At 44.5% G+C, this 70,304-nt stretch overlaps 3 protein-coding genes across 4 annotated transcripts in view; 1 reads left to right on the forward strand and 2 right to left on the reverse strand.

The window, feature by feature from the left end:
* b3gnt2a (UDP-GlcNAc:betaGal beta-1,3-N-acetylglucosaminyltransferase 2a) overlaps positions 1 to 5,732 on the reverse strand; it is a gene marked incomplete at its 3' end in the record, with an annotated part of 17,136 nt that extends 11,404 nt beyond the window's left edge. The window contains 1 exon segment of the mRNA XM_084319449.1: positions 5,521 to 5,732.
* Positions 5,733 to 16,758: 11,026 nt separating this feature from the next.
* Positions 16,759 to 36,970, reverse strand: commd1 (copper metabolism (Murr1) domain containing 1). 2 transcript variants are annotated; one of them, XM_084318004.1, is made up of 3 exons: positions 36,788 to 36,970; positions 33,566 to 33,859; positions 16,759 to 18,898 (listed from the first exon to the last, which is right to left on the reverse strand). In XM_084318004.1, exons 1-3 carry the CDS (start codon positions 36,965 to 36,967, stop codon positions 18,791 to 18,793), a joined length of 582 nt encoding a protein of 193 aa, XP_084174130.1. In that variant the 5' UTR covers positions 36,968 to 36,970; the 3' UTR covers positions 16,759 to 18,790. The 2 variants fall into 2 exon arrangements, with proteins under 2 accessions (XP_084174130.1, XP_084174129.1); XM_084318003.1 differs by having other exon boundaries at positions 16,759 to 18,958.
* Positions 36,971 to 37,660: 690 nt separating this feature from the next.
* Positions 37,661 to 57,962, forward strand: LOC311232590 (radial spoke head protein 3 homolog; the record flags this gene model as incomplete). The annotated part of the gene is made up of 8 exons (XM_084319450.1): positions 37,661 to 37,889; positions 40,921 to 41,005; positions 45,232 to 45,364; positions 48,895 to 49,040; positions 49,991 to 50,194; positions 51,936 to 52,098; positions 53,289 to 53,375; positions 57,898 to 57,962. The coding sequence occupies exons 1-8, from the start codon at positions 37,801 to 37,803 to the stop codon at positions 57,960 to 57,962; spliced, it is 972 nt and encodes a 323-aa protein (XP_084175576.1). The 5' UTR covers positions 37,661 to 37,800.
* Positions 57,963 to 70,304: the final 12,342 nt, after the last annotated feature.

Raw genomic sequence — 70,304 nt, forward strand, 5'->3', positions numbered from 1 at the left:
ATATTTAGGAACGATAGCGATGGTACTTAAATGATTATAGCTGGATACACTAAGGGGGGGGGGGGGGGGGTCCCGCTGGTTGTAAGACAGTAGGAGGGGGGGGTTAGAGAAGCCGCTGGCGGTATCCCATCTGGCCGACGGTTTCTTGGGAGAATTCAAAGTCTTGAACACGGTGCCCACAGAACCTCGGTCCGCAGACGAATACAGCTGGACCCTCTGGTGGACGGTAGCTGCCGGTCCACAACGGAGAGACGTGAGGCGACCTCACTGGTGTAGAGCGCCGTCTCACCTGGAGTCCTCTCCGGGGGGTAGTTCCAACACTCCGCAGTGTTGGCCTTTATCCATGGAATAATCAAAGCACCCAAAGCATAATCCAAGCCGTGGAAGGCTCGCCGTCGTCCGGGTAGAGTAATCCAATATACAGGTCCAGTCGCCCTGGCCCGGAGCTCCTCGGATGCAAGCACCACTAGGGGTCTGCCCAGCCTGGTTAAGCGTCCAGATAACGTCAGGAACGATGGGGGTACTGATAACTTTAGAACTCTAACCGAACGATGCACCATACATAAATAGACTATTATTAGCTTAATAGAATACGTCCAACTCGACGGTATAGTGCCAAACTATGACTATTCAACTATTAATCCAAACGATATCTCAATGCCTTTTCTGAGGCCAAGTAGGCCTTACTACACCACACGTGCGTCGTGGGTGAGGCTTCGCGTCTGTCACTCTGTTGGAGGGTAAAGAACTGGACTAAAAGGAAGTTCTACTTTACTTGCGCCATATATATATGCGCTATGAACAAATAGTACCATTAGTATTTCGCCCGACATATTCCTACGCGGAACCGGGGCTTGCCACGACATGTTGGGCGGCACGATTGAACTTGGACCTAGGGGTATGGCAACCTGGCGCCAGGTTCTCGTCCAATGGTAGAATGAAACTATTATGGGCTGTTTAGTAGACTAAAGGGATATTCAGTGCATATTGTACAAGGAATATACAGGGGATATCAAACGATATACAAATACAATTAAATATATATAAATAAATATATATATTCGGTTTAATCTGATCCTTCACAACATTCAGTAATACCTTCATATTCAGTAATACCTTCATATTCTGTAATACCTTCATATTCAGTAGACCTTCATATTCAGTAAACCTTCATATTCAGTAATACCTTCATATTCAGTAGACCTTCATATTCAGTAATACCTTCATATTCAGTAGACCTTCATATTCAGTAATACCTTCATATTCAGTAGACCTTCATATTCAGTAATACCTTCATATTCAGTAGACCTTCATATTCAGTAATACCTTCATATTCAGTAATACCTTCATATTCAGTAGACCTTCATATTCAGTAAGACCTTCATATTCAGTAATACCTTCATATTCAGTAGACCTTCATATTCAGTAATACCTTCATATTCAGTAGACCTTCATATTCAGTAATACCTTCATATTCAGTAAACCTCCCAGTCCTACATGGATCCATGACAGTAATACCTTCATATTCACTATACTGTATCTCCCAGCTCTACTGAATAGGCTAAACACAATGAACAGTGCTCGCTGACAAGTGACAATACAACCAAGTGAACAGACAGGTGTGACCTGACCAGGCTGTAGCGCTGGTGTAATCTCTCTCTGTGTAAACACTTCTGTATGAGCCAACCATGGGGAAGTATGTAAGTGTTGTTAGAGAGGAGGACTGTTTGAGTCTAGGCTTGGGAGGGTTACCATCACAATGTAATCTACTGCAGATAACTGATTACCTGCTTAGAATTAGAATTGGTCATATAATCCACTGGATTACTCAAATTCAGTTATGTAATCTCTCCGTCTCTCTTCCTACTGTCTCAATAAAGAACCTTCTCTCCCGTGTCTCCCTCTCTGCCTTCCTACTGTCTCAATAAAGAACCTTCTCTCCTGTGTCTCCCCTACTCTGTCTCCCTCTCAGCCTTCCTACTGTCTCAATAAAGAACCTTCTCTCCTGTGTCTCCTCTACTCTGTCTCCCTCTCAGCCTTCCTACTGTCTCAATAAAGAACCTTCTCTCCTGTGTCTCCCCTACTCTGTCTCCCTCTCAGCCTTCCTACTGTCTCAATAAAGAACCTTCTCTCCTGTGTCTCCCCTACTCTGTCTCCCTCTCAGCCTTCCTACTGTCTCAATAAAGAACCTTCTCTCCTGTGTCTCCTCTACTCTGTCTCCCTCTCAGCCTTCCTACTGTCTCAATAAAGAACCTTCTCCCCTGTGTCTCCCCTACTCTGTCTCCCTCTCAGCCTTCCTACTGTCTCAATAAAGAACCTTCTCTCCTGTGAGAACCTTCTCTCCTGTGTCTCCTCTACTCTGTCTCCCTCTCAGCCTTCCTACTGTCTCAATAAAGAACCTTCTCTCCTGTGTCTCCTCTACTCTGTCTCCCTCTCAGCCTTCCTACTGTCTCAATAAAGAACCTTCTCTCCTGTGTCTCCTCTACTCTGTCTCCCTCTCAGCCTTCCTACTGTCTCAATAAAGAACCTTCTCTCCTGTGTCTCCTCTACTCTGTCTCCCTCTCAGCCTTCCTACTGTCTCAATAAAGAACCTTCTCTCCCGTGTCTCCCCTACTCTGTCTCCCTCTCAGCCTTCCTACTGTCTCACTAAAGAGCCTTCTCTCCTGTGTCTCCTCTACTCTGTCTCCCTCTCAGCCTTCCTACTGTCTCAATAAAGAACCTTCTCTCCTGTGTCTCCCCTACTCTGTCTCCCTCTCAGCCTTCCTACTGTCTCAATAAAGAACCTTCTCTCCTGTGTCTACTCTGTCTCCCTCTCAGCCTTCCTACTGTCTCAATAAAGAACCTTCTCTCCCGTGTCTCCCTCTCAGCCTTCCTACTGTCTCAATAAAGAACCTTCTCTCCTGTGTCTCCCCTACTCTGTCTCCCTCTCAGCCTTCCTACTGTCTCAATAAAGAACCTTCTCTCCTGTGTCTCCTCTACTCTGTCTCCCTCTCAGCCTTCCTACTGTCTCAATAAAGAACCTTCTCTCCTGTGTCTCCTCTACTCTGTCTCCCTCTCAGCCTTCCTACTGTCTCAATAAAGAACCTTCTCTCCTGTGTCTCCCCTACTCTGTCTCCCTCTCAGCCTTCCTACTGTCTCAATAAAGAACCTTCTCCCCTGTGTCTCCTCTACTCTGTCTCCCTCTCAGCCTTCCTACTGACTCAATAAAGAACCTTCTCCCCTGTGTCTCCTCTACTCTGTCTCCCTCTCAGCCTTCCTACTGTCTCAATAAAGAACCTTCTCTCCTGTGTCTCCCCTACTCTGTCTCCCTCTCAGCCTTCCTACTGTCTCAATAAAGAACCTTCTCTCCTGTGTCTCCTCTACTCTGTCTCCCTCTCAGCCTTCCTACTGACTCAATAAAGAACCTTCTCCACTGTGTCTCCCCTACTCTGTCTCCCTCTCAGCCTTCCTACTGTCTCAATAAAGAACCTTCTCTCCTGTGTCTCCCCTACTCTGTCTCCCTCTCAGCCTTCCTACTGTCTCAATAAAGAACCTTCTCTCCTGTGTCTCCCCTACTCTGTCTCCCTCTCAGCCTTCATACTGTCTCAATAAAGAACCTTCTCTCCTGTGTCTCCCCTACTCTGTCTCCCTCTCAGCCTTCCTACTGTCTCAATAAAGAACCTTCTCTCCTGTGTCTCCTCTACTCTGTCTCCCTCTCAGCCTTCCTACTGTCTCAATAAAGAACCTTCTCTCCTGTGTCTCCTCTACTCTTTGTAACGTGTCTATGTGTATTTTGAGGGTGAGAGTGAGTTGAACCCACAGCACCGCTACTCTCCCCAGCTTCGCGGTACCATCAGTGGTGGAAAGTCACTAAGTAAGTAGTAGTGTAAGTAAGTACTGTACATGTATCTAAACCCATAGAAGAAAAATACTTTGCATACATGAAAACATGGCAAACATTTATGAAGGTTATATACTTTCACATTTGAAGCCTGTCGACTTCAAGAGGACATAATCAGAGCAGCGTGTAACTGGACCACGTACCACTTTAACCTGTAGAGGTCAATAGGTTGAGGGTTGAACGCTCCCAAGCACTGGAATACACAAACGTCACGTAGAATCATGCGTACCTTTAATTTAGATACTTAAGTACATTCAATAGCGAATACTTCTCTACTTTTACTTAGGTCGAAAACACACACACACACACACAGTGAGTGTGTATGTATATGTGTATAACGGTTGTGACAACGTCACCTCAAACTTCGATGCCCCGAGTGGGAGTTGAACCCCGGGTCTCCCACGCCGCGGGCAGCAACACAGACCGCTATACCAAGAGGTGAATTAACTGCTTTGTAACGTGTCTATGTGTCTTTTGAGGATGTGAGAGTGAGTTGAACCCACAACACCGCTACTCGCCCCAGCCACTTCACAACATGGAAAGTCCATCGTGACGGCGCTTTGTGGTACCATCCGTTATATTATATGTATGTATATGTACACACACACAGGATTATGATTATTATCTCATCATAACTGAATGCATCTGCTATTCTGCTGAGTGTGCCACCATGTGTCTCTATAAAAACTATTACCCCCCTCCCCCCCACAGCATCCCGTCTGATTGATTGATTGATTGATTGATTGAAAACTTTATTAACAGATTGCAGAATGGGTACAATACAGTACGGCTCAATACACACAATTGTTAAGGGGATGCAGACCAGAGAAAGACTTTCGTCTTGTTTACACCAGGGTCCCCCATTTAGTTAGTCTAATGTTAGTTAGAGACCACTGATAATAATAACGGACTCATAACAAAAACGGAAACATAAAAACCAAGAAGAGGAACATATAAGTGAAAAAGTTACTCTCAGCGCAAAAAACGCGTTCCCTGGCCTGCACCCTGTCCGCCGGGTGACAGCGGTGTTAAACTGTGTTACATGTTTGTTCGGGTTCATGATCAGTGTCATCAGTACTGCTGAGCAGAATTTTCAATGAGCAAACGGGAGCCTAGCTACTCTGTTTACACGTCGTCACAGACTCACACCACTGTCGACGTAAAACAATAAAGAAAATGCTAAATACATCACATTAATCATATGTGCTTCTTTATTATTATTATTATTATTATTATTATTATTATTATTATTATTATTATTATTATTATCATTAGTATTATTATTAGTATGTGTTGTTATTATTATTATATATATATTATTTAAGATTCAGGCGTAACACATTTAATTTGAATAAACAGCCTTTTTTTTATCATACATGGGTTTCGTAAGTTACAGCACGAATGAATGAATGAATGAATTAATTAATTAATGAATGAATGAAAACTTTATTAACAGATTGCAGAATGGGTATACAATACAGTACGGCTCAATACACACAATTGTTAAGGGGATGCAAACCAGAAGAAGACTTTTGTCTTGTTTACATCAGGGTCCCCCATTTTCAATTCATATAGTGCAATAGTACAATATCATATAATAATACATAACCAGGGCTACAGGTGTGTGTAGATCACGTTACCTGAATCACAACGCGTCCCGTCCAAAGAAGAGCGCACCTCTGTAGCAGGTGGTCCCACTCATCATCATCATCATCATTCTCAATAAACAGAACGAAGAAGTTTCTTCATCACAGGTAGTCTTTGGATTGTGTGTGCGTGTGCGCGCGCGCGCGCGTGTGTGTGTGCGTGTATAGGGCTGTGTGTGTGTGTGTGTGTTGTTCTAAAACATGTGTGTCTCTGTGTGTGTCTCTCTAGAGACTGGTAGCCGGGTTATCCTCGCATGCCACTCCTCCGCGCATCGGAACTTGGACGCCCTATAATAAAAACATGTTAATAGACGATTATTCTTATCTACTTGCTTGACTCCTCCTCCCCGAATAATATGACGTGACGTGTGATTAGAGGCTGTGACGCGATAGACCACTGCACTGCACTTCCGCGTTATACATGGAGCTCGTGAGGGGAAGAGGGGGGGGGGGAGAGCGCGGGGGCTATGGCTACAACCTCTAAGTCTAATCAACTCCCCCATGAGCTCAAAGTACCGGAAGTGTTGCGGTGGTCTATTGATTGAGACTCAAATTGAGATCAAGACTCTCATCATCCACATTCATTACACCCCCCCCCCCCCCCCCCCCCCCCGCGCTGTCTCCTCCATGAGCTCAATGTAACGCGCAAGTGCAGTGGTCTATTGATTGATTGATTGATTGATTGATTGAAAATTGTATTAACAGATTGCAGAATGGGTACAATACAGTACAGCTCAATACACACAATTGTTAAGGGGATGCAGACCTGAGAAAGACGTTCGTCTTGTTTACATCAGGGTCCCCCATTTTCAATTAATCATAACACATTATGACATACATGCGATAGACGGTACTGCTACATCTAGACATTTAGAGTCTAAAGAAGAGAGCGATGAAGAAACTGTACATTGGAGGAGGTTGGTAGGTGGGGAAACTGTAGGCCTACATGTGGGGGGGGGGGGGGGTAGGCAGGGGGGGGGATAACTGTAGCCTACATTGGATTATCGACGAAACCTTACTTGGTCCCAAGAAGAGGGTCTCGTGTATTATTGGGTTAGGAGTGGACATTTACTGTACATTGGAGGGGGTTGCGTTAGGACATTTACACGGGCCAGTTTCGAATTGCAGTCTCCCGTAGGTGCTCTTTGAGTGGTTTTGAAGGTGGGTAGTGATTCACATTCCTTTACAGCTTTGGGTAGGGCGTTCCACATTGATGTGGCATAATTGCGAAGCGCGTTTAGTCCCTTGTTTGAGCCGAATCTGGTTTAACATTTTGTGGAGCTCCCTCTGGTGTTGTGGTCGTGGTATTCACTGACCTTTGGGAAGTATTTTGACATGTACATGGGTACCTTAGTGGTGTAGTGTATCTTGTAGACCAGGCCCATTGCAAGTTGCTGTGCACACTGTCGTCTACTCTAAGCCATCCTAGGTTGTCAAAGTGGGCAGGGGTGAGGTGGGTTCTATAGGAGTAAGGTCAATATAACGTCCTTTATAGTTTTAACTTTATTAATGTTTAACGACTAATGCAGTCATTTCAGTCATCACTCTTTCACTGCCTATATATCCACATGGTGGGTTGTGGTGAGACGTTCAGCTTTTCTTTTTAGCGATGGGAGTGGGTTTCTTTTATCCTTGTTTGTATATTGTATTTTCACATGCATTTATTATGTATTTTTACGCTCAACGACGTTTGAAAACGATATTTTTTTACGACGTTCTCTCTCTCTTACACAGTACCGTATCTGTATGTCATAAATGTCTTGACGAATTGAAAATGGAGAACCCGGCCTGATGTAAACAAGACGAAAGTATTTTTATAGTCTTCACCCTCTTAACAATTGTGTGTACTGTGTATTGAGCCATACTGTATTGTACCCATTCTGCAATCTGTTAATAACGTTTTCAATCAATCAATCAATCAAAACGAGCGCTTGCCCTCAATTAATTAATGAAGTTGAATAAACACATTTGTAAAAGACGGCATTAGCCAAATAGCACTGCTTAGAACCTTGATTTATTTCGTTATTTACGTCTATCAGAAGGTTTCACTGAAATTCTGTTGCTATAGGGAACAGTTTGGACCTAAGTGTAAATTCCCCGTCAACTATTCAAACATTGCGACACGAAATAAACGTGGGTCTGTTTAGAATATGTATGCGCTCTCAAGATGAAACCGTGCACCATAGAGATAATATAACTCTTTTACGAGTCATTATTATAATATTGTTAACCTTTCTTAGGTTCGCAGCGTTCGCTAGAGCACGGAAGCTCAACAACGGCCTGCCTCACACCCAGACACAGAGTTACATATTTACACCCAGTAGCCTACGAACACAGTTTGACTTGTTGACTTGTCTCTCAAGTTTATCAGTGCCGTGCTGGTAGACCTACAGTGTAGGCTACTCATTCACTGTGAGCAGGGACGTGCACAGGACTTTAGAGGGGCAGGTGCTCAAAGGCTGAAAAGGGCACTATACTTGTTGTGTGTACATATTAACCGAGCGCGTGTAGCGCGCACGCCCGATTTCTAAGGGCCCTTTTCGGGCGGGGGGCCCCCTTTTTATGCTTTTTGGGGGGTTTTGGTGATCAAATATTGAATATTGAACTATAATAATCAGTGCAGGAGCTCACTTATCCTTGAAAGACACTTTTATCACTGACTTAAAAGGCCCATACAGGGGGCGCCCTCGTGGCGCATACCATAGTGCCTCGGCGCCTCGCGCACCTAAGCGGCCGACCCGGGTTCGATCCCAGCTCCCGTCGTTATTTGTCGCATGTCCTCCCCACCTCTCCTCCCGTTCGCCCTCTCCTCTGTCGGTCCTGCGTGGCCAATAAAAACTGTAAAAATGCTTAAAAAAAAAAAAAAAAAGCCCATACATCTCCATAAATGTTCAGGGGGGAGGGAATAAGTGCTTACCCTACAGACCCCAAGAAGTGCTGTATATTCTGTATTGTTTAATATAAATGCATTTTTTATTCCAATCCCGATTTGTATTTGAGATTCCCAAATCCCATCGGACTTGACTTCTTCGTGTCCCTCAATGAGTGTAATACCAGCATTCAACTGTATGCGCCACAGCGGTTTCTATCATCATCATCATCATCACCACCCACGCTATGCATAAAATATATAGGTCCGCAGAGAGGCACGCTGAGGAGGCCGTGCAAACTGCAATGGAATATGGGGCATCTCTCTCTCTTTACCTAATATTTTTATTCTATCCTGACATTTTTCAGTTGGAAGGGCAGTCTATATGCGTAACGGTAAAAAAATCTAAAAATCTAAAAATCAAAAAGGGCACTTTTTTAATGAGGCTCAAAAAGGCAGGTGCTCAAGCACCCCTTGGCCTCTATGTGTGCACGTGCCTGACTGTGTGAGTATCTCACTTGAGGAAAAATCTCTAACTCACTCGTGATTTGATAACCAAACTGGGCATTGTTCTTTAGACAAACTCAAGACAGATAGATGACTTATGATCTAGAATTTAGACCATATTATCGATATTACATCGATTATAACTAACCTATTGCCAGAGAGCTAATTATTCCTCTGCCAGGTCACCCGGGGTGACAGGAAGTAGTTAACATGGCTCCTTCACGGAGATCTAGTTAGGAGGGAAGATGTGAATGAATGAATGAAAACTTTATTTAACAGATTGCAGAATGGGTACAATACAGTACGGCTCAATACACACAATTGTTAACCCTTTCACTGCCACACGACAGAAGGTTAACCCTATAACTATCACACTACCGACGGCGATGATCCATCATTAGCATCATTAGCTCCGCATCCAAAGGGCTAACCTTCTGTATTGTCACAGTGAAAGGGTTAACCGGCTGTCGTGTGGCAGTGAAAGGGGATGCAGACCAGAGAAAGACGTTCGTCTTGTTTACATCAGGGTCCCCCATTTTCAATTCATAGTATCCGTATCTTGGCAAACAATTAATTCCTCTATTGTTTGTGTATGTGTGTGTGTGTGTGTGTGTGTGTGTGTGTGTGTGTGTGTGTTTGTTTGTTTGTGTTCAGCTTGTCCACATTCCCCAGGTGCCAGACTGATTCACTGGGTCTGGCTGGGGAGGCGACTGTATTTACATGTAATCATTGACTGTCTGCAGGACAGCAACCCGACAGATGGCAAAGGTTAAAGCTTCGCAGCCCTCCTGGAGACCAGAGATAAATACTTGCACGTAGAATAATACAGACGTGTCTGCACACACTTTATATTTATTGGTAAAGAGATTTGCACTACAACTCATACCTCATTGCACCTCATCCCATTTCTGCATTGTACTGTATATTGTATTGTAACTCAGTTACACATTTTTTCTACTCTGTATTGTATATTGTATATATGTATATTGAACACTTTTGTTTACACTTGTTTACGTACTTTTGACTTTCTATTTTATACTTTATCTATTTTTATCTAGCACACTCTCAGGAGCAAAACAGAAAAAAGCATTTCATATAAAAGTATTCTGTATTTTTGTATGACAACTAATAAAAAAAACTTGAAACTTGAACTTGAACACCACTATGTGTTAAAGGTCTGATCAGTGATCTGAACGTAAACAAGCGGTTATTCCCACCGCTGAAAATAATACAGAATAGAGATGTGTGAAAAAATTATCAATTGTTATAATAAATAATAATACTTATTTTTCTTTTTTATCATTCAGCGTTTACACTGAGTTATGAAAGGTCACCCCCAGGCCCTCGAGTAACGAGTATTATCATGAAAACAAGTATTATCAAGTAATGAGTATTATCAAGTAACGAATTAACAAGTATTATCAAGTAGCGACTTAACGAGTATTATCAAGTAACGACTTAACGAGTATTATCAAGTAACAACTTAACAAGTATTATCAAGTAACGACTTAACGAGTATTATCAAGTAACGACTTAACGAGTATTATCAAGTAACGACTTAATGAGTATTATCAAGTAACGACTTAACAAGTATTATCAAGTAACGACTTAACGAGTATTATCAAGTAACGACTTAACGAGTATTATCAAGTAGCGACTTAACAAGTATTATCAAGTAACGACTTAACAAGTGTTATCAAGTAACGACTTAACGAGTATTATCAAGTAACGACTTAACAAGTATTATCAAGTAACGACTTAACGAGTATTAAGTATTATCAAGTAACAAGTATTATGAAGTAACAAGTATTATCATGAAACAACTTCTTGAAACAATCAAGGTTACCTGCCAATACGTTTAAGTTTGTTTATTTATTTTTCACCCAGGGACAGGGACAGTGCACATTAATGAACATCTTCCATTTCCTCATCAATGTAAATGTGCCAGATTTGAGCTAATTAGCTAGTTTCCATCTGCAGGTATGTTAAATATACAGTAATGCATTCCACAAATAATCCCTCACGTTTTATTTTATTGCTTTGATATTATTTATTGTCACTTTCATATTCTAAAAGTTGTAACACAAAAAGATCGTTTTGGGAGCTACTTCCTCTTATTTAGAAATCGTCACTTCCTCCTGCAAGCGACGCCTTCTAGCTGGCTTTCACGCCCTCGCTTCAGCCTATCCGGACCGTAACTGATAAGAGCTGTGTGAGCTGTTGGAGCCATTTTGAGATTAATGCTGATGCATTGGTTCTTTTCTGTTACCCGACAGGCTGCTGGCAATAAATACGTCAAAAGATTCGGCTAAAGACAACCACAAGTCTCCCTGTCTGTCTGTCACTCACACAACGCAGAGTCGTGGCAATGTTCGTTGAAGAGTATAGGCCTGAAACCGGCTACACGTGCACGCAAGAGGCGGCACGGTGGTGTAGTGGTTAACACTGCCGCCTCACAGCTAGAAGGTCCTGGGTTCGATTCCCGCTTGGGGACCTGGTTTCCGCGTTGCCAGGTACCCAGGTGGGGTATCTCCCAGGGCTTTCTGTGTGGAGTTTGCATGTTCTCCCCGTGCTCGCAAGGGTTTCCCCCCCCGATAAGAGAAACCCAATGGAAAAACATGCACAACAACAACAGATCGCTAACGCTGTCGCGTCCCTGACGAAGACGGGCAGGAGCACTTGGATTGGTCCCTGCTCCCGGCTGCCCTTGGGGGGGGGAGGACGACAAGTCAGAGACTCAATCGCATCGGCGACTCAACAGAAATAGACCTATCTCAAACCCTGCCCTCTTTTCTTGATCCTCCAATCAGGGGTAAGCGACAGTTGTGATTGGAGGATCAAGAAAAGAGGGCAGGGTTTGAGATAGGTCCATTGCATGTGTGTGTGCCGCCCATCGCATGTGTGTGTCACTGCATGCCGAATAAAGACTTCTTCAAAGTCCAGTTATTATTATTATTATTATGTCTTTATGGCGTGGGAGGAAACTGGAGTACCCAGAGGAAACCCACGCGAACACAGGGAGAACATGCAAACTCCACACCCTGCTGGGGTTCGAACCCATGGACCTTCTTGAAGCAGCGGTGCTAACCACTGCGCCACTGTGCCGTCCGGCGCCATAGTCACACGCTCTGCCGCAGTTCAGTGGAACGCCCTGCCATCAGCACTCAAAGCAATAGACCCCTTGACTCATTTTAAAAATGCAATTTTACTGTTTTTCTGTGTTATTCTATTGTATTCATGTGTGAAGGTAATGTGATGTTTTTATGTTCCATGTTTTATTTTGCACACAAGCATACATTGACACACATGTGCTTGCACTGACCTCTGCACACGCACTATGGGATCACGATGGAAACAAGCTCTGGGGCTTTTTTGTGCCCGTCCTATTGACAGTCGCGCAATTGTATGCTTTTTTTATCCACTTTTTCTCCCCATTTTCTATTTTTCTCCCATCCCAATTTCGTATTTCCAATTCTTCCCTCCCCCCGTCTTGAACGTTGCTAGACTATGCCTCCCACTGGTCGGCTGTAGTGAGGACAGAAGCCTTGCATCACGTGTCCCCTCCGGTACACGAGGAGGCAGCCTGTCGCATCTTTTCACCGCAGCAGCTCGAACTCTCAGTGGCGTCACCCAACCGACCTGTACGAGTCGATGTCCACAACGTCCAATCCCCACCCACCGGATTTCCCACCCTCTAACACTTGCCAATTGTGTTAGTATGACGGCCGGCCAAGCCGGTAGCAACGCCGAGAGCTGGGCTCGAGCAATTGTATGCTTCTGAAGGCTCTTTTAAATTCTGCTCAATAAAAAATTAAACCAATCGATCCTTACTTACTTAACATCTCTTGAAATAAGACGAATGAGTCTTAATTAAAACCAGATCAAACCACCTCGCTGATGTCTTCTTTGTTCCACCTGCCAGGTCAACACCAACAATGACAACGAGCAGACTTTGTACAAGGAGATAAGAAGTGGAGACACCACTGGTGTATAAAACAATGTCACCCTGTAACACAAACACCGCACGCTTGTATAACCGCTGCGTTCACATTGTTTTATTACAATGCAAAGATAACACGTTTCAACCGACTCGAAGGCGTCCTTCCGAAGGCCCCGCTTAACCCTTTCACTGCCACACTACCAAACGGTTAACCCTTTCACTGCGACAATACACATAAGGTTAACCCTTTCACTGCCACACAACAGAAGGTTAACCCGTCGGTAGTGTGATAGTAAAGGGTTAACCTTCTGTAGTGCGGCAGTGAAAGGGTTAATCATCGAAAGAGCCGCTCGTGTTTTTTTTTCACCACGTGTCATGAATTATACATTTGTTCTCCTCGGATACCATTTTGTTTCCTTCACAACAGGAGAGAGAAACCGCAGCTCTGGTTCATCCTGCCTGCGGCACATATATGGTTCAGGAGATCAATTTCAAGGTCCTGGTGTTCGCCTACAGAGCCCTCCATGGGCAAGCTCCCCCCCCCCCCCCCCCTACATTAATGAGCTCATTCACCCACTCTCCTCCAGCCGGTCACTGCGGTCTTCCCATCAGGAGCTCCTGGTGGAGCCCAGGACCAGGTCTTCCCATCAGGAGCTCCTGGTGGGGCCCAGGACCAGGTCTTCCCATCAGGAGCTCCTGGTGGGGCCCAGGACCAGGTCTTCCCATCAGGAGCTCCTGGTGGGGCCCAGGACCAGGTCTTCCCATCAGGAGCTCCTGGTGGGGCCCAGGACCAGGTCTTCCCATCAGGAGCTCCTGGTGGAGCCCAGGACCAGGTCTTCCCATCAGGAGCTCCTGGTGGGGCCCAGGACCAGGTCTTCCCATCAGGAGCTCCTGGTGGAGCCCAGGACCAGGTCTTCCCATCAGGAGCTCCTGGTGGAGCCCAGGACCAGGTCTTCCCATCAGGAGCTCCTGGTGGAGCCCAGGACCAGGTCTTCCCATCAGGAGCTCCTGGTGGAGCCCAGGACCAGGTCTTCCCATCAGGAGCTCCTGGTGGAGCCCAGGACCAGGTCTTCCCATCAGGAGCTCCTGGTGGAGCCCAGGACCAGGTCTTCCCATCAGGAGCTCCTGGTGGAGCCCAGGACCAGGTCTTCCCATCAGGAGCTCCTGGAGCCCAGGACCAGACTGAAGACAAAAGGGGGACAGAACCTTTGTGGTGACTGCAGCCCCAAGGCTCTGGAACGCCCTCCCCTTAAATCTGAAAACCGCTCCCTCAGAGCTCACCTTTAACTAAAAAACCCACTTCTACAGGCAGGCCTTTTAAACATCCATAGCCATTTCTCTCTGTTCATGTCTGTTTTGTTCTTGTTTTTTGTTTAAGTTTTTCTGTGTCTATTCTAGTGTTTTAGCAATTTTTTTTTTTTTTTATCCACTTTTTCTCCCATTTTCTATATTTTCTCCCATCCCAATTTCGTATCATCCAATTCAACCCTCCCCTGTCACGAACGCTGTTTCTTGCCTCCCACAAGCCGGCTGCAATGTGGACTAAGTCATACATAGCACAAGTCCCCTCCGGTACTTGAGGTAACAGCAGTCGCATCTTTTCACCTGCGCAGCTCGATCTCTGTGGCGAGGAGTAACGTGTGGGAGGCTCACGCTGCCCCCGACACTTCCTGATTCTACTGCGCAGGCGCACCAAACGACCTGTAGGAGTCGCTGTCCACAACGCCCGATCCCCACCCATCAGTTTCCCACCCCCTAATACGGCCAATGTGTATTAGTATGAACGACCAGCTAAACTGAAAGCAATGTGGAGCGCTGGGCTCGAACTGACGAGCCCAGCGTCTCCGCATTCGTGGCGAGCGCCTTGCCCACTACGCCACGCCTGTTTTAGCAATTTTTTTAATGTTTCTTTTTTCCCCACATGTATTATTTCTTGTATTTTCCACTGATGTTTTAAAAAATGCTGTGAAGCACTCTGTGCACTCGTGCTGAGAAGGGCGCTATACAAATAAAGTTGTACTTACTTACTTAGGAGAGGACACACACACACGCAGCTTTAAATGTATTATTATTATTATTATTATTATCAAGTGTAAAGTCTGAAGCTGATCCATATACGATGCATTGGGAGAGATGGTAGAGGGGAAGTGTACGGTCTAGCAGGGGTGTAAAAAGTACCCAGAAAGTCAGAGTATCTGGCTAAAAACACACTAGAGTAAAAGTTTTAAAAAAAAAATCTACTTTTAAATGTACTTAAGTACTAAAAAGTTAAAGTAAAAACTTTTTTTATTCCGGGGCAATGAAATGTTCAGTTTTCGTCCTCTTCATCACTCGTACTATGGTTTGTGGCCATCTTCTGTAGCTTGTCACTCTGACTTCTGATAGCAGGTGTTTAATCAAAGATCCCCACTTTCTAGTCTTGCACAAGCACCAATCAGCATGGGTATGGGCGGGTTCATTTTCCATTGATGGGGATTTGATTGGCTGTTTTTACATAAAGTGTGGCCGCAGGATTAATAACGCTAACGTTCGGCCAGAGAAACAAATATACTAATTAAAATAGTTGGACGTGCGAGATTTGTACTTTGTAAGTCTGCATTTTAAATGTAAGGAGTAAAAAGTATGTTTCTTTCTCTGAAATGTAATTGATTAAAAGTACAAGTATACAAACCTAATAATACTCGAGTAAAGTACAAATCCCCAAAAGCAGTACTTAAGTATTGTAACGAAGTACAATTACTCAAGTACTTTACACCCCTGCAGTCTAGTCTGTTTTCATAATTGAGAACACTACAACAGAACTCTGGCTATAGAAAAGAAAACACAAAACCATTCTCTCAATTCATTGTCAACGGAGCTCCTACCTGATGACATCACTCCTACCTGATGACAATCACACGTTTGCCTTCTCCGGTTTCTGGCTTCGGGAAGAGAGTTGATCATGTTCATGAATAACCATGACTGAACTTTCTTTGGCCGTGGAAATAACATCATTTGGACTTCTTATAATTTGGGTGGTGTTCCCCTTTAACGTTGGAACAGCAGCGCATTGGTGCTATGGCTGTCAATCATGCCAGCTAGGACGAATATAGGGAATGTACACGCCCACAACACGAGAGACAGTTATTGAGGACGTGTACCTGCCCCCCCGGTTGGGTAAATTCTCCTTTGAGTACAGTGGAGCTTTGAACTGGAACACACTTCCCATGTCCTGATGAATTGAAAATGGGGGACCCTGATGTATTGATTGATTGATTGAAAACTTTATTAACAGATTGCAGAATGGGTACAGTACAGTACAGCTCAATACATACAATTGTTAAGGGGATGCAGACCAGAGAAAGACTTTCGTCTTGTTTACATCAGGGTCCCCCATTTTCAATTCATCATAACATATATGACATACATGACATACAGATAGACAGTACTGCTACATCTATACATTTATGACATACCAGATTTGCAAATACAGTACTTTTTGTGATACAAGAAGAGTCCAGAAAAAAGAGTATATACATTTGACGTAGAAACTGTACATTGGATTGGGTAGGTGGGGGGGGACTGTACATTGGAGGTGGTTGGGGGCACTGGGGGGGGGGTTGGGTAGGAGTGGGGGGGGGGGGGGGAGGTTGGGTAGGAGGGGTGGGTAACAAGACGAAGACATGTAAACAAGACGAAAGTCTTTCTCTGGTCTGCATCCCCTTAACAATTGTGTGTATTGAGCCGTACTGTATTGTACCCATTCTGCAATCTGTTAATAAAAATTTCAATCAACCAATCAATGAGTTTTCATTCATCATTCATTCATAGTTCTTAAGATGATTTCCGCGTTGTACCCATGTCTGTTCTTTGTGGTACCGTGTGTCATGTTTGTGGAAGACCAAGGAGCACAGTGGAAACAAGTCTCTGACTTTATTGTGTTTTATCCTTGACGTGTGTCGTTACAATCCTCTAATAAATCAAATCAAATGGAATGAAAAATAGCAAGGCATTTGGCTTCTTCTGCCTGGGTGAAGGACAGTGTTAACAAATCTCTCCAACTCTGTTACACCAACATGTTCTAGAATCTAGGATAATAATAAGGCCAACACAATATAACAAGTGTCTTCAGGATGTGTCGGCAAATAAAAAAGGTACAGAAAACAAACAGACACAAGAAACAAAACGCATTTTGTGAAAGTGCACGCACGTGGACGGGAGAACGCAAACTAAAACATTCGCAGTATAAACTACACATGTTAAACTAAAACATTTGCAGTATAAACTAAACATGTTAAACTAAACATTCGCAGTATAAACTAAACATGTTAAACTAAACATTCGCAGTATAAACTAAACATTTAAAACTAAACACCGACATTTAATTTTAGTCAAACGCTAATGAGACTGAAATGACGAAAGAAAGATTCAAGATATTTCACAAGAGAACAACTTGTTTATGTACAGAACATGTGACATGTAAACTTGAGTCAATCAGATATTAAACTGCTCTCTTACACGACTTGCATTTGATCACATGTTGGCCCCGCCCCCTTGACTGCCTCTTCCTCAGAATCAGAACTACATCTTCTTCAAGTTGAACATTTTGTTTCTTCCAGCGCCGGCACACATTTCTACAACTGCAAATACCTCAGTGTAGTGAAACTATACTGTCTAATACTATAGGGCCGTCCCCGACTAAGGATTTGGATGGTCGACTAGGATTGGCAAAAATTTGCGGTTAGTCGACTATTGGTCGAAAAAAAAAAGAAAAAAAAAATATAATATTTTTAAACTTTAAATTCTTTTTACTTTTTTCTCATTCCATTTGGGCTGTGGGGGTGCTTAATGTCTGAAGGAGTCGACTGAAGGCTTCTTGTCCTCTGCAAAAGCATGCAATTGGTCCACTGATGGATACATCTTGATATTTGTCTAGTCTAGTGTGTTCATTAGACGGGTGAAATCCTCTTTCAGTGCCTCTGTGCCTGTTTTCCTAGGCAGTTAGCTTCTGGTATGCGTGCCATTAGCGTTAGCCACGCTTCTAGGCCTCTTTTCTTTTGGAAAGAATGATGATAAAATTTTTTTTTTTTAAATATTAATATTTTTTTAATAATTTTTTTTATTATTATATTCGACTAAGAGGTTGGCCAGTCGACTACGGCTCCTTTCGGCCGATTAGTCGACTAATCGATTAATAGGGGTCAGCCCTATCTAATACACATGTACCATCGTACTTGTAGTAGAGACTTTACCAACTAAAAGGTGGGTCAACTTTATAACGGTTTGAGAGTTCACCCTCCACTAGGGGTGTAACGCTACACAAAAACCACGGTTCGGTACGTACCTCGGTTTTGAACTCACGGTTCGGTACGGGTTTTCGGTACAGTGGGGGGGAAAGTTTGGCTTTCCATGTTCCACTCAGGGGCGATGTAGTAGTGTGCAGTAACTAATTGTACTTGTAGGGCTGTCGACGTATATATTCCATATTGAAATGAATAATCTACTTGTAAATAAAAAATAAAAATAATAATTATATTAGATTGTGAAGAAAAAAAACAGCTCCCGGTGGGCGGTCGTTAAGTGGTTAACATACCGTCGTATTCGTCCGGTACACAGCCGTTCGGTACGGTACGGAACACACTGAAACTTGTTCGGTACGGTATACGTGTACCTTTACACCCCTACCCTCCACTACATCTCTTGATGGATCTAATGTAGACCTGTAGGGCTCTCTGGTGAATGTAGACCTGCTCTCTAAACGGTTTCTGTTCCCAGTCCGGTCCAGTTGACTGACTGACAGGAAACGGAGCAGACTGGCCAGGAAACGGGTCACATTCACATCACAGGAAGGAGGATGAGTCAGTCACAGAGAACATCAGCCTCTTACACCTAGAAACCATTGTCTTTATGCCCGCCACCCAACACACACGCACGCACGCACGCGCACACACACACACACACACACATCCCTAGCTGCGGTGAACAATGCTGTCGATGCTCTCCTGGATGTCGGCCATTTTCTTCAGCACCTGGTTGGCCTTGGCTTCGTCAAACTCCAGACACACAAACTCAGAGTCCTGGAAGACGAGCAAACAGAGAGGATCATGAAGGCAGCGTGCGGTTATACCCTTTCTGTCCTATAGGTGCAGGTTGAGAAAGGAAACAGAATGTTGTAAAAAAAAAATATTTATTGATCTTTTTCCCCCACCTTTTTCCTCCGATTTTCTCCCATCCCAATGTTAGTCGTTATGCCAATTCCCAATCCCCTTCCTGGTCGCTGCGCACTTACCCCCCACAGTCGGTCTGGGAGAGTGGAGGCTACCACGTGCTTCCTCCGACACACGTCCAGCCAATCAACCGCTTCTTTTCACCTGGCAGCGCGGATTCTCACTGAGAGGGCGTAGCGTGTGGAAGGATCACACTATCCCACTTAGATCCTATCCGCGCTTAGCAGGCGCCCCGACCGAACTGTAGGAGTCACTGTTTACAACGACCCGGACCCACCCCGCCAGCTTCTCCCACCCTCTAATACAGACAATTGTATTAGTGTGAACGGCAAGCCAAGCTGGTGACAACTCCGGAGCTGTGAGCTGGATTCGAACAGGCGAATCCAGCCGCTCCGGGGTTGGTGACGAACGCAATCTCCGGTAACTAGACATTCTAATAGATATACCAGTTCTTTTTTTTTTTTTTATTATTATCTTTCCCCCCCCTTCTTTTTCCGTTTTCTCTCCTCCCAATGTTAGTCGTTATGCCAATTCCCAATCCCCTTCCTGGTCGTTGCGCACTCTACCCCCTACCGTCGGTCCGGGAGGGCGGATACTATCACATGCTTCCTCCGACACATGTGTACCCAGCCCACCGCTTCTTTTCACCTGGCAGCGCGGACTCTCACTGGGAGAGTGTAACGTGTGGAAGGGTCACACTACCTCTCCTAGATCCTTCCCTTGCTGTGCAGGCGCCCCGACCGACCTGTAGGAGTCGCTGTTTACAACGACCAGGACCCACCCCCGCCGGGTTTCCCACCCGCTAACACCGCCAATTGTATTAGTGTGGACGGTCGGCCAACCCGGAAAGATATACCAGTTCTAATAGATATAACAGTTCTAATGGACATTCCAATAGCTATACCAGTTCTAATAGATATAACAGTTCTAATAGACATTCCAATAGCTATACCAGTTCTAATAGATATAACAGTTCTAACAGACATTCCAATAGCTATACCAGTTCTAATAGATATAACAGTTCTAACAGACATTCCAATAGCTATACCAGTTCTAATAGATATAACAGTTCTAACAGACATTCCAATAGCTATACCAGTTCTAATAGATATAACAGTTCTAACAGACATTCCAATAGCTATACCAGTTCTAATAGATATAACAGTTCTAACAGACATTCCAATAGCTATACCAGTTCTAATAGATATAACAGTTCTAACAGACATTCCAATAGCTATACCAGTTCTAATAGATATAACAGTTCTAACAGACATTCCAATAGCTATACCAGTTCTAATAGATATAACAGTTCTAACAGACATTCCAATAGCTATACCAGTTCTAATAGATATAACAGTTCTAACAGACATTCCAATAGATATACTAGTTCTAACAGCAACACAATTCACCACCAAGAACGAAGAGTTTAGTTTCACAAAAAGATTGGTAATTTTGTTAGCTTATGTGACTGCGATTTCCCATTATAACCGTTAGCATTGCGGCTAGCGTACGTTAGCTAATAAGGCACTGGTTAGCATAGCTGCATAGCTAGCTTCGATATCCTCCATTGTCTGTGTGTGCCGCGTAGAAGACAACATCACGGCGCCCTCGCTATGACGACCAGCTACATTGACATATCTGTATGTCGTGTATGTCATATTTTATTTATTTATTTTTTATTTATTTATTTATTTTGTGCATTGAGCCGTACTGTATTTAATTGTACCCATTCTGCAATCTGTTAATAAAGTTTTTAATCAATCAATCAATCAACATTTACATTTACATTTAGTCATTTAGCTGACGCTTTTATCCAAAGCGACTTACAAGTTCTGTACGACAAGCCATCAGGAAGGGCACAACTCTATCAGCTGAGCAACAATGTTCATCAAAGTGTTGAGTGCTACAGTGTAGGTTAGTTTATTAGGACAAGTGCATGACAGTACGGTTAGTTAGGGTTAGTTTTTTTTTTTTTTTTTTTTTTAATTCAGATAATGGTTGAAGAAGTGCGTCTTTAGTCGACGGCGAAAGATTGGACGTGATTCGGCTGTCCTAACTGGGGTGGGTAGTTCATTCCACCATTGTGGGGCAAGGACTGAGAATAGGCGACTTCTCTTTGATGACCCTCCCGGAGCTTGGATAGGAGTAGGTCTGAGGCGGCCAGAAGATGCAGAGCGTAGGGGTCTTGAGGGTGTGTAGTTAGAGACCATTGACCGGAGGTAGGCGGGAGCGGTTCCCTTTGCCGCACGGTATGCTAGGTCGAGGGCCTTGAAGCGGATACGTGCAGCAATGGGGAGCCAGTGCAGGTCCCTAAGAAGTGGGGTGACGTGGGCCGACTTCGGTAGGTTTGAGATCAGGCGGGCCGCTGCGTTCTGAATGAGTTGAAGAGGCTTAGTGGCAGTGGCCGGGAGGCCAGCGAGCAGTGCATTGCAGTAGTCGAGGCGGGAGATGACTGTTGATTGGACGAGGAGTTGGGTGGCTTCTTTTGTCAGGAAGGGGCGTATCCTTCTGACGTTGCTCAGGAGGAATCGGCAGGTTCTGGTCGTCGCTGCGATGTGAGCAGAGAAGTTCAACTGGTCGTCGAGGACAACACCAAGGTTCTTGGCGGTCGGGGACGCAGTCACAGCTGCATTCTCGACTGTGATTGAAAGGTCGGTTAGGGGGGAGGATTTGGCCGGCAGGTGGAGCAATTCTGTTTTGCTTAGGTTCAGTTTGAGGTGGTTGGACGTCATCCAGGCTGAGATGTCGGACAGACAGGCCGAGATCCGCACAGAGACGTGGATATCTGAGGGAGGGAAGGAGAGGAAGAGTTGAGTATCGTCGGCATAACAATGGTAGGAGAAGCCATGAGACGTGATAATGTTACCCAGTGATTTAGTGTAGAGGGAGAAGAGAAGGGGTCCTAAAACCGAGCCCTGGGGGACACCCGTCCGCAGGGGGCGGGTGGCCGACAGGGTCCCTCTCCATGACACTTGGTAGGAGCGGTCATTGAGGTATGATGACAGCCATGTCAGCGCAGAGCCAGCCACTCCCATTCCTGCGAGGGCCGCAAGGAGGATCTGGTGGTTGACTGTGTCGAAGGCTGCAGATAGATCTAGGAGAATCAGGACAGAGGAGAGGCCTTTCGCTTTTGCTAAGTGAAGTGCCTCTGTGACCGCAATGAGGGCTGTCTCTGTGGAGTGACCAGTCCTGAAGCCTGACTGATTAGGGTCTAGGAGGTCATTCTGTAAGAGATAAGTAGTAAGTTGGTTGGATACAGCACGTTCAAGTGTTTTAGAAAGGAAGGAGAGAAGAGAGACAGGACGGTAGTTGCCTATGACGGTAGGGTTCAGGGTTGGTTTTTTTATGAGCGGCGTGACTCTGGCTTGTTTTAGGGAGGTGGGGACCACCCCCGAGTTGAGTGAGGAGTTGATGGTTGCAGTTAGGAATGGGAGGATGTCTGGTGCTATGGTCTGGAGGAGTGGGGAGGGTAGCTGGTCCAGCTGGCAAGTAGTCGGACGGTTTGACGTTACCAGTGTCAGGGTCTCTGCTTCTGTAATGGGAGAGAAAGATGACAGAGTGAAGGATGAGGTTCTCGATTCAGCATTTGGAATGGGTGGGGGTTGGGAGAAGGAGCTGCGGATGTTCTCCACTTTTTCCTCAAAGAAGATCGCAAAGTCTTCGGCAGAGAAAGATGAGGGAGGGGGGGGTGGGGGGGGAGTGAGGAGGGAGGACATGGTAGCATGCAGTTTGCGAAGATTCTTGGCAGAGGCCTCGATCCTATGGTGGAAGAAAGAAGCTTTGGCATTAGTGATGGTTTTGGAGAATGTTAACAAGAGGTTGTGATATGTGTCGATGTCAGCAGTGAGGCGTGACTTTCTATACTTCCTTTCAGCTGCTCTCAGGACCTGTCTTTGTTCTCTCACTGGATCTGTCAGCCATGGACTGGGTGGGGAACGGCGGGCAGGTTTTTCAACGAGGGGACAGAGCTTGTCGAAGGAGGTTGCAAGGGCTGAAAGGAGGGTGGAGGTTGCCATCTCTGTGGAGAGGGCAGAGAAGGTGTCACTCAAAGGTAGAGCGGATAGTATGTCAGAGGAGAGGGTGGAGGGGGATAGGGAGGGCAGGTTGCGTCTGAGTGAGACTGTTTGAGTTGGGGTGAAGACCTTTCGGTTAAGCATGAGAGTTAGTGAGAAGGATATGAAGGAATGGTCAGATACATGTAGGGGAGTTACCGTGGTGTTAATGATGCTGGAGTTACGGGAAAATATGAGATCCAAGGAGTTGCCTGCTTTGTGGGTGGGAGGCATGGCAGTGGGAGTCAGGTCAAACGATTGTAGGAGGGAGACTACTATGACTGACTGAGATGAGTCAGTCATAGTAGGGAAAGTAGGGAAACAACTGACAGCCCTGATATATAGACGAGACCTCGTCACCAGGCTTCACCACCAATTCGAAGCCAGATCCCAGGTCAGTCACAGGGGACAGAACAACCGTGTATATCACGTGTCGTGAGGGTGGAGTCTAGAGATATCAAGCCTGATCCCAGGTCAGTCACAGAGGACAGAACAACCGTGTATATCACGTGTCGTGAAGGCGGAGTCTAGAGATATGAAGCCTGATCCCAGGTCAGTCACAGGGGACAGAACAACCGTGTATATCACGTGTCGTGAGGGCGGAGTCTAGAGATATGAAGCCTGACCCCAGGTCAGTCACAGGGGACAGAACAACCGTGTATATCACGTGTCGTGAAGGCGGAGTCTAGAGATATGAAGCCTGATCCCAGGTCAGTCACAGGGGACAGAACAACCGTGTATATCACGTGTCGTGAGGGTGGAGTCTAGAGATATGAAGCCTGATCCCAGGTCAGTCACAGAGGACACGACAACCGTGTATATCACGTGTCGTGAGGGCGGAGTCTAGAGATATGAAGCCTGATCCCAGGTCAGTCACAGGGGACAGAACAACCGTGTATATCACGTGTCGTGAGGGCGGAGTGTAGAGATATGAAGCCTGATCCCAGGTCAGTCACAGAGGACAGAACAACCGTGTATATCACGTGTCGTGAGGGCGGAGTCTAGAGATATGAAGCCTGATCCCAGGTCAGTCACAGGGGACAGAACAACCGTGTATATCACGTGTCGTGAGGGTGGAGTCTAGAGATATGAAGCCTGATCCCAGGTCAGTCACAGGGGACAGAACAACCGTGTATATCACGTGTCGTGAGGGCGGAGTCTAGAGATATGAAGCCTGATCCCAGGTCAGTCACAGAGGACAGAACAACCGTGTATATCACGTGTCGTGAGGGCGGAGTGTAGAGATATGAAGCCTGATCCCAGGTCAGTCACAGGGGACAGAACAACCGTGTATATCACGTGTCGTGAAGGCGGAGTCTAGAGATATGAAGCCTGACCCCAGGTCAGTCACAGGGGACAGAACAACCGTGTATATCACGTGTCGTGAGGGCGGAGTCTAGAGATATGAAGCCTGATCCCAGGTCAGTCACAGGGGACAGAACAACCGTGTATATCACGTGTCGTGAGGGTGGAGTCTAGAGATATGAAGCCTGACCCCAGGTCAGTCACAGGGGACAGAACAACCGTGTATATCACGTGTCGTGAGGGTGGAGTCTAGAGATATCAAGCCTGATCCCAGGTCAGTCACAGGGGACACGACAACCGTGTATATCACGTGTCGTGAAGGCGGAGTCTAGAGATATGAAGCCTGACCCCAGGTCAGTCACAGGGGACAGAACAACCGTGTATATCACGTGTCGTGAGGGCGGAGTGTAGAGATATGAAGCCTGATCCCAGGTCAGTCACAGAGGACAGAACAACCGTGTATATCACGTGTCGTGAGGGCGGAGTCTAGAGATATGAAGCCTGATCCCAGGTCAGTCACAGGGGACAGAACAACCGTGTATATCACGTGTCGTGAGGGCGGAGTCTAGAGATATGAAGCCCGACCCTCGCCGGGGGCCTTTTGAGCGTCACGACCTCCGTGAGCGGTGCATTTACATTAGGGCTATTAATCGGGGGGAAAAAAACACAATCTCGATTCATACACTTAATCAAACGCATTTCTAAATGATGACGATTTCTTTTTATTAAAATATATAATATATTTATTTATTTAAAAAAAAAAAATTTACTTTTAACTTTACTTTTTTAAATGATGACGATTCTGACTCGAGTTATTTTGTATGTTACAAGAGACTTAAGTTTAAGTCAAGCACTTTGATATATGTTGTTTAAATTTAAGTCAAGCACTTTGATATATATATATTTTTTTTTACCTACTTTTTCTCCTCCTTTTTCTGTGATTTTTCTCCCCATCCCAATTCCCTCTCGTGCCAATTCTCCCTGTCCTGTCCTGATCGTTGCTCGCATGTGCCCCCCACTGGCCGGTCGTAGGGAGGATAGAAGCCTTGCATCACGTGTCCCCTCCGATACATGTGGAGGCAGCCAGTCACATCTTTTCACCTGCCAGCGCGGACTCTCATTGGCGAGGAGTAACGTGTGGGAGGCTCACACTGCCCCCGCCATTTTCCTGTCTCTGCTGTGCAGGCGTCACCCAACCGACCTGTAGGAGTCGCTGTCCACGACGTCCAGATTACCACCCATCGACTCCCCTCCCGCTGACTCTGCCAATTGAGTCAGTATGACGGCCGGCCCAAGCCGGAGGCAACGCTGACAGCCGGATTCTATACCGGTGTCTCTTGCGTTGGTGACGAGCGCAATGTCCGCTGCGCCACCCAGCCGCCTAAACACTTTGATATATGTTATGTTGTCTGTTTAAGAAAGAGTTCAATAAATGATTTTATTCTTTAGCCAGAATCGGTCAGCCCTAATTTACATACTGTAACAGCTTTTTATCCCAAAGCACTTTACAATTTAGTTCCTCGCATTTGTACCCATTCACACACCAATGGCGGAGGTGCCAACCTGCTCATGAATAGAATAGAAATACAATAGAAATACTTTAAATCATCCCGAGGGAAGTTTGACACTACAAGTCGCTCACGGTAAACATTTAGACAGAATAAGAATAACAAAACAAACTGTAACTGGGAAACTGTACATTGGAGGTGGTGGGGTGGGTGGGGTGGGGGTTGGGTAGGCGGCACGATCGGCCAATGGTGGCTCCATTCGGCCCACGTCTGTGACGACACTGTGAGTGACATGTGGGCGTGTTCATTATGTTCAATACGCTTTGAAAATTTATGAAGTGGCGTCCAGAGGCTCTCTCCCTCTCCCTCTCCCTCTCTCTCTCTCTCTCTCTCTCTCTCTCTCTCTCTCTCTCCCTCTCCCTCTCTCTCCCTCTCTCTCTCCCTCTCTCTCTCTCTCTCTCCCTGTTATGTTCTCCCTCTCTCTTCAACAACTGTTGCCCGGGGCGACCACATTGTCTGTTTTGTTTATCCCACCGTCTTTTGTTCCGTTTGAACAGCAGCTCTGGGAGAAGGCGCATGTTTTCAGAGAGGCAGGAGATCACAGGGTTTGAATGGATAGAAGAGGTGTTTCCTAGAGTATCATGGTAACGTCCTTTGGTACACTATGAGATAGCTGCTTGATTGATTGATTGATTGATTGAAAATGTTATTAACAGATTGCAGAATGGGTACAATACAGTACGGCTCAATACACACAATTGTTAAGAGGATGCAGACCAGAGAAAGACTTTCGTCTTGTTTACATCAGGGTCCCCCATTTTCAATTCATCATATGACATACATGACATACAGATAGACAGTACTGTCTGCTACATCTGTACATTGAACTGTACATTGGAGGGGGGTTGGGTTTGGACATTTACAGGGGCCAGTTTCGAATTGCAGTCTCCCGTAGGTGCTCTTTGAGAGAGGTTTTGAAAGTGGGTAGTGATTCACATTCCTTTACAGCTGTGGGTAGGGCGTTCCACATTGTTGTGGCAATGCTTTGGTGCACTATAAGATGGCTGCTTTGGTGCACTATAAGATGGCTGCTTTGGTGCACTATAAGATGGCTGCTTTGGTGCACTATGAGATGGCTGCTTTGGTGCACTATGAGATGGCTGCTTTGGTGCACTATAAGATGACTGCTTTGGTGCACTATGAGATGGCTGCTTTGGTGCACTATAAGATGACTGCTTTGGTGCACTATAAGATGGCTGCTTTGGTGCACTATGAGATGGCTGCTTTGGTGCACTATAAGATGGCTGCTTTGGTGCACTATAAGATGGCTGCTTTGGTGCACTATAAGATGGCTGCTTTGGTGCACTATGAGATGGCTGCTTTGGTGCACTATGAGATGACTGCTTTGGTGCACTATAAGATGACTGCTTTGGTGCACTATAAGATGGCTGCTTTGGTGCACTATAAGATGACTGCTTTGGTGCACTATAAGATGACTGCTTTGGTGCACTATAAGATGACTGCTTTGGTGCACTATAAGATGGCTGCTTTGGTGCACTATAAGATGACTGCTTTGGTGCACTATAAGATGACTGCTTTGGTGCACTATAAGATGGCTGCTTTGGTGCACTATGAGATGGCTGCTTTGGTGCACTATAAGATGGCTGCTTTGGTGCACTATGAGATGGCTGCTTTGGTGCACTATGAGATGGCTGCTTTGGTGCACTATAAGATGACTGCTTTGGTGCACTATAAGATGACTGCTTTGGTGCACTATGAGATGGCTGCTTTGGTGCACTATGAGATGGCTGCTTTGGTGCACTATAAGATGGCTGCTTTCGTGCACTATAAGATGGCTGCTTTGGTGCACTATAAGATGGCTGCTTTGGTGCACTATAAGATGACTGCTTTGGTGCACTATAAGATGACTGCTTTGGTGCACTATAAGATGGCTGCTTTGGTGCACTATGAGATGGCTGCTTTGGTGCACTATAAGATGGCTGCTTTGGTGCACTATGAGATGGCTGCTTTGGTGCACTATGAGATGGCTGCTTTGGTGCACTATGAGATGGCTGCTTTGGTGCACTATAAGATGACTGCTTTGGTGCACTATAAGATGGCTGCTTTCGTGCACTATAAGATGGCTGCTTTGGTGCACTATAAGATGGCTGCTTTGGTGCACTATAAGATGACTGCTTTGGTGCACTATAAGATGACTGCTTTGGTGCACTATAAGATGGCTGCTTTGGTGCACTATGAGATGGCTGCTTTGGTGCACTATGAGATGGCTGCTTTGGTACATTAATGACTAAGATGGCTGCCGTAGAATTATGATAAGTGTTGTCATGGGAACCAGCATTGCTTGATGTGTGGACAGAGAATGAGATCCAGATGAAATGGACACAACACAACAACACAACACAACAACACAACAACACAACAACACAACTGTCACTGGTATTACCAAGGTCTTCAGACTTTTACAACCGTTCCTTGACAACAATGTGGAGATCCAGCGCTGGGACCAGGGTTCTATAGAAGTGATTCAACCATTAGAACGCTGGTGCCAGGGTTCTATCGAAGTGATTCAACCATTAGAACGCTGGTGCCAGGGTTCTATTGAAGTGATTCAACCATTAGAACGCTGGTGCCAGGGTTCTATAGAAGTGATTCAACCATTAGAACGCTGGTGCCAGGGTTCTATTGAAGTGATTCAACCATTAGAACGCTGGTGCCAGGGTTCTATTGAAGTGATTCAACCATTAGAACGCTGGTGCCAGGGTTCTATCGAAGTGATTCAACCATTAGAACGCTGGTGCCAGGGTTCTATCGAAGTGATTCAACCGTTAGAACGCTGGTGCCAGTCAGCGCTCCAGTAGCGGTTACCTTCCACATCATTGACCAAACCTTCATTATATAAGAACCTTAGATAAAAATATATGGTGGATCTGGTGATTCTCGCGCACCAAACTAACATTGGTGTCCGTGACAGAATGACCAAACCTTCTCTAGCAGTAGCAGCCACGTGATGGTTCACCGGGAGAAAACCACGATAACGCCCTGCCCGCCGGACAGACAGACTGACCTGGACCCATCCCAGTCATTACAGGGAGGAGGGTTCAATAGTTCTAAATGATTGGATTATAGATTACATTTTATTGTCATCATGCAGCACAAGTAGAGTACAGGGAAAGGAAGTTTGGCATCCAACCCGAGTGCAAAGGTCACAGTAAAGTGCAACAGTATATATATAATGTACAGGTGATTTAAACTGGGTATATATAGAATATATAAATTAGTACACTACTACTGAGTAATGGTGCTAATCAGATGTGCGTACAGAGATGTAGTATTAATATTATGTACAGTGATACAGGTATAAAGACACTATGGTAGTAAGTCATACTGGCCAGCAGCGTAACTAGTAAGAGTAGGTAAGGCATATGTACAGATATAGATATAGTATCTCTACAGATATGTAAAAAGGATTATGTGAAGTTATGTACAGGTATATGTGGATAGATATCTATACAGTAAGAATATATACACACAGTATATACAGCATTATTGTACATGCTATCATACAGAGTTATATGGGTTATCTGCAGGTGTATAAGTAGGTATATTGAAGGATTAAATGCAGGTATATTCAGACAGATATATGTATATATCTATATTTATATACAGTATGTATGCTGTAAATATAAATAATATACAACCCCTCCCACCCACTACACACGGACTCGGCTGACAGAAGGAGCACGTTCAGTGTTAGACTAAGACTCCCAAGATGCAAAACAGGAAGTCCTTCATTCCGACAGCCATCAGACTATATAAGGTATCACTGTGCCTCACTGCATCACTGAGCACAGAGTGACGGTACAACTCTGGCATAATCTTCCTGGACTTTTACTTTTTAAATCTTATTACTGTACATTTTACCGTATATTTTTGGCTGTATATCTTAGAATGTATATCCCTGATTGGATTTTTTACTACCTAAATGTTTACTGTGAGTGATCTGTGGCGCTGACTTTCCCTCTGGATCGATAAAGTACTTCTATTCTATTCTATTCATTATTAAATGCATATATGCTGAATAGTGAATATACAGCACTGACTGTTGTACATGCTATCATACAGAGTTATATGGGTTATCTGCAGTTGTATAAGTAGGTATATAGAAGGATATATAACTAAAAGGAGAAAACCTTCAAAAAGAAAGAAGGGACCGCACACTCCTAGGACTGGTTTTTGCTTTTTTAGTGTGCGGTCCCTTCTTTCTTTTTGAAGGTTTTCTCCTTTTAGTTTATATATCTCTCTTGCGCTGACCTGCACCTCCAGTCGGGGTCCAACTAGATGTGCACGAGTCTTATTTAGTTTAGGTATATAGAAGGATTATATGCAGGTATATTCAAACACATATATATATATATATTCTTAACAGCTAACAGCTCAGTGGTTTTCCTCACCTAAGGGATCAGCCATCGCATTATCGAAAAACAGAGCCAGTCCGGATTTCTTCATTAATGTTTTTGGGAACGACTAATAATAACCTTGTAAAAGCTACAGCATTTAAAATAGGATGATATCAAGGTCGCACGGCGTGGCTGACCTGATTTGTCAGCGCCAGGGGAGTGTCAGACTAGCACAGATAGAGGAGGCTAGAACCGGAGAGACTACATGACGAGGAGACGGATCACTGTGGGAGTTTTAGTAGCAGTAGTAGTGGTAGTAGTAGTAGTATCTGTAGTAGTAGTAGTAGTAGTAGTAGTAGTAGTGGTAGTAGTAGTAGTAGTAGCAGCTGTAGTAGTAGTAGTAGTAGTAGTAGTAGTAGTAGTAGTAGCTGTAGTAGTAGTAGTAGTAGTAGTAGTAGTAGTAGTAGTAGTAGTAGTAGTAGTAGTAGTAGTAGTAGTAGTAGTAATAGTAGTAGTAGTAGTAGTAGCAGTAGTAGTAGTAGTAGTAGTAGTAATAGTAGTAGTAGTAGTAGCTGTAGTAGTAGTAGTAGTAGTAGTAGTAGTAGTAGTAGTAGTAGTAGTAATAGTAGTAGCAGTAATAGTTGCAGTAGTTGCAGTAGTAGCAGTAGTAGTAGTAGTAGTAGTAGTAGTAGTAGTATAGCGCTTTTCCGAATGCTCAAAGACACTTTTTTTTATATATAAAAGGTGAGAGAGGAAGGAGTTCAAGGCTTGAAGGCCAGGGTAAAAAGGTGGGTTTTGATGGCTTTTTTTTAAATGATGAGAGGGTGTCGTCTGCATGACGGATATGGTTGGGCAGTGCGTTCCAGAGGGTGGGGGCAGCTGCAGAGAAGGCCCTGTCGCCCCAGGTCCGGAGCTCAGTCCTGATGGACTATATATAGAAAAGACATTTTAATCGTATCTCCTGTGCTGGAACAAGCACTACCATAGCGTGGAGTGGAGAGATAACACACAATACATATAATAATTCATGGAAATATACTAAAAAGCTATTTATGGCCGGTAAGAATCTCTCTGGCTGGTCGTTTTTTTTAATCTAAAGCTAAAAAGGACGAGGATACTCATTAAACATTTTGAAATATTTAATTGCAAATATAATCAATTGTTGTTGATGGTAAATTAATGGTTTACTTTAGATTAAGCGATAAAATAATCAACAGATTAATCGATAAAGAAAAATGATCGTTAGTGACGAGCCCTAGTTTAGTTCATTATTAGTCCGTTTTTTTATGCTTTTTTCCCCGCGCTGAATTAGTTATTTCCTGAAAAGGTAACATTTTAAAAGGGGCATTCTGCATTACATGCGGGAAACACAATTCTCTATGAAATCAACTAATCGATTAGTCGACCAATGCCATTTCCATTCAATGGCAAATGGCTGCATTTTTATATAGCGCGCTTTTTATCCAAAGCGCTTTACAATTTGTTCCTTACATTTTTACCCGTTCACTCACACATGAATTTCACACACAGACGGCGGAGGCGACCATGCAAGGTGCCAAGGTGCCAGCCCTGCACACCCTCTCAGACACTCACAGGATGTCCCTGATGCCACGTCTGTCCCCCTCTCAGACACTCACAGGACGTCCCTGATGCCACGTCTGTCCCCCTCTCAGACACTCACAGGACGTCCCTTAATGCCACGACTGTGCCCCTCTCAGACACTCACAGGACGTCCCTGATGCCACGTCTGTCCCCCTCTCAGACACTCACAGGACGTCCCTTAATGCCACATCTGTGCCCCTCTCAGACACTCACAGGACGTCCCTGATGCCATGTCTGTCCCCCTCTCAGACACTCACAGGACGTCCCTTAATGCCACATCTGTGCCCCTCTCAGACACTCACAGGACGTCCCTTAATGCCACGTCTGTCCCCCTCTCAGACACTCACAGGACGTCCCTGATGCCACGTCTGTCCCCCTCTCAGACACTCACAGGACGTCCCTTAATGCCACATCTGTGCCCCTCTCAGACACTCACAGGACGTCCCTGATGCCATGTCTGTGCCCCTCTCAGACACTCACAGGACGTCCCTGATGCCATGTCTGTGCCCCTCTCAGACACTCACAGGACGTCCCTGATGCCATGTCTGTGCCCCTCTCAGACACTCACAGGACACTCCTGGGAACATGATCTGGGGCCCTAGCATCCATAGCGACTCTACAAACCAAATAAAAGAAACATGTATTTCCCTCGTGCCCTCTGACCTAGTCAGATTCAATCAACGTTTGTCATCGTTGTTCTATTTATGGATGAACGGCAGCGAGGTAGGAAACTATGTTCAAATCTTTTGAGCTAAATCACATGGGCTGAAATCAAACAACTCACATGATCTAGAAGCATTCGTCCGTCTCTCTCCGTCTCTCTCTACGTCTCTCTCTCTCTCTCCGTCTCTCTCTCTCTCTCTCTCTCTCTCTCTCTCTCTCGCCCTCTCTCGCCCTCTCTCCCCCTCTCTCGCCCTCTCTCGCCCTCTCTCGCCCTCTCTCCCCCTCTCTCCCCCTCTCTCTCTCTCTCTCCTGGATGACATCATGGACTAGAGGCGAGGGGAGCTGAACGCACAGACAGGTCGTTACATGGTTTCATCCAGACCGCGCCTGGAGATTCTCAGTTGCACTTTACCGTTACATTTGCACTCTGGTTGGATGCCAGACTTCTTCTTTTCGTTGTACTGCACCCGTGCTGCTGTATGATGACGACAGTACATTTGAATCTAATGGAACCTATACTAAAGCTGTGATGGTACCGAGCGCGTGACGGGGGCGGGGAGGAGGACTGAGCCCAAACGTTCGAACGTTCGGACCTTCGTTCGTTACGTTGGCAGTCGAATTCTAAATCAACATTAGAATTTTTTATTTTTAATAAAAAAAAATATTTAATTTTTTTATATATCTTTTTGATGTGTCTATATTCATTCTGTTTAAACCAATGGGGTTTTTCTTCACAGTTGCAGATAAAGATTAGGCTACACTATTATTATTAATAGTATTAGAAACTGATGAGTTATATTCATTAAAGAAAGTTGATTTAATAAAAGACTCATTTAGTTTGAGGATATTTATAAAAAAAAATAAAAAAAATAAAAACTATTTAGAATTAATAATTTTTTTAAATTTTTTTGGAAAACCCCTGACGAAGTTCGAATCCCAAAAACAGGCTTCGGGGGGAGACAGCCTCACCTGTCCGGTGCGCCCCAGCTCCAGCTCCACCAGGGCCACGGGGCTGCTGCTGCTGCTGCTGCCCCCCCGGCTGGCTGCGGTGCGGAGGTCCACCCTCCAGGCGAGGCCCCTGAGGGCCGGCTCCCAGCGGCTGCGGCTCAGCAGGCTCTCCCGGACGCGCGGCCGCTGGCTCTTCCAGAAGCGGGAGAGGGCGGCCGCCTGCTCGGCGCTCAGCGCCCCGCCGGCCTGCTTCCTGGTCTGGGCCGTGAGGTAGGCCTCCAGCTGGGCCTGGTCCATGTCCGCCGCGGCGATGCACTGAGGAGAGGGGAGAGAGGGGCGGAGTGAGAGCCAGGAACACACAAGAGAGCAAGGAACTAGGGGTGTCCGAGATTATCGGCCCATATTGGCATTAAAATGTAATGTCGATTTTTACATTTATTTAACCTTTATTTACCCAAGCAAGCAAGTAAGAACAAATTATGATGTCAAAAGTATGCATAATGTTGTGTTAATTCCACGACAAGAGATATGTAATGTTAATTACCTGAAGTTATTCAGTTTTTGGAGGGGGGGGGGGGGGGGGGGGGGGGACCCAGCATATATCGGTATCGGTTGATATCGGCATCGGAAATTAAGTGTTGGACAATATCGGTATATCGGATATCGGTAAAAAAAAAAGCCAACATGGAACATCCCTACTCAGAACCGCTGTGGTTCATAAATTCAAGTTCTGTTTTATTTGTCACATGTAATGTCTGAGATTGTGCTTCATATACAGTAAAAAAAAAAAAAAAAAACCAAACACTATACAAAATAATATACAATATACAAAACTAAAGTACAAAATGCAACTGAATGCAAAAATGAGGTAGAGAGATGTAGTGCAAATCTGTTTAGTAGTAATAAATAGATAAAATATGGGTGTGTAGTGTTAAAAAGTGTCTAAAGTGAGTGTTTAAAGTTAAATGTTTAAAGTGAGTGTGTGGATGTGTGTGCAATGACTGTAGAATGAATGGGTTAGTGTTGCGTAGAGTCACTGAGCGTCCTGATGGCCTGTTGGGGATAGAAGCTCCTTCTGGCCATGAGACTCTGGTAGCGCTAATTAGGTCTCATAGCAAAATAGGGCTGTCCCCGACTAAGGATTTGGATGGTCGACTAGGATTGGCCAAAATTTGCCGTTAGTCGACTATTGGTCGACTTAAAAAAAGTATAATATTTTTAATTTTTTTTGTATCATTCCATTTGGGCTGTGGGGGGTGCTTAATGTCTGAAGGAGTCGACTGAAGGCTTCTTGTTCTCTGCAAAAGCATGCAATTGGTCCACTGATGGATACATCTTGATATGTGTCTAGTCTAGTGTGTTCATTAGACGGGTGAAATCCTCTTTCAGTGCCTCTGTGCCTGTTTTCATAGGCAGTTAGCCTCTGGTATGTGTGCCATTAGCGTTAGCCACGCTTATATGACTATTTTCTGTTGAAAAAAATGATATAAAAAAAAAAAAAAGATAAAAAAATAAAAAATAAAAATTATAATATTCTACTAAGAGGTTGGCCAGTCGACTACGGCCCCTTTCGACCGATTAATCGACTAATCGATTAATAGGGGTCAGCCCTAGAACAAAGGTAGCTAACTAAGGTCAGGGCAACATGTCACATCACAATACTTTTATAATTGTTTAACTTTGAGGGCATATCGATCCCCCCCCCCCCCCCCCCCATACAAATCACAAAGCAATGTGATGTCTTTTGGAAGAAGACCATAACGTCTTGACATTACCACTGCAATGTGTAATGTCTTATATTTATTGGATTTAAATGTTAAAGGTGCTATAGATAAAAAAATGTGTATGTTGTGTTGTGAGTAATCATTATTTAAAAAGAATAATATACATCCACAGAGCTTTTAGAAAGGTGTGGAATAAAAGTATTGCTTTTCTCCCCCGCAAAAAAGGTATTGATTATTTATCATTGAAAAAATATTTGCGGGTCCAAAATGTATGTTGTTTAAATGTTGCAGCAGGCATTAAACTACTTCCCATTCCCCCCACGTGGAATGCACCCGATTGGATCAATTACATACTGGTGCTCTAGAGTCTAGAGCGACATATAGTGGTTCAATTGGCGATAAGTGTGTTAGTGCTGCCCCTGCTGAGGAAGGATACATGGCTGCTGGTGTGGGAGAGATGCAGGATTCATGCAATAATCCCGATTCTGGCTTTTGTGACTGTCCATCAAATAAATAAAAAATAAATAAAATAAATTCTTACTGTCTTCTACTATTTCCTACTATTATTTTAATTAATTCCACTAATTAATCTCCCTTGTCTATACTACTACCTACTATGCTAATATGTTTAAATACTCCTATGCACTTCATTTCTATCCCATTCAATATGTTGTGATTTAAAGATACTATAGACTAGACAACATGCAGCCACTAGATGTCGCACTAGACTAGCAACAGCATGTCATTTATCCAATCAGGTGCATTAATCAATGAATCAAGGTTTGAGAACTACTGATCTAGGACGGTCCTAGCAGCATTTGATATGATCAACTCTTCCAAAGTAAGCAGAGGATGATGAAGGCTAATCTGAGATGTGGATTGGGATGTAAACACATTTAGCAGCTGTTGCACTGACAATAAATGGGAGACTGGCTTTGTTTATACTAGTACTGTGTATATATATATAGCACTCTCTTATCTTTCAAACAACTCTTGGAGCTGTACACTAGTGTGATATATATATCACAGGTATTTGATGATTAGGTTGAGAGAAAAAAAACGTATTTCTTGTTTCTGGCTGAAGGAGGGAGACAGTGGTGGATGTCCGAGAATAATGCAGACCAAACTAAGGAGGAGTATATAAAACGGTGTCTAAGTCGAACGTAGATATAGTCGTGTATGCACCCATTGGACCAAACTAGTTAAGAAACTCAGTTGCAGGACAGTCATGTCGTTATACTACTGTATTTGTAAATCTGGTATGTCATAAATGTATAGATGTAGCAGTATTGTCTATCTGTATGTCATGATGTATGTCATATTCATATATATCCTGATGAATTGAAAATGGGGGACCCTGATGTAAACAAGACGAAAGACTTTCTCTGGTCTGCATCCCCTTAACAATTGTGTGTATTGAGCCGTACTGTATTGTACCCATTCTGCAATCTGTTAAATAAAGTTTTCAATCAATCTACTGTCTGCACTAATAACTGAACTTGGACCAGAGAGAAAGCACCTTTAGCAGCCCTCTCATGGTCTCGTGCAGGGCGTGGAACTCGTCCTGCGGCAGCTCGGGATACAGTTCACTCCTCAACAGCTCCTCCGTGAGCTCCGTGTTGTTGTGATATGTTCTCTGAGCTATTCCGTGCAGGAGGCCGCCGAGACATCTCGCCGTCGTTGTATCGACATCCGCCATGTTTCCCCCGTGGTGTTGTTGTGGTCACGCGGTTCACGTGTCACGTGACCAAAAATAATGACAACGGGCGTCTATACTTTCCGTAGCCGCATTTCTGGCAAGACGCTACTCTGATTGGTCGACGCCTGTTTCTACACTGGTTAAGCTTAGGCACTCTTTCGAAGTTGGTTACGGTTAGAGTTTGTCTTAGAGCATGGCGATAGAACGCCAGGTAGTTTGCAGGCTGTTCGACGCGGAAATTCTCGAAGTCAACTTCCTGTCTTTTTAACTTTCTGTCTCGTGCATGTCTATGGCTTGGGGGGGGGGACATGCACTTAGAATAACCAGAAAGGCTTTCGAAATAGTGAAATGCCATGTTGGCCTCAATATTTTCAAAACTAATTATATGAAAAGGTTATGAAATGAACAAGAATGTGATAAAATATGTAATAAAAACGGAGCTCACCGCATACATTTGATCGTAGAAATCCGTTTGTTTCCCCAATACCAAGATGGCGACGGTCTCGTGACGTCAGAGTGTCTTCGAGAATGGGCAAAAACACAGCTCGTCACGCGATTGGGCAACAGTGGCCAATCAGAGAGCGTCTGCCAGAAAATGCGGCTACGGAAAGTATAGACGCTGATAACGGTCTACAGAGGAAGTGACGTCAGCAAGGATCCTGGATACCGTCGCGAAGACTAACAACACCAACGTCTAGGAGGACATTGATGATTCTCTCCGCTCCGTCTATCCGGCGTTTGTTTTCAGAGCTGAAGATATTCAATGTACCTCTAGACGTTGGCGGCTATTGTTGTTGTTGCGATACAGTTAGCTAGTCTAGTGTGAACGAAGAATGGCCTCGGAGGCTCCGTACATCTTCTCGAGTCGTCCAAGACCCGTTCCTCCTAACCGCTCCAAGTACAGGGAGGCTTCCACCGAGCGGTGAGTGACGTCACTTTGTAAACAATCATGACGGGTTAGGATTGTAACTACTAGCTAACTAACCTAAACATACCACGTGTGAGTGTGTGTTTACTAAAAGATACAATTATACAATTAATTGTTTTTGTAACCTGATATACTCATTGGCATTGGGCTCGTTTGATGTGAATAACATATTAAAAGAACACATTTCATTTAGTGCACACTGTGTGTGCCCCCCCCCCTCCTACACATTTATATTATATACGTGGTGTTCAGGTCCACTGGATCAGAACGTGTGTACATTGTAGGTGAAAATAAGTAAACATGGTAAAAATGTAACAAAAAGGTTGACTGTGTTCCTTCACTGTAGTCTGCCTCCACCTTGTTTCATTTATAATATAAATGAAAAATAAAAAATAAAGTGCGTTACAAATTGAATTTATTATTATTATATAAATATAATTATATAATAATAATAAATTCAATTTGTAACGCACTTTATTTTGTGACAATCTCAAAGTGCTAACTTACATGAACGGAGGTAAAGATAACAAAAATATATATATATATGAATAAAAATGAAATGAAATGGAAGAAACATTCAGATCAAAATCCAATTTTTTTTAATTTTTTAAACACACAAGGCATCGGTCGGTCCATTTAGACAAATGCCTTGTTAAAAAGAAATGTTTTTAGGCCCCTTTTAAAAGCCTCAACGGACTGTGGTGCTCTCAGACGGTCGGGGGGGGCATTCCACAGCCGAGGAGCAGCTGAGCAGAAGGCCCGGTTGCCCCCCCCCCCCCCCCCCCCACGGTGCGGAGGTGTGTCCTGTGTTTGGGTTGGAGTGTGTTTGAGTGTCCAGAGCGGAGGGAGCGGGTGGAGGTCGGGGGAGCGATGAGCTCCTTTTAGATAGGAGGGGGCGTTGCTGTGGATGCACTGATGGGTGAGGAGGGAGACCTTGTATTCAATCCTGGAGGAGACGGGGAGCCAGTGTAGGGAGTGGAGTATGGGTGTGATGTGATCATATTTCCGCACTCTCATCAGGATCCTAGCAGCACAGTTCTGAATGTGTTGGAGCTTCTGGATGCTCTTGCTAGGGATCCCGATGAAAAGACAAAAATAGGGCTAGGGAAGTAGGGAAAAAAGGGGGATGAGGGCAGGTAAGGGATAATGGACCTAATCTAATATAAACTAACTGATGGGGGAAAGCCTTGGTGAAGAGGTGTGTTTTAAGAGCAGTTTTGAAGGTGTCCAGGGTTGGGGCGTTGCGGATTTTGGGGGGGGGAGAGAGTTCCAGAGGGTAGGGGATGCCACGCTGAAGGCTCCGTCCCCGAAAGTCCGTAACCTGGTGCGAGGGATGGAGAGGAGACCTAGATCAGAGGATCGTAGGTTCCGGGATGGAGTGTGCGGCTCAATACACACAATTGTTAAGGGGATGCAGACCCAGAGAAAGATTTTCGTCTTGTTTACATCAGGGTCCCCCATTTTCAATTTATAATGACATTTATGACAGAGGAGAGATGATGATGATGATGATGATGATGATGATGATGATGATGATGATGATGATGATGGAGGTCCAGGGCTATGGCGTCAGGGTTGATGTTTTTGATGTTCCTGAAGTGAATTTGGCGTTTGGGCTTGTCGTGGGGTGGAGGGGAATGGCAGCTCCATTGAGATGACCCTGTGCTGATCAGGGCAGAGTCACTGATGACCAAGTCGAGTGTGTGTGTCCTATCGTGTGTTGGGACATCGACGTGCTGTGTGAGGTGGAGGCGGTCCAGTAGTTGTAGTAGTTCAGATGGGGGGGGGGGGGGGTGTCGACGTGAATATTGAGGTCTCCTAAAATTAGGATATTGGTGGAAGTATAGTACAGAGTGTTGTGAGGAGATCGTGCAGTTCTGGAATAAAAAGTGAGTTTGGTTTAGGTAAATGAGTAGTACTGTCGGGCGGCCGCCGTAGCGCATCGGACTAAGCGTCTGTCTACCACCACAGAGACAGTGGGATCGAATCCAGCTGTGGTACCTCCGGCTTGGCCGTTGTAAAACAGCGACTCCTACAGATCGGTCGGGGTGCCTGCACAGCAAGGTCGGGTCCTGGGGGAGGTAGTGTGACCTTCCACACGTTACACTCCCCCAGTGAGAGTCCGCGCTGCCAGGTGAAAAGAAGTGGGGATTGGCTACACATGTGTCGGAGGAAGCATGTGATAGTCTCCGCCCTCCCAGACCGACGGTAGGGGGCGGAGCATGCAACAACCAGGTAGGGGATTGGGAATTGGCATAACGACTACCATTGGGATGGGGGAAAGATGGAAAAAGAAAGGGGGAAAAAGATAAAGCAAAAAAAGTAGTACTGTAGTACTGTCATAGTGGACAGTATATACAGTACACTGTGTTCCTTCACTGTCTGCACCTTGTTTCATTTATATTATATACACTGTGTTCCTTCACTGTCTGCACCTTGTTTCATTTATATTATATACACTGTGTTCCTACACTGTCTGCACCTTGTTTCATTTATATTATATACACTGTGTTCCTTCACTGTCTGCACCTTGTTTCATTTATATTATATACACACTGTTCCTTCACTGTCTGCACCTTGTTTCATTTATATTATATACACTGTGTTCCTTCACTGTCTGCACCTTGTTTCATTCATATTTTTCAAGATAGACACGATTTATTCCATTCATGTCTTCTTCTTTCGTGTAACGCCAGAGGTCCAACTCCGTATCTTGTAGCCATGCCCTTAATAACTCTGGACTCTTTTTTTCTTCTTCTACAAAATACATCACATTTGATACAATCTAGGTTGTAATTGAGCTGTCTAGAAATTGCTTGTAAAAAGGACACTTTGACACACACTGCCCCCGGGTAGGAGCGGGAATCGAACCAGGAGCCTTCCGATTACCAGACGTCACCTCTCTATACCTCCTGATGAACCACTGTCGCCCGAGTTAAGACACACTACTCACCGTATTGTGGAATGACTGCATGACAACAAGCTGTCTCTCTTCTTTTATTTGTATTTTCTACAAACAACACAGGAACGATGGTCCCGGCAGTTATGGAAACATCATGCATGACCGCCGTGTCGTCCGAGGAAACACCCACCAGATCACCACACCGGTGGTGAGTAACACCCACCAGATCACACCAGATCACACCAGTAGTGTGAGTAACACCCACCACCAGATCACACCAGTAGTGAGTAACACCCACCACCAGATCACACCAGTAGTGTGAGTAACACCCACCACCAGATCACACCAGTAGTGAGTAACACCCACCACCAGATCACACCAGTAGTGTGAGTAACACCCACCACCAGATCACACCAGTAGTGAGTAACACCCACCACCAGATCACACTGATAGTGAGTAGTGAGATAGTGAGAGCTTCTATCCCCAGGCCATCAGACTGCTAAACGAACAATGAACACTACACAACAACAACCACCAAACGCACATAGCACACACATCCACACGCACACACTCACTTTAAACAGACACACTGTAGCACCCACTCCACACACTTTATAGCACACACCCACTTTAAACAAACACACTGTAGCACCCACTCCCCACACTTTATATTTCTTGATGAAGGATTGCACTACAACTCGTACACCTTACTGTAACTGAGGGGTACAATTCCCTGACTGTATTGATAAGTATGGTATCATTAAACCACTACCGCTTTATGTACTTTAATTACTGGCCATACAGTACATGATATCTAAATATAATGAACACTTCCCACAATGAACCGGTTCTACACAAAGTTGTCTTTAAGTATTTATTGCAGCAAAAGGTACATAATACTTCTCTATTATACTTTGAATGCACTTGTAAGGCAAAGGAATGTGCGTAGGCAAATCAACAATGAATGTCCATTCTCTGGTTACGCAGGAGGTAATTATACAACCTGAATCTTAGGGAATTATATCTATGGTACACTAGTAATATATAGCGGGAGATACTGGAAGGGTCCCCCTGGTTGTAAGCCAGCAGGGGTAGAGGATCTGTCGGTAGTAGAGAGTCTGGTCAACGATGACTAAGGAGACTCCAAGTACAGGAGACGGTGCAATAGCCTCTTGATCCACAGACGAATACAGCTGTTCTCCGTAGACTGTAGCTCCACAGTGAAGAAAGCTAGCCGGCCTCAGGCTCTCTGAGGCGCCGACTCGACTTGGCTCCTCGCGGGGTAAATCCAACACGTGTAAGCGTCGGCGATTCTCCGCTCCATAAATCACAGGACCAAAGCAAATATAATCCAGCCGCAAAGGGCTATGTAGTCGTCGGGTAGATTAATCCAGTGTACATGTCCACACGGTTCTCGTCTAGGTCTCCTCGGGTGAAAGCGCCATGAAAGCAGCCCAGCCTGGATAAGAACTCTAGCTAATACGAGGAAGCGTTGGTGATGCTGGTCACTGTAGAACTTTAGCCGCACGATACACTATACACAAATAGACTATTACTGACTTAATAGAAATATGTCGCACTCGACGGTATAGCGCCAAACTCTGACAATTCAGTTATTAATTCGCACGCGGTCTCAATGCTCTATTCTGGGGCCAAACAGGCCATACTTCACCGCACGGAGTATCGTGGGTGAGGCTTCAACTTATTGGGTAACTCTTGACTTCTGACTAAGTGCTTCTGTATTCACCTGCGCCGTATTTATATGCACGGTGAACAAACTAGTGCCAACGACATTTCTGTCTCGTATCCCTGGGCAAGGCCGGGCATGCACAGACATGTCTTGACGGTGACTTTGAACCTGACTCTGGAGGCTGGTCCCTGGCGCCGGTGGACCGCTGTCCAATAGGAGAATGAAATATTATGGTCTGTGCTAAAGGGATATTCCGTGTATATGTACAAGGAATATACAAGGGATATCAAACGATATACAAATACTATGCAATATATATCAATAAATAAATATATATATTCGGTTTAATCTGATCCTTTGTAACACCTTACTGTAAATTGTACCTAAATTGTACCTCATCCCATTTCTGCTTTGCACTATATAGTACTGTACATTAGTACACTGCATAGTATTGTATATTATATGGTAACTCAGAACATTGTACATATGTCTATACCGAACACTGTGACCTCATTTTCTTCTTCTAAATTACATGCTATACTATGTTATTTGATACTATCTTGTCTAGCACAGTCTCTGGAGCGTAACAGTAAGAAGCATTTTGTATGAAAGTATTCTGTACTTCTGTATGACAACTATTAAAGAAACTTGAAACTAACACCCACCACCAGATCACACTGATAGTGAGTAACACCCACCACCAGATCACACTGATAGTGAGTAACACCCACCACCAGATCACACCGATAGTGAGTAACACCCACCACCAGATCACACCGATAGTGAGTAACACCCACCACCAGATCACCACACCGGTGGTGAGTAACACCCACCACCAGATCACACCTGTAGTGAGTAACACCCACCACCAGATCATCACACCTGTAGTGAGTAACACCCACCACCAGATCACACCTGTAGTGAGTAACACCCACCAGATCATCACACCTGTAGTGAGTAACACCCACCACCAGATCACACCTGTAGTGAGTAACACCCACCACCAGATCACACCAGTAGTGAGTAACACCCACCACCAGATCACACCTGTAGTGAGTAACACCCACCACCAGATCACACCTGTAGTGAGTAACACCCACCACCAGATCACACCTGTAGTGAGTAACACCCACCACCAGATCACACCTGTAGTGAGTAACACCCACCACCAGATCATCACACCTGTAGTGAGTAACACCCACCACCAGATCACACCTGTAGTGAGTAACACCCACCACCAGATCACACCAGTAGTGAGTAACACCCACCACCAGATCACACCTGTAGTGTGAGTAACACCCACCACCAGATCACCACACCGGTAGTGAGTAACACCCACCACCAGATCACACCAGTAGTGAGTAACACCCACCACCAGATCACCACACCGGTAGTGAGTAACACCCACCACCAGATCACACCTGTAGTGAGTAACACCCACCACCAGATCACACCTGTAGTGAGTAACACCCACCACCAGATCACACCAGTAGTGAGTAACACCCACCACCAGATCACACCTGTAGTGAGTAACACCCACCAGATCACACCAGTAGGGAGTAACACCCACCACCAGAGCACACCTGTAGTGAGTAACACCCACCACCAGATCACATCTGTAGTGAGTAACACCCACCACCAGATCAGTCCCGATACCGATACCTGGGTTTGGGTATCGGCCAATACCGATACCGATCCGATACCCATTGTCCAAATCTTTTTTTTCTCCAAAAAAAGTAAAAATAATAATAATTTAATCCACGTTTATTTTTATTTTTATATTAAAATATCTTTTTGTTTGTAAGAATTGTAAAGGATCACAAGTGTGTTTTTGATTTGTTGTGTAAACAAAGACAGGAAATAAACTTTATTCGTTCAATTAATAGACTGTATGCCTCACTGTCACTGTTGTGTGGAAGAGACTGGGATCATTCTTTTGCGCAACAAGGCAACATCAGGCTCGACTTAAAACATTACTTTCCTAACTTAGTGAAACTAAATGTAACAAATGAACACGTAGATATAAATGTACTGAATGGTTATTTCTTATTTTATTTATATATATATATATAAAAAAAAAAAACGATATATATATATATTTCTTTTACCGATACCCGATCCAGCTATTTTACTGATATCGGCGGCCGATACCGATATCGAATCGGTGCATCCCTAACACTCACACCCACCAGATCACACCGGTAGTGAGTAGATTTAACCGTTGGTTTAAAACACTTATCTCATCACGGCCCCTACTCCCCGTTTCGTCTCATGCGGCCGGGTCACGCGGACGGATGCATTCGATCGTTGTGGCTTTTGCCTCCGACAGGCGGCTCAGCCGGACCCTGCAGAGGATGCACTCGATCGTGGCTAGTAGGGATGTCCGATGTTATCGGCCGATACTGGCGTTCAAATGTAATATCGGAAATGATCGGTATCGGTTTTCCAAAAAAAGAAATTATAATTAAATAATTCTTTTTACATTTATTTAACCTTTATTTACCCAGGCAAGCAAAGTAAGAACAAATTCTTATTTAATTTATTGTCAAAAGTAATTCCACGACAAGAGCATATGTAATGTTAATTACCTGAAATTATTAAGTTTTTTGGGGGGGGGGGGGGGACCCTGCATATATCGGTATCGGTTGATATCGGAAATTAAGAGTTGGACAATATCGGTGTATCGGATATCGGTAAGAAAGCCAACATGGAACATCCCTACTTGTGGCCTGTCTCTCTGCCAGGCGACCCAGCCGGCCCCCGCGGAGGTGGTCCAGAGGAGGAGAGGAGTCACGAGGCGGAGGCGAGTCCCGGAGCAGAAGCGGCCATGGACCCCTCCGCCGCTGGAGGGCAGGAGGCACACTCAGGTCCAGACAGGTACGACAACATCACCTCTGCTGCTCAGGCCTGGGGCTGATCCACTTGTAGGGCTGTACCGAATGCTTCGCAGCTTCGAAGCTTCGATCATAATGTTGACATTCGAATTCTAAATCAACATTTGAATCTTTAAATTTTTAATAATTATAAAATAATAATAAACAAAAAGATAATTTTTTTTTTTAATCTTTATTTTTTTGTCTATTCAATCTGTTTTTAAAGTACCAATGGGGTTTTTATTCACAGTTGCAGATAAAGATTAGGCTACACTAATATTATAATATTATCACTTTCATACCAACCGTGCCCTTATTGGATTATTTATGTTGACGAAACTGATGAGTTATATTCATTAAAGAAAGTTGATTTAATAAAAGAAAGACTCATTTAATCAGATTAATCACTTTATTCAAATTGAGGATTTAGTTAAAAAAAAGATTAATTTTTTTATGAATTACATATTTTTGTATAGACATTCGAAGCTTTGTTCGAATACTTCAATCGAAGCTTCGAATGTTAAAAAAAAAATGACATTCGGTACAGCCCTATCCACTTGCTCACGGACCTTGCCATATAGTTTTGGCATTTCAATTTGGCTAAGGAGGCTGAGAGGAGACTTGCTTTAGCGCAGCAACGGGCTAACGTTAGCCACTAAGCTAACGTTCTAACGTGACTCTGCGGCACCAGTTCCATTTGTGAGGAAAGGGGGGGGGGGGGGGGGGGTATATTGACGAAGCTTGACAACGGAGGTTCAAAGATAACTTCACATTTATTTGGCTATTCGTTTCTTTATATCGCTTTATCCATCGGGGCTGCTCCTGTTTCCAACTCTGTGTGTTGACAATCCTGGTGTGACGTCATCAACTACGGCAGCTTAGGACGCTCAAACCACAAACTCAAACCTATTGCATCACGCTCTCTCTCTCTCTCTCTCTCTCTCTCTCGCTCTCTCTCTCTCTCTACGTTGTCAAACATGTACACTAAAGTTAAGTTATGTTGGAGTTGTATTGTGTTTGAGTTGTTTGATGGAAAGAAACCTCCTGTCCTGCTGTAGTTTTTATTTTCACTTTGTGTCGCTTGATTTGATTGTATTTCATGAAAAAAGGTGTTTTTCAGAGATGGAAGTAACTTGAGAAAAGGTTTAGCATTTTTCTATTGCAGTTTTGCACAATAGATGTTCTTAAAATACCTCTATGTGAAATATGTCCTAGTAGTAATACAAGAGTACAGTAATAGGTGCCATACCAGTGTTTTACCCCTTCAGAAGCATTTATATAGACATTATTATTTTTATTAATCTTTTTTTTTTTCCCTCACTTTTTCTGTATTTTGCTCCCATCCCAATTGAGTCGTTATGCCAATTCCCTTCCTGGTCGTTGCGCGCATTGCCCCACTGTCGGCCTGGGGAGGGAGAAGACACCTCCGATACATGTGGAGTCAGCCAGCCGCTTCTTTTCACCTGACAGCGAGGACTCTCACTGGGGGAATGTAACGCGAGGTTCACGCTATCTCCCCCCGATCCCCTCCCTGCTGAACAGGCGCCCCGACCGACCAGTAGGAGTCACTGTTTACAACGCACAGGACACATACCCCCGCCGGCTTCCCACCCGCTAACACTGCCAGTTGTGTTAGTAGGGACGACTGACCGAGCCGGAGGTACCGCTGACAGCTGGAGTCTCTGCGGTGGTAGGCGAGCGCTTAGTCCACTGCGCTACCCAGCCGCCTTTATATAGACATTTTAAGATAAATGAATATACCGTGATATATACCGTTACCGTCTATGCTTCAAATTATACCGTGATATACATTTTAGACCATACCGTCCAGCCCTACCATAGCGACCCCCTTTGACCCACATCGAACGGTTCTCTCTCCCCCCAAAACAGGCCTGTAACCTGGGATAGTAGATAACGTCTGAGCTGTCAACCATTTCACACCTACCACGGTATAAATGCATGTGAAATGTGTCCAGACACCTTCGGTGTAAAAGACTAAAAGCCACAGGGCGGCTGATTGGCGCAGTGGGCAAGGTGCTCGCCACTAACGCAGGAGACGCTGGGTTCGAGCCCAGCTCTCGGCGTTGCTACCGGCTTGGCTGGTCGTTCATACTAATACAATTGGCAGTGTTAGGGGGTGGGAAAGCTGGTGGGTGGGGATTGGACGTTGTGGACAGCGACTCCTACAGGTCGGTTGGTGCGCCTGTACAGCAGAAACAGGAAGTATCGGGGGCAGCGTGAGCCTCCCACGCGTTACTCCTCGCCACTGAGAGATCGCGCTGTTCAAGTGAAAAGATGCGACAGGCTGCCTCCTCGTGTACCGGAGGGGACACGTGATGCAAGGCTTCTATCCTCACTACAGCCAACCAGTGGGAGGCATGGTCTAGCAACGTTCGAGACAGGGGAGGGGAGAATTAAAGGGAGAATTGGCGAGGCGAAATTAAGATGGGAGAACAAATAGAAAAATAAGGAGAAAAAGTGGATAAAAAAAGAAAAATACTAAAAACTACATTGCCTGAATTAAAGGTGTTTACATAGTACTTATCCTGTTATAATCATAACGAAAACCAGTCATATCTTTCATCAGGCATAATAATAATAATAATAATAATAATAATAATAATAATAATAATAATAATAATAATAATAATAATAATAATAATACATTCAATTTATATAGTGCTTCTACGGTGCTCAAAGGCGCTTTACAGTGTAAATGGTGCATTTATATATCTCTTTTATCCAAAGCGCTTTACAATTTGTTCCTCACATTTGACCCGTTCACTCACACATTCACACACCGACGGCCGGAGGCGACCATCTAAGGTGCCGACCTGCTCGCTTATTGCTTATTAACAGCGGAGGAGTGCTGCCGAGTGCTTCCGCGTTTTCCCTGATTGGCTGCGACACGCCCCGCGGCAGGCGCGGCAGCCGCAGAGCGGAGCGGCAGAGCTTGCGGCATTATGTAGCCGTAATCCGCGATGATTTTCATTCGAAGCTTAGCTCACCTGGCAGCGCTGCGGTCCGTTGGTGACAAGTTCGAATCCCATCATTTTTTTTTTTTTTTAACGTGTATTCTTTCGCCGGTTAAGGTTAGGCATGGTTAAGGTTAAGGTTAAGGTTAGGCATTGTTTCGGAGTTGGTTTAGTTTAGGCGCTGTTAAGGAGCTGGTTAAGGTTAGAGTTTGTCTTAGAGAATGGCAATATTCTTTCTATGGTTAAGGTTAAGGTTAGGCATGGTTAAGGTTAAGGTTAAGGTTAGGCATTGTTTCGGAGTTGGTTAAGGTTAGAAGGGTTAAGTTTAGGCGCTGTTAAGGAGCTGGTTAAGGTTAGCGTTTGTCTTAGAGAATGGCAATAGACAGCCTATTTCCGCACTGCCGCTCTCTCGCGCTGCCGCGGTCACATGGTCACATTGTCACATTCTTGCACTCCTCCGCTGTTAATAAGCAACACGCGACCTGCTCATCGGGAGCAGTTAGGGGTCAAGTGTCTTGTAAAAAATAAAAAAAAAAAAAAAATCAATTACCTTTTTCAGAGCTTTACCTCGAGGAGCTGACCGTTTACACAGAGGCCATCGACGTCCAGTGTCAGACCGACACCTTTCTGGACAGACCAGCCACGCCTCTCTTCATCCCTGCCAAGTCTGGACAGGACGTAGCCACGCAGATACAGGAGGGAGAGGTGAGTGACCTGCACACTAGACTACTGCACACAGATAGGGGACCTGGAGACTAGACTGCATGCTGTACATGTAATAACTCTCTCTCTCTTGGTATCAATAAGTAAGGGATAATGTATAGCTACTAGGTCATTGTCGCAAAATAATTGACCGACACGGCGTTCTAAACGCAGTGAAGGTCAATTATTTTGCGACAATGACCGAGTATAGCTATACATTATCCCGCTTATTACAGGGCTAACTTACTAACAATATATACGTGATTCATTTTACACCATCGACAAGACGAGATCAAATGCAGACGCAGTTGTTCTGTGGCTCCTCTGTCATCGCCGGCAGGTGTGTGGACTTGATTGCACCTGATGCAGTGCAGCTGTGCATAATGGTAAAGCTTAGCTTTCGTGACTGCGAAATGCTCGAAATGCTTGATTGTGATTGGTCAATAGCGCTCTGTTGCCCCTAACAGCGGTCATTATTGCGCGTTGCCCGTAGCAGCGGTGAATTATCGAGAAATAATTGACCGCTGTTGGGGGCAACCGAGCGCTATTGACCAATCACAATCAAGCATTTTGGCGAATGTTAAAACGCCATGTTATAACATGTAATAACTCTCTCCCCTGGTATCAATAACATGTAATAACTCTCTCACCTGGTATCAATAACATGTAATAACTCTCTCACCTGGTATCAATAACATGTAATAACTCTCTCCCCTGGTATCAATAACGTGTAATAACTCTCTCCCCTGGTATCAATAACATGTAATAACTCTCTCCCCTGGTATCAATAACATGTAATAACTCTCTCCCCTGGTATCAATGACATGTAATAACTCTCTCCCCTGGTATCAATAACATGTAATAACTCTCTCCCCTGGTATCAATAACATGTAATAACTCTCCCCTGGTATCAATAACGTGTAATAACTCTCTCCCCTGGTGCTCCCCTGCAGCTGTTTGACTTCGACAGGGAGGCGCGGGAGGTGGTGGAGGTGGTGGTGGGCAAGACGGTGGAGCAGGCCCTGCTGGAGGTGATGGAGGAGGAGGAGCTGGCCTGTCTGCGCGCCCAGCAGAGGGTCTTCGAGGAGCACCAGAACGCAGAGCTAGCTGAGCTGCAGCGGCTCGAGGAGCAGGAGCGACGCCGTCAGCAGGAGAAAGTATGGAGGAGAGAGGGAGCCGGGGGACTATTCTGCAATCTGTTAATAACATTTTCAATCAATCAATCAATCAATCAATCAATCAATCAATCAATCAATCACCCCGGTCACCACCCACATAATAAACCTCTCCATAAAACAGGGACACGTCCCCAAAGATTTCAAAATTGCGAGAGTGACCCCCCTACACACAAAAAAGGCAGCAAATTAGACCCAGGCAACTACCGCCCCTTTTTCTATTCTTATCTCCATCTCGAAAGTTATGGAAAAAATTGTCTACGAACTGGTCGAAAAAGTACCTTGCAGAAGAAAAGCGAATCTACGAATTCCAATCTGGCTTCAGAACATCCCACTCCACTGGTGGACGCGGGCAAATACTGCGGCATGGTCATGCTGGACCTACAAAAGGCCTTCGACACTGTCAATCACTTCATTCTGATTGATAAGCTAAAAGCAATTGGTTTTGATAGTTCATCAGTGAGCTGGATGCAATCCTACCTGGAGGGGAGAGAACAGATGGTGGAGGTAAACTGTACCCTATCCCCCCCCCCTCACAGTGAACTGTGGTGTTCCACAAGGAAGCATACTAGGACCGCTACTGTTCCTAATTTATGCAAATGACATGTCATCAGCTTGTGACTGCAACTTGTTCCTGTTCGCGGACGACTCAGCCCTGCTAGTCTCTGGCAGGGACAAGTTGCAGGTTGAAAAAGCCCTCAGCTCTGAACTCGGCAGAATCTGAACCTGGCTCGTTGATAACAAACTATCATTACACCTGGGTAAAACAGAATCCATTCTCTTTGGATCAAATAACAAACTCAGCAAGGCCAACGGCTTCTCTGTTACAGTGGGTGACAATATTGTCACAAGGAAAGATGAAATTACCTACCTGGGTTCCATCCTAGAGGCAAATCTTTCCGGTGACAAAATGGCAACCAATGTAATAAAAAAAGTCAACCAACGAACAAGATTCTTGTACCGGATCTCCTCTCTGGTAAACAAGAATACCTTGAAGACTCTAACAGGAGCACTCATTCAAGGTGAAAGATTACAGTGTTCTTCAGCCTCTAATCAACTCGTCACCTGCTGCTCCGTGATTTCCCTCTGCGTTGTGTTTGTGTCATCGGTACTTGGTTATCTCACTGGCTGTCACACACTGTATCAACCCCGTTAATGCAATCCGACTCAAAAGAATTCGACACTGGCAACGTGATCTACTTCCTTAGATTGTGATGTTTATTTTCATAAACATAGCCTTGTACAAGATGGAAACAGTTCTGAAATCTCCTTGAAAAGTCTTTGAAGAAACTATATTCATTATTCTAATGATCTCTCCTGTTACCCCGCTCGGTGGTCGTTGCGGCCTAGCTGTTATCCAAAAGGCCTTCCCTGCTAGCCAAAGCTAGCAATGTCGTGGCATTTCCCTTCCCCCACCCTCGAGGGTGAGGAGGGATAGTTTCAAAGTCTGCTTGTCTTAGCCTCGTGTCCTAGTCTAACTTACACCGCAAGAAACTCACAGCTCATAACGTCTTTCCCCTAGCAACGGGGGCCCGCCCCCTTTTCTCGTTACTAAGTGACACGATACCATGGCCATCTGGTCATCTTTGACACACTAAACGCTGTGGTTACACTTCTATGTGACGACTGCCCAGTGCTGCTGTAGACAATGACATTGGCTCGCTGTTTATCTTTGGGCATGAGAGCTCAGCTGATAAAAGGCCCTCGTTTTCTCTGCACTCAGGATTTTAGGATCCTCCAGCAGAGGGCGGTGTTGGAGAAGGAGAGAGAGGTGGCTGAGAAGATGGCGTCCCGGTCCATGGCCCAGCGCTACCTGGCTGACATCCTGCCGTCAGTCTACAAATCACTGGCGGACAGAGGCTACTTCTACGACACCGTGGAGAGAGGTCAGTCTCCCTTCGGTCCTCACTGGTCAAAAGAACCACGGTCACAATCTTATTTTTATTCTGTCCTGCTTGAGGTTAGCGTTAGGCCTGAGGCCTCCAGTGAGTTTAAGGTTAAGGGTTAGTTAACCCTTTCACTGCCACACGACAGCCGGTTAACCCTTTCACTGTGACAATACAGAAGGTTAGCCCTTTGCTATCACACAAGCGACGGCGATGCTCCATGGATGCGGAGCTAATGATGCTAATGATGGAGCATCACCGTCGGTTGTGTGATAGTAAAGGGCTAACCTTCTGTCGTGTGGCAGTGAAAGGGTTAATATTAAGGCTGTCAAAGTTAACGCGGTATTAACGCGTTATCGCCCGATTCTATTAACGCCACTATTTTTTTTAACTCACGATTAACTTTTAAGATGTTTTTTATTTATTTTTTTCCTTTTTTTTTTTTTTTTTCTAGACTTCACTCAGGTGTATTGTTGATGCTCTCATTGATACTATGTTTGTTTCTGAAGTGTGTGTGTGTGTGTGTGTGTGTGTGTGTGTGTGTGTGTGTGTGTGTGTGTGTGTGTGTGTGTGTGTGTGTGTGTGTGTGTGTGTGTGTGTGTGTGTGTGTGTGTGTGTGTGTGTGTGTGTGTGTGTGTGTGTGTGTGTGTGTGTGTGTGTGAGATATATAGAGAGAGAGAGGGGGGTGAGAGAGATGAGGAAGGGGCGAGAGAGAAAGAGAGCTGGGAGTGTGTGTGTGAGAGAGAGAGAGAGAGAGAGGGGGGGGTGATTACTCAGCCCTTGTGTGGGTGAATGTAACAAGTTCCTAACGTTTTCTTTCCCCTATTATTTCATGCACACTTTATTCATTGTTTAAAATTATTATTTTCTTTTAAGTTATTTTGTGCATCACTCTGTTTTGAATTTGATGCAAATTTGCAATGGGTCATCCTTTTGTGTTAAATGGCTGCATAAAGCAAGCATTTGTTGACTCGCATGTTGATAAGAGAGTATTAAAACTTGGAACTTGAAAAAGATCCGTTTAAGGTAGAACAAAATGCGATTAATCGCGAGTTAACTATGGACAATCATGCTATTAATCGAGTTAAATATTTTAATCGATTGACAGCACTAGTTAATATATGTAAATACGGTATACTATATTCTAATATATATGTGTTTTCCTCTTGTTTATCCTCTCTGATTTGCAGATATTGAGCTGACCTTCCTCCCGTGGCAAATGGCTGAAGTTTGTAGCACTCTGGAGAAGAGAGAGGCGGCCAGGACAGTGTTGGACAGTAATAATAAACTTTATTAGCACCTTTCATACAGAAACTGCAGCTCAAAGTGCTTCACAACAGAAAAAAAAACAGGCATAAAATGACCACATAAAAGTGCAGACGTATAAAATCACAGTTTTTCACATTAGGATCTAACATCCCAACAGGCCACGTTGTTTTATGGTTTGATTCACTTTTAAATGGACAATAATAAAAATAGTAAGATAAAATAGACAGAGTAAAATTGTGCAATAGTGCAGTGCAATAAAATAGTAGAATAGAATAGATAAAATAATTTCTTTACAGTGCAATAAAATAGTTCTGGATTACTGTTCAACAGTTCAAAGTCGTCTTTACCTTCTCTGTTTGGTATCCACACAGTTTAAAACTTGACAGTCTTCCCTCCTGTTTGATACCCACTTTGACCCTCTTTGACCCAGTAAGGAGACGCAACACATTACAAATAATAATAATAATAATAAAACACTTGACACATTTACACAGATTTGACCTCAGGTAGCAAGAAGGGTAACCACTAGGATCACCTGGACATAGTTGGAGCTCCATCTAGTGGTCATATTTATTTAGCAGGGTGTTTCCGTAGTTCAGGAATATTTCAACATTACAGATGCCACTGTAACATAGACACAGGCGTCTCAGTCATCAAGGTCAAGTTTATTGCTATGTCCCAAACTGGGCAATTCATGTTACAGCAGATAAATAGGAGCTCCAAAAAAACACGGCAAACATACATAACAAGAAGAACACAGACAGACATGTACAGTACACGGTCGCAGGATCAGATCATGACAACAGTCAAACAAGCAACCACAACTAGGGCTGGACGGTATAGTCTAAAATTTATATCACGGTATAATTTGAAGCATAGACGGTAACGGTATATATCACGGTATATTAATTTATCTTAAAATGTCTATATAAATGCTTCTGACGGGGTAAAACACTGGCAGCTATTACTGTACTCTTGTATTACTGTTGTCAAGCCTCGTCAATATACCCCCCCCCCCCCTTTCCTCACTAATGAAACTGGTGCTGCGGAGTCACGTTAGAACGTTAGCTTAGCGGCTAACGTTAGCCTGTTGCTGCGCTAAAGCAAGTCTCCTCTCAGCCTCCTTAGCCAAATTGAAATGCCCAAACTATAATTATGGCAAGGTCCGTGAGCAAGTGGCGAAAAACTCGGTACAATTAAACACTATGCATCGACCACTGCAAACGTTGAGTGAATCGTTAAGTAACGTTAACGTCATTGCTACTGCTGTGACTAGCTGCTCCAGTCTACCGGTCACAAGGTATGAAGGTATAGTCAAAATCCATACCTCCTGCCTCCTCCATTGATGGCACGAATGGAAGTAGAGGTATAAATGAGAATTTGTATCTATTGTTTTTAGCTGCAGGGGTCTCCAAACGTTGGCCGGAAGGCAATAATTGATACTCCGGATTTAGGGGGTGAGAGCTCATAGACAACATGAGGCTAACAGACAACATTGATGTGGCCAACAGCGTCGACGGCAGCGATTTATTCGTCCTCAAACCGGTTCTCAGACCATTAGCCTAGTTCAGGGGTTCTCAAACGTGTTCATACCGTGACCCCATTTTATTTAGGATTTTTTTTGGAGGCCCCACATCGCGTAATTTCAACGCGGAATTAAGGAATATCAAAATAAAAGCACGTACGTTGTTGAACTTGATCATGCATATTTATTAGAAAATGTAATTACAGCACTATGTTATCAACACACATTTATAAAACGAGGCATATTTAGCCAGGATATGTTGCCAGAACGTTAAAAAAATTAAATAAAAGAATTTTTTTTTTTACACTTGCCAATGCGCTGTCCAACTCTCACCTACCCGCGACCCCTATTTGGGTCGCGACCCGTAGTTTGAGAACCACTGGCCTAGTATAAAGCCCCCGGGAGAGGTGTTTATGGCCCAACAGCTAGCTGGTAGGGCTGCACGATGAATCGGAAAAAAAAATGCGACCCCGATTCATAGACCTATGCAATCTAATTTCTAAATTATGACGATTTTATTTTTATTTTTTTTAATTACCTTTTTTTTTTTTTTTTACTTAACTTAACTTTTTTAAATGATGATGATTCTGACTTGAGTTATTTTGTATGTTACAAGAGACTTAAGTTTAAGTCAAGCACTTTCATATACGTTATGTTTAAGTTTAACTCACTTTGATAAATGATTTTATTGAAAAAATAAGAATCGTGTGAGAGAATCGTGATCTCGATTCTTTAAGAGACAAAAATCGTGATTCACATTTTAGCAAGAATCGCGCTGCAGCCCTACTAGCTGGTTCATATCCGCTTCCATTCATTCGTGCTGAGCTAGGCTAGCTCGCAGCCGGATACTCACTTCTTCAACCATTATCTGAATTAAAAAAAAAAAAAAAAAAAAAAAAAAAAAAAAAAAAAAAAAAACTAACCATACTGTCATGCACTTGTCCTAATAAACTAACCTACACTGTAGCACTCAACACTTTGATGAACATTGTTACTCAGCTGATAGAGTTGTGCTCTTCCTGATGGCTTGTCGTACAGAACTTGTAAGTCGCTTTGGATAAAAGCGTCAGCTAAATGACTAAATGTAAATGTAAAATGTAAATGTAATAGCTTTCTACTAAACGCACAGAGAGAGGAAACTGGTCTCCATCTTCTTATCTGACTCTGGAGAAGACGGTAAACGTATTTCCCATAATGTCGGTCGGTGAGTTCCTTTAAATGTCAAAATGCACACATTGTTCACGGTGCAGAACGTGATGAAACTACAGTGTTGATCCTGTCTGTGTGTTTCAGTGTTGGATGATTTAATTTTTGTCTTTTTTTCGTTTCTTTTTTTACAAAGCATAGTAGTAGAACTTCCAAAAAAACGAACAAATAAAATGACCGAAAAGGTGTAGGCTGAAGCCGAGGCTTATAATGGCCTCCCCTTTTTAACATTACACTACACAAAACAATAATACAAAAAAGAAACATAATTCAGCATATCATTTAGCAAAGGTTACAAACGTTTCATAGTTTTATGTACAAAACGTATACAGATTTTATTTATGTTTTATTCCTTTTTTTAAATATTTTTTCTTTTTATATATATGTTTTTCTTTTTCCCTTTGTCACTATTTGAACACAGCTATGTTATAGATGAAATATAACTAGGATAATAATGAGGTTTTAATATTTATGTATCACCTTATATTTGAATAATTTCTTAAAAGTATGTAGCGAACTACACATTTTCACTTCTTTGTCAAAGCTATTCCACAATTTTGCCCCTTTAACAGATATACGTCGACTTTTTATATTTGTCGATTTATCCCGATTATATCCCGTCTGTGTGTTTCAGTGTTGATCCTCCTGTCTGTCTGTGTGTTTCAGTGTTGATCCTCCTGTCTGTGTGTTTCAGTGTTGATCCTCCTGTCTGTCTGTGTGTTTCAGTGTTGATCCTCCTGTCTGTCTGTGTGTTTCAGTGTTGATCCTCCTGTCTGTCTGTGTGTTTCAGTGTTGATCCTCCTGTCTGTGTGTTTCAGTGTTGATCCTCCTGTCTGTGTGTTTCAGTGTTGATCCTCCTGTCTGTGTGTTTCAGTGTTGATCCTCCTGTCTGTCTGTGTGTTTCAGTGTTGATCCTCCTGTCTGTGTGTTTCAGTGTTGATCCTCCTGTCTGTCTGTGTGTTTCAGTGTTGATCCCAGTTCAGTTCTGAAACTGTCAAAATGCTTCACAACCTTCAAAAAAATCACTGAAAGAGGAACCGCTTAAATCACATCTCTAAATAGAATCCATACTTAGGTATATAACTTGTCTGTATTTATGTATCCATGTTGTATGTCTGTTAGTAGGTAGGTGTGTAAGCCTATACCCACGTTGTATGTTTTTGTTTTTGTTTTTGTTTGTTTATATTTTGTTTATATTTGTGATCAGGCTCCCTCCAAAAGCTTTAAATAGCTTCTTGGGAGACCTGGCACATGCACACAATTTTGTCGTCGTTGTTGTTCTCATATATATATATAGAACACTAGATAGCTTGCCCGCGCTGCCGGCCAATGGAGAGCGACGTCACTGAACCGCCGCCATCTTGCCCCAGTTAGCCTTGAGTGAGAGTGAGTGAGCTGCACAGACAAAAATACTCATAACTCGCTGAAATATTGACGGATTTACAAACGGTTTGGTTTATTACAAGCATTATTAACCTGGCTATGATTCAAGTGGTTTGTAAAAAAAAAAAACATCTTTAACAATTTTTTTTTTATAAGTATGCAGTATCATAACTACATCTTTGATGTTTATAGCAAACCAACCCGTTTGTAAATCCGTCAATATTTCAGCGAGTTATGAGTATTTTTGTCTGTGCAGCTCACTCACTCTCACTCAAGGCTAACTGGAGCAAGATGGCGGCGGTTCAGTGACGCTGGTGACTCCGCCTTAAGCTATCTAGTGTTCTATAGATATCTATGGTTGTTCTCACATGAATATATGTATTATGTAATATACCGTGTGTGTGTCTGTGTTTCAGTGATCATCCGGGACGTCGCCCAGAAGCGGCTGGAGCTCTGGAGCCAGGAGGAGGAGCCTCAGTAACTCTAATGGGGGGGGGGGGGGGGGGGGCAGAGGGGGGGGGGGGGGCGACAGAACAGGTGACATGAATGATTTGAACCGTTATTCAATCAAAACAAACTGTCTTTGTGTATTATATATGTATGTTTGTCGTCGCTCCCCTTGGGTGGGGTTTAGGGCGGGGGTCCGCAACCTTTACCATCAAATTTTTTTTTATTGATCCTTTTTCCTCCGATTTTCTCCCATCCCAATGTTAGTCGTTATGCCAATTCCCAATCCCCTTCCTGGTCGCTGCGCACTTACCCCCCACAGTCAGATCATCTGGGAGAGTGGAGGCTACCACGTGCTTCCTCCGACACACGTCCAGCCAATCAACCGCTTCTTTTCACCTGGCAGCGCGGACTCTCGCTGAGAGGGTGTAGCGTGTGGAAGGACCACACTATCCCACTTAGATCCTATCCGCGCTTAGCAGGCGCCCCGACCGAACTGTAGGAGTCGCTGTTTACAACGACCTGGACCCACCCCGCCAGCTTCTCCCACCCTCTAATACAGCCAATTGTATTAGTGTGGACGGCCAGCCAAGCTGGTGACAACCCCGGAGCTGTGAGCTGGATTCGAACAGGCGAAAGAGCCATTTTGACCCCCTCCCACAAAATAAAATGCCTCTGGAGCCGCAAAACCTATTCACCCTTAAAATGAAGATAACACAGTGTATAACATTTTATATAGTTATCCCCAAGCATACCCCACATTTAGCATAAAACGCCTTGACGATTGCATACCCAAAGTAATTTGCGATTTATTATACTTTACACAGTTATAGCACACAGTTTGTTGCATTAATGGAATTATAAAGCAACAAAAAGAAGATTTTTGACTTTTTATTGCTGTTTTTACCTGTTATAATAACAAAGGAAAACCTCAAACTCTTATGAAGAGGAGAAAAAAAGACTGGCTGTGTCTGTAGACCTATTTTTAAATAAAACACAGAAGAGGAGACAAAACACTGGTGTCTGTAGACCGACTTTGAAATAAAACCCTGAACTATTCAGGTATATTTGAGTCCTTCCCTTATTTGTGGAACATTTATAAAATAAAAAGTAGTCCACTTTGAAAAAAAGACTACCATGTGTAGACCTACTTTGAATTAAAACCCTGAACTATGCAGCTCTATTTGAGTCCTTCCCTTATTTGTGGAAAATCTATCAAATAAAAAGTACATTTTTAGTTGTTCGCAAATTTCTCACCACATATCAGGCATACAGGTAAGCCTGCATCGTCAGTCGTGAAAGCAAATTAATCTGTCCACGCTGAATTAAACCCTCTATTTTCCTCAGACTTTCCTTCCTTTTTTCCTTTTATTTTTTTCTTATCTTAGGGAGGTGGGTGTCCTGGGATTGGAGGAGGAGGTGGGTGGGGGATCTTGGGTGGGGAGGGCGGTTGAACTGGGGCAGTAGGGAGGGTGGTGTGATAGGGGGGGGGAGGTGTTAGTGTTGTGGGTGTTTATGTTTAATTTTCTTTTCATTTTTATAAAGTTTGTAAATAAAATAAAATAAATGCTAATAAACTGATTTAGGATGATTTTTTTATTGAAAAGAAAATGGAATAAAATGAAATAAAAATAAATACATGTATACAGTAATGTGTCCAGACCTGTTGGAGGAGCCTGAGGTGTGGCCAGCTGTAACCCCCCCCCCCCTCCCTACTCACCTCTAACCCACATATCAGACACAAATGTAAACGGAAGTGCAATACTTGTACCTAGAGTTCAGCGTTTGACGGTGTTACAGATTCTACCTTTTAAAATGTAACTGCAGTATAGCGCCCCCTGTTGGAACACTGTCCGATCCACTGCAGGCTTCATCCCTTTGTTGTATAAATTGAATGAAAAAATGAAGAAAAGTGAGAACCTGTACAGTAGGTGTTCACACCTGTGGGCAGGGGTGTAAAAAGTACCCAGAAATTATACTTAAGTGAAAGTATGGGTACCGTTTCAAAATCTTACTCGAGTAAAAGTCAGAGTATCTGGCTGTTTTTTTTCCCCTCTGAAATGTAATTGAGTAAAAGTACAAGTATTACAAAACCTAATAATACTCGAGTAAAGTACAAATCCCCAAAAACAGTACTTGAGTAATTGTACTTGGTTACAATACTTAAGTACGACACACCCCTGCCTGTGTGGGTTATCGTTAACCTACTCTGGTTCCAGGACAAAGTCCAGTCTTTACAACACGTCACTCAGCGGAGTCTGAACGCACCATAGAGGCGACAGTGGCTCGAGAGGTAGAACAGTTGTCTGGTAATCCAGAGGTTCCCGGTTCGATTCCCACTCACTCCTGTCGAAGACACTTAAACCCCTAATATTGCTCCCGATGAGCAGGTCGGCACCTTGCATGGTTATGGTCGCCTCTGCTGTCGGTGTGTTGAATGTGTGAGTGAATGGGTGAATGTGAGGAACAAATTGTAAAGCGCTTTGGATAAAAAGAGATATATAAATGCACCATTCACCATCCTGTACGTCCGTTTGGCTGATAGCAGGCGTACATTTACATTTAGTCATTTAGCTGAAACGCTTTTATCCAAAGCGACTTACAAGTTCTGTACGACAAGCCATCAGGAAGGGCACAACTCTATCAGCTGAGCAACAATGTTCATCAAAGTGTTGAGTGCTACAGTGTAGGTTAGTTTATTAGGACAAGTACATGACAGCAAGGTTAGTTAGGGTTAGATTTATTTATTTATTTTTATTTAATTTTTTTTATTCAGATAGCAAGCGTAGCCTGCCTAGATCACAGGCTTCTGAACCGCCTTGAGTAATAAAATAATAATAATAAACTCTATTTGGATAGCACCTTCCATACAATAAATGCTTCACAGCAGTAAAAACAGACGTGAAATGAGCATAGAAGTGTAATCCTCGTTAAAACAGACAACACTATAGTGTCATGAGACCTGCCAGAAGTACTTGACCCATCCCGTCGTCCTCCCCCCCCCGATCTGTTCTGCATGTCTTTCCATTGGTTTTATCTTATCGGGGGGGGGGGGGGACCCTTGCGAGCACAGAGGGGGAGAACATGCAAACTCCACACAGAAAGCCCCGGGAGATACCCCACCTGGGTACCTGGCAACGCGGAAACCTGGTCCCCAAGCGGGAATCGAACCCTGGACCTTCTAGCTGTGAGGCGACAGTGTTAATTGGTGGAATTCCACAAGTTACTGGAATAAGCATGTCATTTAACACTTTCCGTGCCAGCTCTCATATTTGCGAACGCATAAACTACATCTTAAATTATGGCTATGTGTATAATATGGCCGTCGCTTATCAATGACTTGTTTGCAGTCAACATTGTCGAAACGGATTGTTTTTTAATCTGTTCATTTCCGTTTTATACCATTTTGAAAAACGCTCGTTTTATGAAAGTTCCAGAAGATTTCAGAAGATTCTGTGATAAACGCCCTTTACTGGAATACACTGGAATAAGGCGGCTAAGTTGCGCAGTGGGCAAGGCGCTCTCCACTAGTGCAGGAGATGCTGGGTTCGAGCCCAGCTCTCAGCGTTGCTACCAGCTTGGCTGGTCGTTCATACTAACACAATTGGCAGTTTTAGGGGTGGGAAGCTGGTGGGTGGGGATCGGACGTTGTGGACAGCGACTCCTACAGGTCGGTTGGTGCACCTGCGCAGCAGAATCAAGAAGCAACAGGGGCGGCGTGACCCTCCCACGCACACCCTCGCCGCTGAGAGATCGCGCTGTTCAGGTGAAAAGATGCAACGGCTGCCTCCTCGTGTACCGGAGGGGACACGTGATCCAAGGCTTCGTCCACATTGCAGCCGGCCAGTGGGAGGCATGGCCTAACAGCGTTCGAGACAGGGGAGGGTAGAATTGGACAATATGAAATTGAAAAAAAATAAGAATATGCTGGAATACACAAAAAACTTTGTCATTTTTCGGCCTATTTATGAATAGTTTTCAAATAAACGCTAGATTATCGATAGTATATGTGTACTTATGCACGCTATAGAAGCGGGCTGAAAAATCAATTATCCATTTTCCTGATCAACACACACACGCACACACACACATAGGGCCCACGTTGATAAACTCTGATTATCCTAAGACTGGTAAAATAGATTCCTTACCTCAGATCAGATGTTCGCCAAAAAGATTATTCCAATTCCTGATCGCCATTCCAAATATCGATCGCGTTTATTGATCCAACGCTGGGTGGTAGAAACACCGATTCCACGCTGTTCTGATGGTGGGCGATGACTCCAGTAGGCTCGGATTACATGCCTGAGAAGTAAAATGTGGAAGCAGGATTTTTTCTTTTCATGCGTTTCATTCAGTCTAATCCAATGGGGTGCAGTACCACAGGGAGAGACGATAGGGAGCGGTATTTTCACAATGGCGCTCAGAGAGAGTTCCAGTGGTAAACGGGAGGCTAGATTGATGAAATATGAATGGAAATCGCTAATAAATTAAAAAAAACTATTAAAAACGAGATCTCTCGTCGGCTGGCACTCAGCGGTTGGCATGAACTAACGAGAAATCTCGTCCTTGGCACTCAAAGTGTTAATGGTTGAGTCTACACGGTCCTCATTCAACACGGTCTGGCAATGAGGACAATTTAGTCCTCGAGCAAGACACTTAACCCCTAACTGCTCCCGATGAGCAGGTTGGCACCTCGCATGGCCGCCTCTGCTGTGAATGGGTGAGTGAATGGGTGAATGTGAGGCATGAGTTCTAACGCGCGTTGAATAAGAGCGCTATATAAATGCAGTCCATTCAATCAGATTTATCTTGAAGATCACTACGGTCAAGTGTCAAACCTTAGATATCACCACCATCATAAAATATACTGTTGTGTAAATATTATCGTTTTGGCGATAAGGCAATCCTGTCTCCTAGGAACCCGTTAAAGCCACGCTCAGACCGGTGCCAGTCTCTTGAATTACAATTAGAATCTCTTTTTACTGGGCGGCTGATTGGCGCAGTGGGCAAGGCGCTCGCCTCTAACGCAGGATACGCTGGGTTCGAGCCCAGCTCTCTGCGTTGCTACCGGCTGGCCGGTCGTTCATACTAACACAATTGGCAAGTGTTAGAGGGTGGGAAAGCCGGTGGGTGGGGATTTGACGTTGTGGACAGCGACTCCTACAGGTCGGTTTGGTGACGCCGGTGCGACGGAAGCAGGAAGTAGCGGGGGCAGCGTGAGCCTCCCACGCGTTACTCCTCGCCACTGAGAGCTCGAGCTGCTGCGGTGAAAAGATGCGACAGGCTGCCTCCTCGTGTACCGGAGGCGACACGTGATGCAAGGCTTCTGTCCTCACTACAGCCGACCAGTGGGAGGCATAGTCTAGCAACGTTCAAGACAGGGGAGGGGAGAATTGGACAATACGAAATTGGGATGGGAGAAAAATAGAAAATGGGGAGAAAAAGTGGATCACAAAAAAAGAATCTCTTTTTACCAAGTAAATGGTAAATGGCACATTTATATACAGTAGCGCTTTTATCCAAAGCGTTTGACAATTTTGTTCACCTCACATTCACCCGTTCACTCACACATTCACTCACCGACGGCGGAGGCGACCGTGAGAGGTGCCGACCTGCTCATCGGGAGAAGTTAGGAGTTAAGTGTGTCTTGCTCAAGAGCGGAAACCCACACTGACACGGGGATGACATGCAAATTCCACGAGGAACCAGTAATCTAACATATAATAAAACATATAGATAAGGGGTGGGTGGGGGGGGGGCAAACGGTCAGAGATATGAGCTCATCGGAAGGTTGCCGGATGGAATCTCCAAAGCAGCTGGTAAGATATTGACCGGGGGAAGTGGACACACACACGTCACCCTCCTCTCCCTCCACGACGCCCACCGGGGTGCTCTTCAGTACAGAAAGGAGCAGGGGCCAAACGCTAGTGAACGCTCCTTTAGAGCGACTCAGGGGCCAAATCAGGTATGGCCAGGGTAATAGATGAAAGACATAAATATATAGACTATAAGATTAACACTGGATATAAAAATACGAGAGAAAAATAAACGGTGTAAACAATATAATTAAAGGGGAACTATCTTATAAATGGCCTTTTTGAGTGTTTAGCATTGTTTCCTAGCTATGTGAACTTATATTAATATGATCTATGTCTCAAAATTCTCATATTGGCGCATTCTTCCAATTCTCCTCTCACAATATTCACCCTCACTGAACTGAGTCGTTTGAAAATGTGCCTATATGTGATGTCATAAAGACACTGCTGCATGATAATGTTCAAGCGGCGACGACGCTGCGCAGTGGTTTAGGAGCCCAGGCTCAAAACAGCTCGAAATCTTGAGGTAGAAAAATGCTGTTTTTGAGGACTTGATTAGAAATACAAAACAATGAATAAAAAAAATATATATATTACAGAGGTGTTCCATAGACTCACAGGAATTGTGTAAAAGTGCCCAAATAGTGAAAGAAATAGTAAAATAGTTCCCCTTTAACTAAATATAAAAATATGAGTAAACAGTGTAAATGAGGCGCATGTGAGGGTCTGCACCCTAACTGGCGTGATATACGTCATACGTGTTGTGGTCCCTGCAGGTTTTGGTGGTTAAGAGTCAGACACACTTAGTGGTGAGACGTTCCTAATAATATAATATAATATAATAATAATGCAGGACCTCTTTAGGGGGTCTTTAATCGGCATGCAATGAACTGGACATGCAATTGGAGCGGCACACACACACACATTGTCTTTCCTCAGTCGTCGATGCGATTGAGTCTCTGCGCCTAACCCATCCCGTCGTCCCCCCCCCCCCCCCATGGGCAGCCGGGAGCAGACAGGGCGTCAACGTGAGCCGCGCCCCCGGGGACCAATCCAAGTGCTCCTGTCCGTCTTCGTCAAGGACGCCACAGCGTTAGCGATCTGTTGTTGTGCATGTTTTTCCATTGGGTTTATCTTATCGGGGGGGGGACCCTTGCGAGCACAGAGGGGGAGAACATGCAAACTCCACACAGAAAGGCCTGGGAGATACCCCACCTGGGTACCTGGCATCATGCGGAAACCGAACCCTGGACCTTCTTGCTGTGAGGCGACAGTGTTAACCACTACACCACCGCGCCGTGCGGCTAATAGTTCTGGAGCTCTGCAGCCGTTAGTTCTCCAGCTGCTGGCAGCGGTCCCTGCCCACGGCTGTGGAGCCTGATGGCCACCGGGACATGAAGGACTGGCGGTCGGTGGAGGCCCTCAATTATTACATCATAGCACCAGGTCACATTCAGGGTCACATTCAGGGTCACATTCAGGGTCACATTACAGGTCACACAGGGTCACATTCAGGGTCATATTCAGGGTCACACAGGGTCATATTCAGGGTCACAGGGTCATATTCAGGGTCACACAGGGTCATATTCAGGGTCACATTCACGGGTCATATTCAGGGTCACATTCAGGGTCACACAGGGTCATATTCAGGGTCACAAAGGGTCATATTCAGGGTCACACAGGGTCATATTCAGGGTCACAAAGGGTCACATTCAGGGTCATATTCAGTGTCACAAAGGGTCACATTCAGGGTCACTTTATGGGTCACACAGGGTCATATTATTGTATGTATATTTTTGTTTTTATACCACACATCCTGACATACAGACACTACAAACACCCACGTCCACACACCAGCACATAAATCCACTGACACCAATGATGAAGGACCACAATGGAAACAAGCCTATGGCTTTATTGTGTTTTATGAAATCCTATTGGTAAATGGAGGAAATGTATACCTGTTTCATATTGTGATCAAATGTATATGTGTGATTTTCCATTCTAAACCAATTAACTATTCAATCAATCAATATTCAGGGTCACAAAGGGTCATATTCAGGGTCATATTCAGGGTCACATGAACGGAACATAATATGCGTCTGTGTTTATTTGAAGGAAACAAAAGCTACAGGCCTGTTGTTGGTGTCGTTTCCTCGCAGTCACGTGACGACAGTGGATGACGGGGGCGGTGGTGTTGTCAGTGTTGCTCCTTGGACCGGTGAGATACTCTCCGTGTTTTATGGCCCGGTCGTAACCGCGGCAACAACCCTGCCATAAAACAAAAGGCGATGGGACGGCACGGCTGAGGATTGGCTGATTCAATAATAATAACGTCTTTGAAAATCTCGGGAGAAGCCGCCGTCGATCCGCGTCAGTCCGTCATTGTTTTGCGGGGCAGCGCGCTATAGAAAGTCCTGCTCTTCCAACATGGACGCCGCCGGTGTGGTGTGGGTCTGCCTCCTCTCGGCCTGCCTGTGTGTCCGTGGGGTCAGAGGGGTCATAGGTAAGTGGAGCGTGGTTGACGTGCCCGGGGTTTATTTTTTTACGGCAGAGGCCTAAAACACCGAGGGCTCGTTCTCTCCGCTCGGTATCAGAGTCACTGAGAGCTGGTTTAACCCAACCCAGTCTGTAGTGTGATAGTAAAAGGTTAACCTTCTGTAGTGTGGTTAGTGAAAGGGGCTAACCCTTTGTCGTGTGGCAGTGAAAGGGTTAACCGTCTGTAGTGTGGCAGTGAAATGGTTAACCGTTTCGGTAGTGTGGCAGTGAACGGGTTAACCCTCTCTTGGTATCAGAGGCACTGGAGAGAGCAAGGCTGGTGTCAATTCCTTTTCAAATGAGTCATTTTTTCTTACAAATTTAAATAATAATTTTAAACATTTTATTTTGTATTATTATTATTCTTTTAATTAGGAAGAAAAACGGATTAATTTGAAAACGAATGGCAACTACGATATGTCTGTGCTGGACTATGGTGATGTCATATACAGTACACCTTCACAATGGGCGACAGTGGCTTGGTAGGTAGAGCAGTCGTCTGGCAATCCGGAGGTTCCCGGTTTGATTCCCGCTCTTCCCGGGCAGCGTGTCGATGTGTCCTTGAGCAAGACACTTAACCCCTAATTGCTCCTGATGAGCAGGTTGTGTGCAAGGTGCCTCTAATGTCGGTGTGTGTGTGAATGGGTAGAATGTGAGTAACAAATTGTAATGTGCTTTGGATAAAAGCGCTATATAAAAAATCAGCCATTTACGTGTTGGACTATGGTGATGAACATGGTAAATGGCTGCTTTTTTATATAGCGCTTTACAATTTGTTATTAATTTTTTTTTACCCATTCACTCACACACACATTCAACACAACATGCAAGGTGCCGACCTGCTCATCGGGAGCAATTAGGGGTTAAGTGTCCGGGTTGCCAGACGACTGCTCTACCTCCCGAGCCACTGTCGCCCCCCCCCCCCCCCCCCCCCCCCCCCCCCCATCTTCACAATGTGCTGGACTATGGTGATGCCTTGACCACCGTAAACTGAACCACTGGCTTTTATTCATTATAACTTCTTGGTTTGCTTCCAGAAAAGTAGGGGAAGTTATTGTCTTCGCTCCCAGGACTGGTCTGTCCCTAAAGCCCAGGACTGGTCTGTCCCTAAAGCCCAGGACTGGTCTGTCTCTAAAGCCCAGGACTGGTCTGTCTCTAAAGCCCAGGACTGGTCTGTCTCTAAAGCCCAGGACTGGTCTGTCTCTAAAGCCCAGGACTGGTCTGTCTCTAAAGCCCAGGACTGGTCTGTCCCTAAAGCCCAGGACTGGTCTGTCCCTAAAGCCCAGGACTGGTCTGTCCCTAAAGCCCAGGACTGGTCTGTCTCTAAAGCCCAGGACTGGTCTGTCCCTAAAGCCCAGGACTGGTCTGTCCCTAAAGCCCAGGACTGGTCTGTCTATAAAGCCCAGGACTGATATCTGTCCCTAAAGCCCAGGACTGGTCTGTCCCTAAAGTCCAGGACTGGTCTGTCCCTAAAGCCCAGGACTGGTCTGTCTCTAAAGCCCAGGACTGGTCTGTCCCTAAAGCCCAGGACTGGTCTGTCCCTAAAGCCCAGGACTGGTCTGTCTATAAAGCCCAGGACTGGTCTGTCTCTAAAGCCCAGGACTGGTCTGTCTCTAAAGCCCAGGACTGGTCTGTCCCTAAAGCCCAGGACTGGTCTGTCCCTAAAGCCCAGGACTGGTCTGTCCCTAAAGCCCAGGACTGGTCTGTCTCTAAAGCCCAGGACTGGTCTGTCCCTAAAGCCCAGGACTGGTCTGTCCCTAAAGCCCAGGACTGGTCTGTCTATAAAGCCCAGGACTGATATCTGTCCCTAAAGCCCAGGACTGGTCTGTCCCTAAAGTCCAGGACTGGTCTGTCCCTAAAGCCCAGGACTGGTCTGTCTCTAAAGCCCAGGACTGGTCTGTCCCTAAAGCCCAGGACTGGTCTGTCCCTAAAGCCCAGGACTGGTCTGTCTATAAAGCCCAGGACTGATATCTGTCCCTAAAGCCCAGGACTGGTCTGTCTCTAAAGCCCAGGACTGGTCTGTCCCTAAAGTCCAGGACTGGTCTGTCCCTAAAGCCCAGGACTGGTCTGTCTCTAAAGCCCAGGACTGGTCTGTCCCTAAAGTCCAGGACTGGTCTCAAGTTTCAAATTTCTTTATTAATTGTCATAAAAAAAAGACAGAATACTTCTCAAGATTCAAGATTCAAGATTGTTTATTGTCATATGCACAGTTAAAACGACAGTTTGCCATACAATGAAAATCTTACTTTGCTAGTCCACCCTTCACAAAAAAATCACACAGTACTTAACGTAAACATATTTAAATACAAGTGAGTGCTAGAAAATAAGATATAATAAAAATAGATACAATATATATATACAATACAACAAGGCACAGTGAGTTACAATTGCACATTCCATGGAGGTGACAGTGGGTCATAGCAGCAGTTAAAAGTTCTCTATGAAATGCTTTCTTCTGTTATAAGCCCCTGGGAGTGTGCTAGATAAAAGTAGATAAAAAAATATAAAATAGAATAGAAAGTCAAAAGTACGTAAGCAAAAAGTGTTCAGTCAATATATACATATATACAATATACAATACAGAGTAAAAATGCGTAACAGTGAGTTACAGTACAATACAGTATACAGTACGATGCAGAAATGGGATGAGGTACAACTTAGGGTAAGGTGCAATGAGGTATGATTTGTAGTGCAAATCTCTTTACCAATTAATATAAAGTGTGTTAAAGTGTCTAAAGTGGGTAAAGTGGGTGCTACGGTGAGTTGTTTATTTAAAGTGAGTGTGTGCGTGTGGATGTGTGTGCTGTGAGTGTAGTTGATGGTTTGTTACATACAGTAGTGTTATTGTCGTTGAGCATCCTGATGGCCTGGGGATAGAAGCTCCTTCTGAGTCTCTCTAGGTACTGGCCACGAGACTCCGGTAGCGCTTGCCTGACCTGTCCCTAAAGCCCAGGTTTAGGTCTGTCCCTAAAGCCCAGGTTTACCGTCGGTAGAGTGATAGTAAAGGGTTAACCTTCTGTAGTGTGGCAGTGAAAGGGTTAATGACCTGGAGGCAGATCTGGCTGCAGATGTTTTGATTGATGTATGGAATCTGATGTTGACGACTTGTGACGAATATAGATGGGGGGTATTCTTTATATTTTGTGATTCTGTAATAAAAAAAATTATTTAATTGTAAATTGTTGTATGTTGTTATGTCTGCAGTGAAGGGTGCTGCTGCCTGTCTCAACAGGACACTCCAGTAAAAGAGACTTTTCATCTCAATGAGACTTTTTCCTTGTTAAAGGAACACGGCAACTTTTGGGGGAAATTAGCTTATTTGCCGATCTACCCTGGAGTTAGACAAGCAGATACCCTTTTCTTCTCTGTGCATGCATTAGGCTTAGGGAACAGCCGCACCGTTAGCCTAGCTTAGTGTCACTGGAAGTAGGTGTGCCCGTGTAGCCTAGTTCCCAACAGTCACGAAATACACTCCAAATACAACTCCAAAACGTTCCCGTAAACATGTTGTGACCTGTGTATTTACCACGTGGAGAAATTAAAATTATTATTATTATTTCGTCTTCTAAGCAGATATATAATCTGAATTCAGTTCAGTCAGTATGTTCTTCCTGTGCCCCAGGACAGTTCAGTCAGTATGTTCTTCCTGTGCCCCAGGACAGTTCAGTCAGTATGTTCTTCCTGTGCCCTCAGGACAGTTCAGTCAGTATGTTCTTCCTGAGGACAGTTCAGTCAGTATGTTCTTCCTGTGCCCCAGGACAGTTCAGTCAGTATGTTCTTCCTGTGCCCCAGGACAGTTCAGTCAGTATGTTCTTCCTGTGCCCCAGGACAGTTCAGTCAGTATGTTCTTCCTGTGCCCCAGGACAGTTCAGTCAGTATGTTCTCCCTGTGCCCCAGGACAGTTCAGTCAGTATGTTCTTCCTGTGCCCCAGGACAGTTCAGTCAGTATGTTCTCCCTGTGCCCCAGGACAGTTCAGTCAGTATGTTCTCCCTGTGCCCCAGGACAGTTCAGTCAGTATGTT

This window comes from Notolepis coatsorum (assembly GCF_963971535.1).
Source record: "Notolepis coatsorum genome assembly, chromosome: 7".
Classification (NCBI taxonomy): Eukaryota; Metazoa; Chordata; class Actinopteri; order Aulopiformes; family Paralepididae; genus Notolepis; species Notolepis coatsorum.

Bases quoted from the DNA above. Each gene is read 5' to 3' on its own strand.
- commd1 (XM_084318003.1), bottom strand. From the start codon at position 36,967: ATGGCGGATGTCGATACAACGACGGCGAGATGTCTCGGCGGCCTCCTG. The intron at 33,860-36,787 runs GTGCTTTCTCTC...CCCTCTCCTCAG, and splicing joins CCATGAGAGGGCTGCTAAAG to TGCATCGCCGCGGCGGACAT. The intron at 18,959-33,565 runs GTGAGGCTGTCT...CTGCACCTATAG, and splicing joins AGCTGGGGCGCACCGGACAG to GACAGAAAGGGTATAACCGC.